Source organism: Petaurus breviceps, unplaced genomic scaffold (genome assembly GCF_028583685.1).
Source record: "Petaurus breviceps papuanus isolate PSGF00001 unplaced genomic scaffold, PetGlider_PUasm1.0 188, whole genome shotgun sequence".
NCBI classification, from domain to species: Eukaryota; Metazoa; Chordata; class Mammalia; order Diprotodontia; family Petauridae; genus Petaurus; species Petaurus breviceps.
Genome location: NW_027185804.1, coordinates 12640811 through 12712899, shown reverse-complemented (window position 1 = coordinate 12712899; position 72089 = coordinate 12640811).

Genomic DNA, 72089 nt, shown 5'->3' with positions numbered 1-72089 from the left:
GCGACCGGGTGCAGACAACGAAAGGACAGCTAATTAACTGGGAAGGGTTGATTGCCTCAGGTGAACACCAAGGACCTGAACCATGTAGGAAGTCCAGGGGGTTTCCCTTTTTGGGGTCCCAATCCCGAAGATATGGTCTTTTCATTTTGGTAGCTCAGATCCCACCCCCATCATTAATGTATTAACTCTGGACTGCTGTGGCTCTCTTTAGACCATCATAAAAGTGCTGAAGTCATTCATGCTCAATTCTGTATTGGATCTACTCCTGCCTCTTCTTATCTTTCACTATTGTTTCAGAAGCCTTCTCTCCCTGGGGATGCCTCTGCCCCTTCTTCCACTTTCTCCAAATGATGAATTACTCACAGGAATACCATTTAAGTGCATTTCTATGCCATCCATATTTGCTTCTCTCCCCCTGTTCCCCATCCTCCAATGGATGAAATACTGCCCAGTATCACCATCTGCCCCTTTGCAGCTTCCTTTTATGTTATATTCCACAATTAGTATCTAAACTCTTTGAAGTTAGGGATTGTCTTTCTTTTGTTTGTTTGTGTTTGTATTCTCAGTACTTGCCATATAGTTAAGTGTAAAAATACCCCATCTATGTATGTATGTATGTATGTATCTCTCTGTCTGTCTATCTCTGTCACCCATCATCTATCTCTATCCTTTATCTATCTCTATGTCTCCATCTTTGACTCTCTCTGCCCCCCACTTGTTTGCATACTTACCCACACACACCATCTTGTCACAGTGTTACCTCTTCTAGCTCTCCTTGGAGAAATAGAACTTAGTCTTGGTACATAGGGAAAACCAGTGTACATAAAGAGTTGCTCTCAGAATTCACAGCCCTGGGAGTAAGGTCCTTGAGTACTTTTCTAGGAGAAGTTTCAAATACTAGAATTTTGTAAAATTTCTTTTGAAGAAATGCAAATACTAGCCAAAAAGTTTTGTAAGCCATAGCAGGAAGATCTAAAGGAATGGAAAATATTTAGCCTTGAGAAAAGTCTTAGGAGAGTTATGATAGCTCCTCTCGGGTGTTTAAAAAACTGTCAAGTGAAAAGGGGATAAAACATTCTGGAGGTCTCTAAAGGGAACATGTTACGGGGACTTAGAAATCATTTCATTAATTGTCCCACTGGAATGGGTGCCTCATAAAATAGTGAATTTGCTGTCTATGGAATTGTTTAAACAGAGGTTGGATGGGGACAGCTAGGTGGTAGAGTGCATAGGGCACACGCCCTGGAGTCTGGAGGACCTGAGTTCAAATCCAATCTCAGATACCTACTAGCTGTGTGTTCCTGGGCAAGTCACTTAACCCTGATTGCTTATCTCCCCACCCCCACCCCCGCAAAAAAAAAAAGAGTTTGATAGTGACTTAGGATCACAGATTCTGACCTCAAAGATACTTTAGAAGTTCTCTAGTCTAGAACAGGTGAAGAACCAGGTGAAAAGAGAAGCAACTTGTCCAAGATTCTAAGGAAGAAATGTTTGAAACCAGGTTACTTGACTCTAAATCTAGAAGTATGTCAATTTTCCTACGACTTTGATTTATCAGGGATATTGTAGAGCAGTGTTGTCAAACTTAGATAGAAAGAAGGACCATTAAACTGTCCATAAAGATCCCGGCAGATCACATAGCAACTTAGAAAAATGTATATTAAGTCATCTATATTGTATTGTACATTTATTTCATTACATATTTCCTAATTACATCTTAATCTAGTTCAGGCCACACTCTTGTGAGCTATGTGGGCTGTATGTCTGACATCTCTGGTGTAAAAGTTACTTATGTTTAGGTTGGACTAGGCAGCTGAAGAAGTCCTTTCCAACTCTGAAATTTTATAATTCTGTATGTCCTTACATATTTTTTACGGAAGACTTTACTTACCCCTTCTGAGACAAAGGACTGAGTTCTGGTCCTGACTCTGCCATATATTGCCTCTTCAATCTTGGGAGACCCGTAAACTGTCCTAGCCTCAATTTCCTCATCTGTAAAGTTCTATATCAGCATTACAAATTAAATACAATAATGGGTCTAAATTGCTTTGCAAACTACAATATACTCTATGAACTTAAAGGATTTACAACATTATTAGTAGTAGTAAGGGCCTAGGAGTCAATTCAAAGTTGTTTTTTTCTTCTTTTTTGTATTTTTCCTCCATCCCCCTGGATCACGGTCTATAATTTTGACTGACATCCTGAATGTTTTTAAGAGAGACTCAAATTCTGTTAAACTTGAGACGTGCTTTCTTTTGTCAGTTGGTTTTCTTAATTATTGGACATTTCACCACTGAATCCCCATAGTCCATAAAAAAGTGAGTGTGCTGACATTTTTTGCCTGATGCTTCTCTCTTCAATGACTGTGTTATCAATTGGTCATTAACCCCTTCAGTAACAGGAATGAAAGCTTTAGAGGCAAGATTTCTGATGATACTACAGAAGACTATGTTAATACTTATTGTGTACAGAACATTGGACTGAATTGTGAGATAGCCACTTCCAAATGTCATGTTTCTATAAAGGAGCCATATTTGTCTTTTCTGTGGTCACTGGAGCTGTGACTTCTGTCAAGCAGCACAGGGGGAAAACTAGCATATTTCTACTAGGGAAGAATGGGATTGTGTTGAAGCAAAAAGCAGCACATAATTTAGTGCAACATCTGGATTTAATCATAATGCCAGCATTTCTCAATTATTTTGTAAAAAAGTAACACCACAACTTGATAATCAACAGTACGCCCTTATCATTTTCACTCACAGTGAACAGGTCTTGTGATAAATGTTCACAGAAAATGGTTTCTTTTGCTCTTTTGGAATCCTTACTTGGTATGGAATTTGATTTCCAGCTCTGCCGGTGTTGGTGTTAGCAACAGCTAGGTGGTGCAGTGAATAGAGCACCAGCCCTGGAGTCAGGAGGACCTGAGTTCAAATCCAGCCTCAGACACGACACAAAAAAAACTGGCCATGTGACCTTGGGCAAGTCACTTAATCCCAATTGCCCCCCCAAAAAGCATAAAAAAAAGTATTCGTGTTAGCTCTGAATAAACCTTCATGGCTATGCATAGAAATGCAGCTGGCATCTTAGGCTTCCCTACTGTATAACTCCAGTGCACCCTGGTCATAGAAATGGGGATGTTGACAGGCAACATGTATGTATACATACAAACACATCCCAGATAGTTCTGTTTTTTATTGTCTATGACCAGAATACTGATTTAATCTCTTTCTCTTCTTCCTTATACACGTGCATAAAGGGAATCTTACCGTGTGTGCCTCATATGTGTTTATGACTATGGACACACAGATGTGTCTTAAAAGAGTACATAGTTCTTTCAAACCTAAGAAGTATTAAATGACACTTCGATTATACTGATTGACATTTCATTATCTAAATGCCCAACATGCCTTTTGCTTTGGGATAATTAGTTGTCAGTTTCCAAAACCAATTACATTTTCAATGTTATTTCAGCCCTTCAAAGAGCAAGAAGAGATGGGTTTTTTTCCTTAAAACTTGTTGCTGGATTTGTACTTATATATAATAGATGTTTGGAGAAAAACACCCTGATTTCTGAAGGTTAGTCAATGGCCAATAGAAATAGCATCCAGATTTCTTCCAGTACCCAGATGAAAGGAAAAAAGGAGGTATTAAGGTCACTATGTTCTAATATTGTGCTGTATGGTCCTTTCCAGCTGTAATATTCTTTATTTTATATTCTATTACTGTTGGTCCTATGGTCCCTTGAAGATCTAACATTTTATATTCTATATTCTCTGACTCTATGTTTGAAGGTCTCTTACATATTTAACATTCTGTTCTTCGTATCCTCACATTTTGTATTCTAAGGTTCCTTCCTATTCTCATTTTTCTTTGATTGTACCTTTGGAAACTGCCCATCATGCTCAGTATTATGAAGTATCTAGGTAGTGCAGTGGGTAGAATGCTGGACCTGGAATCAGGAAAATGTGAGTTCAAATCTGGTTTTAGATACTTCCTAGCTGTGTGACCTTGGGCAAGTCACAACCTCTGTTTACTTCAAATTTCTCATCTGTAAAATGGAAATAATAATAGTGCCTACCTGATAGGGTTGCTATGTGGATCATATGAAATAATATTCATAAAATGCTTAGAACATGCACCTAATTTACAAGGAGGTCCTAAAAATCCAATGAGATAATGTATGTGAAGGTCATTATAAAAGTAAAACTACAGCATTGTATGTATCAGGTATTATTATCATTCTTACTAGTGTTTTCACTAAAAATGAAGTCATTAATTTATTAGTGGATTTAAGGATTTAATATTCTTGGAGAGGTATGAAGATCGAAAAACTTCCTCAACTTAAAGAAACAAAACTATAAATGGGAGAAATGACAGGAGGGAGGACTGATTCTTTCTTGACCAGGAATTTAAAAAAAAAAACCTTCTCAAATGATATCCTATCCAACCTACACATAAGCCTGACCTTTTTCTAGCATAATCCATTTGACAAAATGACTTCTATTCTCTTCATTCCCTTTCCTCATCTTTCATACTGAAAGGATGGTGAGCTGGGCAGGGTTTTTTTTTAAGTAACTCCATCTAGAGAATGTTGCTATAATAATAAATAGCTAACATATTGTACCTAGTATGTTCCAGGCACTGGAAAACAAACACAAATACCCAAATGAGACAATCTCAAGAAGCATTTGGTACTATCTGAGTTTAATAATAAATAGATTCAAAATAAATAGTAATTGTGAGGTAGAGCAAGTATTGATCATTGGAAGGGAAAGGAAGGATCTCATATAGGAAATTACACCTGAACTGCATTTTAAAGGAAACCACGAATTTTAAGAGGTAGAGCTGAAGAGAAAACATAAAAAGACATTGCAACCTGGAAAAAAGTAGGAGTTTAATAAGTTGTTGATTGATTGACAGATATAAGAAGCACAATTAACAGAGCTTCATGACTGATTGAATGTGGGACTGATGGGGAGAAAGAAGGCATGTATAAACTCTCCAGTTTATGGCTTGGGAGACTTGAAGAATGGTGGGGCCATTTTTTAGAAAGAAAGGGAGTCAGGAGTAAGGGAAGATTTTGGGTGAAAGATAGTGACTCTTGGACATGCTCATTGAGAAAGAAATGATCGCCCATTCTAGTATCCTTGCCCAAAAAGAAATGCCCCGTGGACAGTAGGATGCATGGGATCATGAAGAGTGGAACACAACTGAATGGCTAAACAACAATGTGGATTGTGGACTCTAGAAAAAAGTAAGGGAAGGCAAGATTTTTCTAAGAGAAAAGTCAATTTGTCAATTAAGAAATACTACTTCAATCACACACCAGTTGACAGATCAGATTTCAAGGATATTTCTAGTGACTCATTTTACTACTGTTCAGGAGCATTAGAGCTTTATTTAGTGGGAAAACATTCTCCCAATTCTTTTGTCTGGCTTTCTATATAGGATTGACTAGCTCTCGCACTCACCTCTCACTAGCATCCTTTTGGGTATTCTGTAGCTTTATTCCCCACCTTAGAATGTTCAAACCATCCACATCCTGTGACCCTTCCCTCTCAGAATTTTATTCATAGGTCATCTCCTTCAAGGAGCCTTCCCTGATTGAGGGCATTTTACACTTGTCACTCTTCATGTGTGTGTCTCATTTGTATTTGTGTGGTAAAAAATAAACATTTTCATACCAATTTGCCAGTATTTATTTAGTGATCGATCTGAGTGAATTCAAAGAAGACATTCTGGCTTAAATACCTAATTATCTGCCTGACTGAGTTTGTGCGTTTTTCTACTGGTTACTTTGGGCATATAGCGGGGATGTCTTTGAGTGAATTAATGTGTATATATCCCTTTCTCCTCATTAATTATTATATAATTACAGTCAGTCCATAACCATTCATTACGTGTTTACTATGTGCCATGGGGTATATAGAAAGTTAAGGTAGGTCCTGCTGTGAGGACTTGCTGGGCTTTTGAAAAGACTGTTCCCCTACCTTTAGTATCTAATCTGCCACCCAACTCTCACCCGTGGCTCCAAGAAGCTGTAGCATACCAAGTGCTCACACCCTGGTAGATGGGCTTGAGTTTGGGGATTAGCAACGTATCTCAAACCTCTTGGTGAGTTAGGGAATGTCTACCCCAATTATGTGAAGACTTTCCTAGCAAAATGAGTGGATGAAAACAACTTGTTCCAATGGACATGAAGGTGACTAAAGCAGGTGCTGTGGAGTGCTTAGATTTTGGTCAGACATGGAAGAGGGCAAGGTGTTCTACTGCCTCAAGGTCATCCCAGGCCATCGCCAGTGGTACTGATTTTTGTCTTGCCACTGCATTTTGATGACTTTGGAAAAGAGAGTGAGGTTGATGACTTTGTACAACTCTGCCTCATTTAAATCCAATTCACACACAAGTTAAGACATCACCCTGTGATGTCATTGGTCCTCTTTGAAGATGAAGGATGATGAACAACAACAGCAGTTATGTTCTGTGCACTGTGCCAAATGTTGGGAATAGAAAGAAAGAGAGCTTTTGCCTTCAAGGAGCTTGTTTTCTAATGGGGAAGACAGCAAATAGAAGTCAGTTGAAAAAGTGGTAAGGAGGTGACAGAAGATTATGGGAGGAAAGTCCACAGCGCACCCTGGAGAAGAATGAAGACACACTTGTCTTGGGTCTCTCTTTAATAATAAAGGTTCAGGGAAGTATCATCCCATCAGAAGGAGGGATCACATGGAGAAGATGGTTCTCCCAACATGTGAATTCCAGGGCTACAAAGTACTTCCAGATTGAAGATGTTTCTGAGATGTGGTAGGAAGTCGAGAAAGCAGCCTGGAGAGGAATGTCCATAAGATGGTAGATGTGGAACTGCATTTCATCTAATGTAAACATCTCATTTCACAAATGAGATAAGTGAGACCTAGAGAGGTAGAGTTGCCCAAGGTTCCACATGGTATGATTGACTGAGCCAAGATTCAAACTTCCATCATGTCACTACAAGTTAAGCGTCCTTCCCATTGTACTAAGCACACTTCATGCAGTGATGGATCTATATCTAATTCAACCTGACCCACTTTTCAGAAAAGAAAACTGAAGCTCCAAAAGGTGAAGAGATTTGCCAAGGGTCACACACATAGGAGGGCTAGAGATTGGAGCTGTGATGTAATTGATATGACAGCTCCTGGCCCAGTGAACTCTTTCTTTGAGTTGCCTAGAGCACAGAGAAGTTAAATTATTTGTCTAGGGCACATGTTGTGGGTTGGTTCTCAAAAAGGACCATGATATCAGGGAGATGATGACATGACTTGCAATTGAATTTGATTTGAGTGAGGGAGAGCTGTACAAAGTCACCAGCCTCACTCTCTCCTCCAGAGTCATCTGGATCCTGTGCCAAGATATCAATCAGGATGACTGGAGGTGGTCCAGGGTGCAGTGGGAAACCTTGTCTTTTTTAAACTAAGATCTTTTCAAGTTTCCACTTTGAGTGAGGCAACACAAATTGGGTGAATAGGCTTCATTAAGAAGTGAATCAAGGAATGGCTAGAGACAGAGACAGCATTGTCTTAGATCAAATTTGAACTTCCTGCCTCCAAGGACAGCTCTCTGAATGCTATCTACACAAATGGGATAAGCTGATACTTGTTATTCATGGTCCAGGGCTATTTGCATTATACCATAATTCCAGGTCAACCTTCCTTGAGGGTAAGCATGGTATCTGCTTTTTTCTGCTTCTTACTTCCTTATCTCTCTTCTCTTCAATCCCTAATTCTTGGTATAATTTTTTTGTGTAGTTTTTTATACCTCTACTCCAATGAACATGTGATGTCATTGATAAGGACACTCTCTAATGATTCATTTACCTGTACATAGCGTGGAATATTTGCTCACATTATCCTATAAATCTACCCCATAGTATCCTAACATTCTGGGACCTTTTCCATCCCTTGACAGGTGATTCAATGGATAGAACACTGGTTCTGGAGTTCAAACTAAGTTCATATCTGGTCTCAAGATTTTTCCTAGTTGTATGGCCTTGGGCAAGTCACTTAACCTCTGTTTGTCTTAGTTTCCTCAACTCTAAAATGCTGATAATACTAGCACCTATCTCTGAGAGTTGGGAAGACCATAGGAGATAATATTTGTAAAATTCTTTGCATCGTGCCTAGCACCCAATAGGCAGTAAATAAATACCTGTTTATTTTCTCCCTTTCTCATAGATTACAGTGGAGCACACAAATTGTTGATTGGTTATCCTTTGCTTTATTTTATGGGATCAGCCTGTCTTTTTTTTTTTCTAGTCATGCATTTCTCTGCTGACATATTTTACCCTGCTTCTTCTGTCTAGTTCTCCATTTCTAACATACTTCAACCTATTCATATCCACCATGTACTTCTCCATCACCCTTTGGTTAATCTTCAGCTTCAATATTACAAAGATCATATTAGTCTGTGGCATCACAAGAAGAATTGTCATTAAAAAGGACAGGCATTTGTTCCTGGTAGAATCTTGTTAGTAGGAGGTGATCAGTAAATATCACTGACTAGCAATAAGAGGACCAAGGAAAGTCAGTATTCTGAGCCACCCCAGCCAACTTAGATAATTCAGTTAATCAATATGTGGTCTAAGGGAAATTCTCTTTAGGTGAATCTCATAAGCTCTCTGCCTATTGGTGTTCTGTTGGAAGCAGACTCTCAAAGTACTATTTATGGTTCATCTTGGCAAATGATGAATCTAACTCTTTGCCTACCTTACAAATGCCTTCTGTAATTGGCCTAAAACAGTCATGTATGTGATTTGTTGGTCAATTACCACCTAAATTATATATGTCTATGTGATTAGATGCCCTATTTTTCTTTTCCTTGCCCAGGGCTTGTTTTCTAAGTGTTTGTTTAATCTGCTTCACAATGAATTCTCAAATCTGTGTGCCACAGTGATGCAGGCTACCAATTCTATCCAGAGCAAGGACATGCCCCCCACTTAGAAATAAAAGAAAAAAAACTACCCATTTTGTGAGAATACAAACTTCTTTCAGCAGCAAAATGATGTATCATTCAGTAAATTAATCAATAAGTATTTATTGAATACTCAATATGTTCGAAGAAGTGGGATTGGCAACCAAGTACTGTGATACAAAGGAAAAAAAAACAGAGTCCCTTCCCTCAAGGAGTTCCTATTCTATAGTGGATGTAATGCACATATAATTACAAGGTACAAAGGAGATATAAGGTAACCTTAGAGGGAAAGACACCTGGCATGCTACGAACTTATGAAACTAAAGTATCTTTACCTCTCTCACAGTCATCAGTTGGAATTCAGGAGATGGAGAAAGTGTTACAATTTTACTACAATAAAAATAAAACATTATAAATTCCACTGTGTGTGTGTGTGTGACTACCTTCCAGGGGCTCAATTTTACATGACTTTCTGAGAGTTATGAAGTACTAAGTACCTTTAACAGTAATATACAAATGCCTTGAAAAATCAAGTCTGGGGTACCTTGGTTCCACATTTTGTTAGCCTTCATTTTCATAAGATACAGCCCTTAAAGAATGAAAAATAAAAAATGGACTCCACATTCCAATAAAATCATTCTCTCATCAGAGTTATAATTTATTTTAAATGTATAAAGAGTACCAAAGAGAAAGAGAAGAATGGATTCCAGGCTTTAGAGAAATCTGCTTTTGATTCCAATTCTTTTCTCCCTTTCCAGAGGAAATAAAGATGACAAAAAGTCATGTATTACATGCTGTCCCCCCCCAGCTCCCTCTCTGCCTTTAATTTTGCTGGAAAGCCCTTCAGAGACACTGTGCTGTGGTTTCAATCATGGCCACTTTACACCACTCAATTTATGCTGGAATCCATCAACAGTCTGCCTAATGCATGTTACTGTTCAGGGTCACTTGGTATTATCTGTTCTTTCTCACTCTATCAAGCACTAGACACATCAGGACATATGCTGTCACCTGGACAAAGCTTTCTTGGAGATGAGCTTTCTGATAAACCCTTGCCTTGTATTCCATTCTTCTCTTCCTCCTCCTCCTCAGTCTTTTTCAAGTGGTCAAGGAAGGATATGCACATTAGCTCAGAGATTATGAGAAAGAGAATAGCAGTTCTGTTTGTACTTCTTGTGACATTATTAAGCATCTTATCCCCATGAACAATGAATGCTTATTTTTACTGTAAACTTCAGGGGTTGTCAATGACCCTTGTTCCCTTCCTTCCCTTTCGCTCCTCTTCTGCCTCTGACTCATTCACCTCCCTCTGCCATCTGTCTCTTTCTCCTTCTCTCCCATTTCACATCACCAACTTTTTCACCTCTTTTCCTATTTCTCTCTTCTTCCTCTTTACTATTTAGAGAGTTGGGGAACCCATAGAGCCCAAATAAATGTGCTCATGAACACAATTCTCTCACAATGAAATTGAAAATAAAGAGGCTTGGAAGCAAGGATTCTGTTTCATTCTGTTTCTGCCACTCATAAGCTTTATGAGCTTAGGCAAATTGTTTCAGAGTCAGCAAAAAAAGACTCAGGGTCATCCTTATGCCTGTAGCATCACATGGCCTATACTCCCAGAATGTTGCTAGGGAAAAATGTGTATCTTTGGGCATTGCCTTTGATCTCAATTAGCCAACTGTTTTGCTATTGATTTCTTAAGTAGCCGCTACCCCTTTGGGGAAGGTGTATGATAAAGGGGTGGTCAGAGAATATTTAATGAAGGACATGAGAAACGAACAGGTTCTTGAAGTATAGTTAGGTATTAGAGAAGCAGTGAGAGAAAGGGAGAGATCAATTCGGGTGGAGAAAATGGTGTGAACAAAGATATGAAGGCAGGGAAGAAAGCAGTCATGGGGGGAAACAAAGCTGTTTCAGGATACTAAAAAGGATGAAGTCTGGGAAAAGGTCCCAGTGGAGAAGAGTCATATCTGTTTGATATGATAAAAAATATACAGTGGGCAGCTAAGTAATTTCCAGGTTTCCATAAATTTATAAGGTTCTACAAATACAAATACTCTCTTGGAACAGAAAGATTACTTTTTTAAATCTCTAAAATCCCTTAAAATCATCTCCCAAGATTGCCATGTATAGTTTTTGAAATCCACTCAAGTGGATTATAGCATCTGGCAGATTCTACCAAATTTGAAAAGCTGAGAGTAAGGTCTCAGGAATATACTACAAGCATGTCATTCAAGAACTCAGCTTGCTAGGTTTGGATAGATTCATCACCAAAGCAGGGTATTTTGGCTCATGACAACTTTTGGAGATCATTTATTAAGTTGTAGAAGGTTTGTGAATGTAATCAATAGTGTTGAAATCGTGGGTTAGAAACGAATTGCTTGATTTCAAATACTTTACACAGATGTTTCATAAGCATCACTGAATGCCTACCATATTTAATTCTGCTATTTGAGAGGGAACAATAGCTATAGGTAGATAGGGAATGAGAGTAGAAAAGCATCACAGGATCTTGTATTAACTTCTCTCTTACTTCCAAATTCAAGGAGTCTCCAAAAGTCAGATGAAGGACTGAGTTCTATGGCATTATATTTGCATAGCCCACTTATAATTACCTTATTTATACCACCTTTTGGATCACCTGAAAATGTTATGCTTTATGCTGTCCCAGGATTAACAACCATATAGTAATATGGGGAAGTTACTCATAGTCTTTCTGCACAGTGAGCAAATTAGGAACATTTAGAGTATCGCGGATCCCCAAATCCAAATCTACTCAATTCTTTTCCTGAATTCTGAGACTTGTTGATTAAATCCAACATCCGTTTTAATTAAGGGGCATCCTCAAAGTCTTAAGTAGCTTTAAACTTAGAACCACACTAAGATTTTTGGGATACTGTGTATTTTAATAGTTGGGCTAACTCAATGGACTGCCCATTCAGTTCCATGAATATCTGTCCAATATGTATTTTTATCTAATGATGGATAGGCAAATTTCTTGTGAGTATACATGTATCTTATTTGGAAATCCTTAGTATTCTGTGACTTAGTTGCAATTTATTCTGCATCAGAATTAGAGGATCTGTATTCAAGTATCATCTCTGATTTTTTTTTTTTTGTCTTTTGGAGGGCAAATGGGGTTAAGTAACTTGCCCAAGGTTACATGGCCAGGTTTTTGTGCGGGTGGGTGGGTGTTAAGTGTCTGAGGCTGGAACTGAACTTGGGTCCTCCTGACTCCGGGGCTGGTGTTTTACTCACTGAGCCACCTAGCCACCCCTCATCTCTGATTCTTAATAGCTGTGTGACCTTGGACAAATCACTTAATCTTTCTGTGCCTCATTTTTCTTATCTATAAAATGAGGATGTTAGCCCCAAAGGTCTCTTATAGAGCTAAATGTATGATACTATACTCTTGTGAGCAAAATGTCATCTGCAAACTGGAATATCTGGAGAACCTTGAGGTTGGTGGTTTTCCATTGGGCATTCTTCAACATATGAACCAATGTTTTTCCTGAGAATATTTCTCTCTTGTGTTTCCATGGACGTCAACACTTAGGAGATTGTTTTTTATTTTTTATTTTTTTTAAGCAATTGGGGTTAAGTAACTTGCTCAAGGTTACACAGCCAGTTATTTCTGGTGTGATGCTGAGTATCTGAGCCCGGATTTGATCCAGGTCATCCCGACACTGGAGCCGGTGCTCTTACTCGCTGAGCCACCTGGCCGCCCCGCACTTAGGAGATTGTTGACCATAGTAACTTCTGTTTTCCTATCTTTCATGGCAAAGAAAATAAGATGGGTTGGTTATGTGTCAAGAGTTAGGAATAGTAAAATACAGCCTGAAAGATTACACTGGTATCCACAAAATGAATGAATGCATGAATGCAAAAGCATTTTTGAGGCCTTTACTATGTGTTATACATTGTACTAACGTATTAAAAGAACCAGGGGAAAGCTTCTTGTGTGTAGGGTAGATTTTCTTATAAAGCATTAAAGAAGGACTTTTGTACAAAGGGGTAAGCATATATGAACCATGTATCCCAAAGAGGTCATAAGAAAAGGAAAAGGACCCACATGTGCAAAAAATATTTATAGCAGCTGTTTTTGTGAAAGCAACAAAGAGGAAATAGATGGGATGCCAGACAATTGGGGAATGACTGAATAAGTCGTGGCGTATGAATGTCATGGAATACTATTGTTCCATAAAAATGATGAGTCGATAGATTTCAGAAAAACCTCAAAAGATTTACACAAACTGATGCTGAGTGAAATGAACAGAACCAGGAGACCATTGTACACAGTAACAGCAACACTGGGGCAATGACCAACTTTGATAGACTTAGCTTTTCTCAGAAATGCAATGATCTAAGACAATTCCCAAAGACTCATGATAGAAAATGCTATCCACATCTAGAGAACTATGGAGCTTGAATGCAGATCAAAGCATATTGCTTTCTCTCTTTTTTGTTTGTTTTTTTTCTTTCTTGTGGTTTTTACCTTTTGTTCTGATTCTCCTTTTACAATACAACTAATGTGAAATATGTGTAATATAATTGTATATGCATAGCTTATGTCAGATGGCAGGCTTCTCTTGGGGAGGGGGAAAGGAAAAGGGGAACATTGAGAACTCAAAATATTATAAAAGTGAATGTTAAAACCTAGAAATAAATAATTAAAAATAATATGTAGACCATATATGGGATCTGTACCTGTGATGAAGGTTATACCCAAACCAATGAGATCATGAACCAACTGACATGTGAATGACATTTGTACTACATTTTACATTTTCTAAATGTTCTAGCTCTTTAATGCCTCAACTTTGAAAACTATTACTGTCATAAAATCTTAGAAGTTAAGAATTGGAAGGGACCGAGGTAGCCATCTGGTTCAACCTATACATGAAAGGAATGACCATTATAACATACTTGACAAGTGGGCTTCTAGCTTCTGCTGAAGTCCTCCAAGGTGGGGGAAAACAACACCTCCTTAGCTAGCCCATTCCACTTCTGGACAGGTCCAATTGTTAGGATTTTGTGGTGATGTCAAGCTTAAATTTGTCATTGGAAAACTTCTGCCCTTTGTTCTGGTTCTGCCTGCTGGTGCCAAATAGAACAAGTCTGATCCTAGTTCCACATGACAACTTTACAAATGCTTAGATACAGGTATCATGTTCACCATTGTTATTCTCTTTCCCAGGTAGGAGTAATAATTATAATGAGGGATGACAATAATAGTTAGCATTTATGTCGTGCTTTAAAAAGGGACTTATTTGATTTGATGTGATCACCATACCAACTCTGTAAAGTAGATGCTATTACCTGCATTTTACAGATGAAGGCACTAAGACAGAGAGGTTGTGAGACTTGTCCAGGGCCATGTATCTAGTGAGTGTCTGAGGGCATACTTGAACTCAGATCTTTATTTCATGTCTAACATTCTGTCCCCTGGGCTTCTAAGGGAAGAGCTGATTACTTCCATTTTATATAAGAACTTCAGAATGGTAACATTACTGTGCAAAGTAGAAAAGCTTACATTAGAATCCACATCTTCTCACACCTGTTCTCAGGAATTAGAATTTTTTATTATGCTTAACTACAACTTCTATGTTCTGGGCAGAGAGTGATTTACACACCATTACAGAGTAATTTCTACTTCCCTGTTTACCATTCCTTTAGTCTATTACCTCTCCATTTTAAGAAAAGTCTGAGGAGGCGATTGTTATTTGATTTTGTCTTTCTCTCATCTTTGATCATATCTATTCTCAGTGAGAAGGTCAGGGCTCAAAAGGGACCATTTTGTGTGCAATTTCCTTCTTGTAAATACCCTCTCCATTATCATTTCTAACAGGGGACTGAATATCAAACAATCAAGTGCAATTGGAAGGCCACTAGAGCAAATTGTTTCCTGACCCTTATTTCAGAAAGGGAACAAATATTAATCATTTTTATTAAGCTAATCCCTCTGTAATGCTCTTTGTTGGTGCTTTATTTCCCCAGCAGAGATTAGAATGTGCAAAGTTGGGAAAAAGAAAACTCCATATGAGAACATGGCTACTCTATGCCATGATCCCATTTTTTTGGCTTGAGATCCTCCCTTGAACAGAGCATGCTAGTCTGACTGTCAGACAGTGTTGGTTTAGTCTCTTCTTTTCTCTTTATGGGTCTAGTATCTTTATCAAGACAGCTTTGTAAGGTATCCTATCAAACAAGAAAGGGAAGAAACATTGAATGTATCTGGAGACCAGGTTTTTGAACAAGAAACAAAGGAAAGGGTAAATGCCCAAGGGGTGACTTGAATATATATATATCTATATATATATCTTCATTCTTGATGTAGATAAAATGTGAGTGTTATGAAGCAGTGTAGTAAAGTGGAAAAAAGACCTGGATAGAAAGACTTGACTTCAAGTCATATCTTAGGCAATTAACCTTCTACCCTTGGCAAATCACTTAACCTCTCTGGGTCTCAGTATCTTCATCTCTACTGTTAGAGGGACTGACTTGTTATGTTCTTCTAGTTCTAAATTCTGTGATCCTATGATGAGCTCACCAGTCAGGAGGCAGGTTCAGATTTGATAAAATGTAAAACTCTCTAATAGACCTGTCTAAGAAGCAGTTTAGCGGGAATTGAGAAGGAATAAGCTCCCTACCACAGGAATTATACAAACAAAGGCTGGAAGACCATTGTTTAGAAATATTGTAGAAAAGATTTAAACATGGAGTGGGAGGTAGGAAAAGATTACCTTTAAGCACTTCCTTTTTACTGTCTCCCAAAGTCTTTTATTCTACCATCTTTTACAAAATTGAGAGATATCATTAGAAATTCTCTACAGCAGAAGAGTCAAAGGACACCCATGGTTAACCTACACCACTCTGGAATGTTGTCAGAACCAGGTAAAAATGTAAATGGAAAATATTGAACAAAGTAAATAAAAATACAATAGCACATGGATAATGTTAATTTGTGGTTTTCTAAGTCACTATGCTTCGGGCAGGGATTTATTTCAATTTGAATTTGACACCAATATTCTATAGCATTCCAAAAGAAGTATTTCCCTAGAGAAATCTTTAAAGGAATCATTATTACTTGCCTCTAATCTGAGAGGGCTAAAAGTGAAAAGATTTTTTAAAAAATTTAACATTATGCATAAGCATATTACTCACTTTTCTGGGTTAAAGCTATTCACGTAACCCAACTGACTGTTAGATCGGAAGAACATGGAATTGAATGAAGACACAAATGAAGTCAGTTAAGGAAATATTCTGCGCCTGGTCAGATGAATGTTATAACTATCCACAAATGAGGCCCCTTTACCTTCTGTGCAGATGTTTTCTTCATTTAGCAGTCTGCTTATCCTCTTTTCCATGAGATAGAGGCAAGTGTTCTTGGTTAGGAACCATATTCCATTAATTTCAGCAAGCTGTTTCCCCTATTCAGCCTCAGTTTCTTCATTTGTCAAATTGAAAAGTTGGGCTTAGTCACATCTAAAATTCTTTTTAGGTCCAACATTCCCTTTTCCAAAAGGTTGTTTTTGCATTCTGGCAGGTTACGTTGGATCGCAAGTACACAAAATGTAGGACTGGAAGGGACCTTAATGATTATTTATTTTAGTAGTCCAACTCTTTCATTTTATACATAGAGAAAATAAACCAAGAGAGGGGAATTTATTTGCTTTGGGTCACATAGCCATAAGTGGAGAAAGAAAAAGTTATCAATCAGAGATTTGTGATTTGGAAACATATATACTGTCTTATATTAGTAATCATTTTGAAAATGGAATTTAGAGTTCATATTTTTACAGTCAGCTTTGTTGGCATATAGCTATTTCATAAATCAAAGGACATCTTTTTCCAGTATGATGAGACTCTTTGATAGCTGAAATGTTGTTCTTCTTGGTAGTGACATTTTCCCCTCTCATTCTTCTCTTGTCATCTATATTCACTCAGGAATGAATTATCAAAGATTCTCCAAATAGTAAAAAATTCCCTACATTTTAACTCAACATTCCCCCTATTTTTAGTTCTGTAGAAATTTTTATTTAACTGGACTTTATAAATTTGAAGTGTTAAATTTAGGGAGAACAAAAAAAGTTCAGTTTGTATTTTGTATTCCTCTTCTGGATTCACTCTACCATACTCTCTATACTTTGTCTACCTTTCTCTTCCCCCCAACCATTTTTTCAGCTATATTTTATGTGCTGTCTTTCCCCAATAAAAATTTAGGCTCTTTGAGAGCAGAGATTTCTCTTGCTTTAGATTGTATTTGTATTCCTGGACTTTTGTTGTTGTTGTGTAGTCATATCCAACTCTTTGTGCCACCATTTGGGGTATTCTTGGTGGAGAGACTGAAGTGGTTTGCCATTTCCTTCTCCAGCTTATTTTTTACAAAGGAAGATGGGGGTAGGGTGTGGAACCAAGATTGCAGTGTAGAAGCAGGAAAAATCTGTGAGCTTGCCCCATAACTACCTCAAATACCTATAAAATATGACTCTAGACAAATTTTAGAGCTACAGAACCCACAAAGTGACAGAGAAAAACAAATCTTTTGCTGAAGGCAGGCTGGCAGGAAGGGTGTATTGCAGCCCTGGGACCCTGCGGTTTTAGCCCCAGGGCAGTTCCAACCAGCAGTGGCTGGAGTGGACCTGGGGAGAGTGGATCACCAGCAGCTGTGGAGGAATCCAGAAATATCAACCCATAAATGCCAAAGACAAAATAAAAGGTCAATGAAGAATTTTGTGGGAACTGGGGGGGGGGAATGGAGCACAGTCTGATCTCAGCACCCCCTAGTGAGAAGTGGTGAGTGAGAAGTGATGGAGGCACCATGGCAGCAGCTGGACATGGCTGCTTCAGAGCCCCTGGCCTATGAATCATAGGGGGACTAGTCAACCATTGTCTGGGGGAGGTAATCTCTCTTGCCTTGACCTGCCTGGATTTGAATCACTGTCTTGGGTGGAGGTCCTGGGGTATGTGACCAGTAACCCAGAGCTTGTGGGGGGCTACAGAGAGGGCACCCAGCTAATGGCTCCAGCAGCTGTAAAAACTCCAATGATTTGGGGCAAAGCTCTCTTCCCCGATAGCAGAGTTCTACTGTGGCAAAAAGCTCAAAAGTCAAGTAATTGAATGGCAACATGAGCAAGCAAAGGAAGCAAAGCAATCACAGCAATCCAACTTTAAATTCCTTTTGGGGGGACAAAAAGCATCAAAGCATGGAATGGAAGGAAGACAATGAAGTCAGAACTCCTGTACCAAAAGCTTTCAAGAAAAATGTGAATTGGTTACAGGCCATGGAGAAGCTCAAGAAGGATTTTGAAAATCATGTAAGAGAAGTGGAGGAAAAATTGGAAAGAGAAATGAGAATTATGCAAGAAAATCATGAAAAGAGAGTCAACAACCTGACTGAATAAAATAACACCTTAAAAATAGATTATCTCAAATGACAAAATAGGCCCCAAAAGCCAATGAGGAGAAAAATGCCTTAAAAAGCTGAATCTGCCAGATGGAAAAAGAATTTCAAAAGCTCACTGAAGAGAATAATTCATTCAGAATTAGATTGGTGCAAACGGAAGCTAGTGATTTTATGAGAAATCAAGATGCTATTAAACAGATCCAAACAAATAAAAAAAATACAAAGGAAGAACTGAAGCAAACTGGGTTAGGTGACTTTCCTTGGGTCATACAGCTAGTTAGTGTCTGAGGCCAGATTTGAACTCAGGAAAATGAATCTTTCTGACTCCAAGCCCAGCATTGTACCACCTAGGCTAAGCACCTAATAAATGCTGGTTGAATTAAATTGAATCTAAGCACTTACCATTATGTAATCTGTCCTAACAACTAATCTTATGGCCCCACAGGGCCAGAATGTAGTTTAGGTCAATGGTGTATTGGATGGTTGTTATATATGCTGTCCTTCAACATACATAAGCATAGAAATTCAATAAACTCCCATTGTTGCTGTTCAGTCTGTCCAACTCTTAGTGCTGATTCCACATGGGGTTTTCCTGGCAAAAATATTAGAGTTATTTGCTATTTTCTTCTCTAGCTCATTTTACAGATAAGGAAACTGAGGCAAACAGAGTTAAAGGATTTACCCAGGATCACACAGCCAGTAAGTGTCTGAGGCTGGATTTAAATTCAGGAAGATGTTAATTCCTGACTTGAGACCTGACCCTCTATTCACTGTACCAACAAGTTGTGCAAATTCCCAATCATTTTAAGATGTAGCCATCAACAATCACTTTTATCATGATATTTCCCTTTGTATCTTACTCTTTTTTTCCTCTGTAAAATTAGAGAGTCATATTTGATAAACTCTGATGTCCTTCCCACATCCTAGTGTCTATAATTCTGAAACCCATCACAAACCTCTAAGGAGAGTACACAACCATCAGTTGTTATGCTGACATTCTCTTCTTTCAGCATCCTTTTCTCTTTTGACTGATCTATAGGAACAGAGGCTTGAAAATTATAAGTTCCCATTAATCTGACTTTATGTTACCTCACTCCCATAAGAAACATAAAGGCTATCTTGTGGTCTCCCTGCTTCAAGTCTCTCCCCTTTCTAATCTACTCTCCCCAGAGCTGCCAAAGTGCTATTCTTAAAGCAGAGATCTAATTGTGTTACTGTCCATTTGAAAAGTTCCAATGGCACCCTGTTGTCTCCAGGATAAAATCAAATGCCTCTGCTTGGCATTTAAAGCCCTTCACAATCTGGATTCAAGCTTATTACATAGTGTTCCCTTTTATGAACTTTACATCACAGCCAGACTCAGCCACTTGCTATTCCTTGAAAACATGGATAACAGCAGGTAACAATAACAATTGTGCCTTCTCTCATCCCTCTTTTTTTGAGAGATTTCCCTTAGCCTTGGAATATTCTCACTTCTCTCTGTCTCCTAGAGGCTCTAGTTTTTAAAAGGATAAATTTATGTGCTACTTTCTAATAAGATTTTTCCTAACTTCCCCCCACCAGGTGCTAGTATATTATCCCCCCATAATTACTTTGTATTTACTTATGTGTGCACATATAGTTGGTCACAATAGAACGTCAGATCCTTGGAAGCAGACTCCTTCATTTTGGTCTATGTATCTCTAGGTTTTGGTACAATGGCCAGAAAATGCTAGGAATTTAATTGATGCTTGTTAAATGTTGAATGTGAGAAACTGGTTAGATATTTTCTGTATAATGATAAATGTGGCAAACCAGAAAGTAAAAGGGCAAGAGGCTTTGGTGAAAAAGAAGCAAGAACTTTCTGACAATTATAGAATTCCAGGGTCATATGATTTAAAGCTGGAAGGGAACTCATAGCTTATTTAGTTCATTGCTTTGTCCAGAGAAGGAAAACTAAGGTTCAGAGAAGTTAATGGTTGAATAGGTCTTAGATTCATCTTCATAGAGATGAAAATCAAACTTATGGGAACTGATAAGATCCTAAAATATAATAATATGGAGGGAGTATAAAAGGATGTATAGAGAAGATGCTTAGCAGTTATCAGGCCTGATCTGGATGGAAATCCAGCCAGGTAGTCTGAGAAAGGATGTTCAGAGAGGTAGAAGGAGAACCAGGATAGATCAGTGTCATTAAAACCTAGGGAGAAAAGAGTATCAAGTAACAAAGGGTCATTAAAAGACTGTAAAAAGGTCAAGAAGGATGAGAATTGAGAAAACATCATACATTTAGCAAGTAGGAGATTATTACTAAATTTGGAAAGAGTTGTTTCAGGTGAAGTGTGAGATTGAAAGCCAGAATGCAAAGAGTTAAGTGAGAAGAAAGGAAGTGAGGGACCTATTATAGGTTTCACTTGCAAGGAATTTGCTCACAAAAATAGGGGAGATATGGAATAAATTAGTGGGGGTGGATGGTCCAAATCAAAGTTTTTTTTTGTTTGCTTGTTTGTTTTACTTTTTTTTTTTTAGGAAGGGGGTGATACAGTCATGTTTGCAGACAGTATATAGGGAGTGGTTGAAGACTGGTGAGAGTAGGGATAGTGTGCACACACACACAGACACACACACACACACACATACACAGTTATAAATCCCTTGATTAGATGACTTCTTCTGAGGTCCTTTCCTGGGATTCTATGAGTATATGAATCAATTTCCCAGTCCTACCAACTTCTTTGCTTGTAACACAAATGAAAATGAAAGACATTTTTTTAGCAGCCAAATTTTAAGCTCTCAAAGCAGAGCTGGCCTTAAACATTGCTGTCAGGAAGAATAGACCTTCTCTAATGTGATATAATTAGTGGGGCTCCTGCAGAGATATAACAGCAATTTTGGTATCAGGAACAATTAATTTGAAGGTTTTTAGAGACCCTAGGACACCATGAGGCCACTGCTAGGGAGGTTACTGTGAATATTAGGGGGCCCTAAGAAGGAGCTCCCCTGGGGTCCCATTTGCTGAGAAGAATTCAATCATCTGGTAGGTTCTTATTTTTTCCTTTTATATATTGTTATTGTTCAGTCATTTCAGTCATGTCTATCTCTTCACAACCCTACTTGGGGTTTTCTTGGCAAAGATACTAGAATGGCATTCCATTTCCTTCTCCAGCTCATTTTTATATATGAGGAAACTGAGGCAAAAAGGGTTAAGTTGCTTGCCCAGAGTCTGGGCAAGTAAGTACCTGAACTGTATTTCAACTCGTGAAGGTAAGACTCTCTGATTCCAAGCTCTGTCCACTGCACCACCTAACTGTTCTATGGACATATTACTAGTTTTCAACAACTGAAGCCTAATTGTTTGTGGTTAACATTATCCTGTTAGTGTCCCTTTTTTAATGTGCAAATACTTCTGGGAAGGGAAACACATTCAGTCTGGAATAAATGAGTGGGGATTTACCGAGGAGACCAATCTCATCTCTGATCAAGGGTCAGGGAAGTGTGACAGCTTGGAGTGATGTTATAAAATGTCTGTGTGAATGCACATGCATGCCTAGAACAGGCATGTGATATGGTTCTGGAAGGGATGCACGAAGAGTAGTTGTACAAAAAAAGCCCAAGATTGTTAATGCCACAGTTTTGCCATGCTTCATCCAACCTGACAAATAAGAAGACAGCGGTGGAAGTAATGAACATGAAATTGCACAGACCATCACATTCTTCAGAGTTACCTGAAGTCCTCTCATATTGCTTGTTGCTAGGTACACAATTCTGTGATTTATTTAAGATGATGAAAAGACAGAGCAATGCACTATACCGTTGGACCCCACCAGACTATGAGAAGATTATTTGACTTAGTATTTTCTACCTGCCAAATGCTAGATGTGTATTACTATACATAATTCCATTTGTGAACATTAAAAAACCAGATTCCCTAGGGATCTGAACTGACTGTAGAGTGTAAATTGCTAACAGATAACCTTAAATACTTCACTGCAAATAAAAGGCACAAGGAAAAAAAACAGTCACCCATCCCTCTTCCTTTTGGGTATGGAAAAAAAATGCATTTTTTTCTGATTGTAATTTGCTCTCTTTAGTGTTAGTTTCAGATATGGTCATGAATATGTTTTATTTTTAAAAAATTCTCCCATATATAACAAAATAGTCAGATGAGCCCTCATGGCACCATTCCCACAATCAATGAAAACAAAATGTGTGCCCAGTGATTGTGGAATAGTTGAACAAGTTTTAGTATGTGAATTTAATAAGTTATTTACCATAATAAATAATGATTGTGAGGAATTCTGAGAAACATGGAAACATTTTTTTTCCTGGGAATGATATATGCAATGTATATAACAATGTAAATCCAACAAAACTCAGAGGAAGCTGGAATCAGATTAATTATAGGGAATAATCATAATCCCAGGGAACAGAGGATGAAACACATGTTCCTTTTTTTCAGTAGAGACAGGCTATTCTGTGTGCATATGTCGTAAACCATTCGTATGTGTTTACATTGTTTGGCTGATTTTCCTAAGCCATTTTCCTTTCTGACAAGGGAAGGTTTAATGGGGTTGGGGGTTGTAATGTAAGGCCAAGGAAAGGCAACTTCCCAGGTTCAAAATACCAGCATAGGTGCTCTCTATTTTATTCAGTGACAAACCAAGAACAGAGAAGATTAAAACATGACATCATTCAAAATACAGCATTTACTAAGTGTGATTAAATAATCTCCAAGTACTACCCCACCCCAGGACCTTCCAATCATTCAATCAATTACAAAGTCTCTGTTCTAAATACTTCTCCACCCCTAGGCTATACCTTAATTAAGTCCACCACAAAGCCCCTCTTCTCAAATGTAGATTAGTTTCCAAACATAAGGTCAAAAGTTCCCCACCCCTGGATCACAATTGAATCTACCCCAGAGTTACATCAAGTTTAAACACAGCACTTAATACCCAAATGGAGGTCTTTTCTTCATCTTGACAAGAGGCAAGTTCTCAGCAATCTTAGTTCCTGGGGAGACAAGGCTTAGCAAGGCCACAAGATACATTGCCAGTCCCTTCATGAATTCATCCTCTGTCTGTAGAACAGTCCTAGAACCCCTGAACACATTAGCAAAGCCCTCTCCCAGGATTTCTGTAAACATACAACAAGAAAATCCTTCTTCAGGGCTTCTGTACCAACAGAAAGGCTCCCAGACCCCTGCAACAACAGCACTGTCCTTCACCAGTGGACAGTATTCACTCTGTCTGCAGGACAGTCTCCAGACCCCTGCAACAACAGTACTGTCCCTCACCAGTGGACAGTATTCACTCTCTGTCTGCAGGACAGTCTCAGGGCTTCTTAGCGAACAGCCAGGTTCCAGGACTTCTTCAACAAAAGGACAGTCTTTCACCAGTGGACAAATCTGGCAAAATAACATCAAAACAGACAGACAAAGTACCAGCAAAACAGCCATGTCTCCTCAGTCCTTGGCAGCTCAGGGGGCAGGTCTCAAAAGTCCAGGGCAATTCAAAGCGGCCACCAGCAATTCTCTTAGTCTCTCTCTCTCCACGAGGTGCTGCTTCCAAAAAGATCTTCCGCCTCTCTCTAGTGTCTCTCCAAATCTACATCACCAGCTCCTCCCAGTTCAGGACTTTCTTTTCACATCAACAAGCCCATCCCACAGGTGGGATTAACAAACTCTGGGTTTTAACACAATCAATTTGAAAACCAAGCCAATACAGGGGAATCTTTAATTGCCATTACTATCACAGGGGTGAAGGGAGGGCATCATATCCAGAAATGACTGAATTTTCTTAAAAGGCATTAAAAAAGGGTGAAAAATCCATCTAACAAAAGTTAGATTTTGTCTTCTGGCTATAATTGATTTAGGCATGCACCTGTTTTGTTTTAGAAAAGAAAGCAGTTTTTTTTTTTTTTAAAGCAATCGGGGTTAAGTAACTTACTCAGGGTTACACAACCAGTTATTTCTGGGTGTGGTGCTGAGTGTCTGAGCCCAGGATTCGATCTCCAGGTCCATCTCAACACTGGAGCCGGTGCTCTTACTCGCTGAGCCACCTGACCTCCCCTAAGCAATTAGGGTTAAGTAACTTGCTCAAGGTTACACGGCCAGGTGTTTGTCGGTGGTGCTAAGTGTCTGAGCCCGGGATTCGATCTCCAGGTGATCCCAACACTGGAGCCGGTGCTCTTACTCGCTGTGTAGAAAGCAGTTTTTCATTGCTGAATAAATGAAACTCCATATTCCACTATAGTCTTAGAATTGCATAATCTTAAACTAAAAATATGATTACATATAATTTATACACAAATTATATATATAACATATAATTATATTGTATAATTAATAATCTTATGATTATATAATTATATAATCTTAAACTAAAAAAAAAAGTCCTAGAGATGACCATCCCAACCACCCAACCAGGGTAGGAGTCCTCTCCCCCTACATCTATGGCATATTGGTCTCTGCGCACCTAACCCCTGCACCCCTGCTTTGTTCCCCCTCTGCCATGTTGGAAGTCAAAATCTATAAAACAATTCTGATTACAACTTAGAGAATAAACCTAACTTGGTAAAAAATACATCTCATGTTTTAGCTACACATGTGATTGTTGACTTTGCAGGGTTGGGTCTTTTTTTTTTTCTAACACCACAGTGTTATACATGCCCTGTGTGGGGAAACTGTTATGAGTAGTCACCTAGCCTTTTGTTGTACTAGAGGTTATCAAACTGGGATCAGAGGCATTGTTTGTAGGGTTATAAATTTCGAACCAGGAGGAAACTTGGAGATCATACACCTTTCTTATTTTTAAAGATGAGGAAGCTAAAGCCCAGAGAGAAGATTTGTCCAAGATGCCTAGGAAAAGTCAGGATTTTTTTTTCATAATCTTGACTCAAGATGCATTTGTACCCATCTTTATCAGTAGAGGATAAAATTTGAACTTTATACTATTGGATTTCGAGATGGAGAATGAGATGATCAAGGGGTAACGAGTATTTGTAGTGATCTCTCCAGTCTCTGGGATGTCACAGTCTCACCTGGGCATGTGGACACCTATCTTACTCTCACAGTGGGTGTTCCAGAGCAGCGTTTCTTAAACTGTGGGTTGAGACCCCATAAGGGGTCATGAAAAATTTGGCAATGGTGAAAGGTTTCTGAATGGGCAATGACCAAAAATTAATTCAAAATCAAATGCATTATGAATCTGAGTTGCCTGTGTTGGCATTACACAACTTCCCTGCAGCCTTGTTTCTGAATGCACAGCATGGGCACTTTGCATTGTTCATGCCCTCAGGCTATGCAACATGAAGGAGTGCTGCCAAAATACAAAAAGAGGGTCCCCAGTGGAAAGAGTTTAAGAAGCCCTGCTCTAGAGAATGACTAGAGAAAGTCCACAAACTCTACTTAGTTACTATCAGATTCTCAGTTTCTTAGGGACAGCCTTTTCAAGGGAGATAGAATACTTTCCTCTCCTCACTGTAGCTTGTCAGTCTCCTAGTAATGCCACACCAAATAATGAAAACTTTTGATCTTAGACATAATTACTTACTTAACAATAAAACATAATATCAACACAGGCATCCACAGAGTAAAGCAAATATATGAATAATAAATCAGAATTTATGCACAAATTTCAATCATACTCTGCCATCAATATACACAGTATTGAATGAGGAGACTAGAAACTAACATTTAGAGGCCTGCCAAAGTGGCAATATAGGAAACAATTCCATGTTCTCAGGGTAATTCACAACTTTAAAACAATTATTTAATTTTTTTTCATAAATAAATTGTAAAAATAATTTTGACATTTTTCAAAAAATTTTAAGTTCCAAATTCCTTCCTTCCTTTCCCTCTCCCCTTATTTAGAAGTCAAGCAATTTGGTATAAGTTAAACAAGTGCAGTCATGCAAATCCTATTAGGGGAGCTAGATGGCCCAGTGAAGAAAGTACCAGGCCTGGAGTCAGGAAGACCTGAGTTAAAATCTAGCCTCAGATACTACCTATGTGACCCTGGGCAAGTCACTTTACCCTATTTATCTCAGTTTCCTCATCTATAAAAGGAGCTGGAGAAGGAAAAGGTAAAGCAATCCAGTATCTTTGCCAAGACAACTCAAAATGGGTTCATGAAGATCTGGACCCAAATGAAAAACAAATGAATAAGAACAAGTCATGTTGTGAAAGAAAACACAGACCTAAAAAAAAGTGTTTCGATCTGCATTCAGAAATAGAATATCAGTTCTTTTTCTGGAAATGGATAGCATTTTTTACCCCTAAGTTCTTTACAATTTACTTAGGTCACTGTATTGCTGAGAATAGCTAAGTCACTCATAGCTGATCATCATACAATATTGCTGTATACACTGTTCTGGTTTTGCTCACTTACCTTTGTATCAGTTCATGTAAGTTCTTCTAAGTTTTTCTGAGAGTATCCTGCTCTTTATGTCTCATAATAGCATAATGGTATTCCATAACTTGGTCAGTCATTCCCTTTATAAGCATCTCTTTAATGTCTAATTCTTTGTTGACACTAAAGGAACTGCTATAAATATTTTTGTATGTATAGGTCTTTTTCCCCCTTTTTTTTCTTAAATCTCTTTGGGATATCACTAGTAGTGATATTTCTGGGTCAAAGGAGATGCGTGGTTTTTATAACACTTGGGCACAGTTCCAAATTCTTCTCCAGACTGATTGAAAAGTTCCCCACTCCAACAACACTCTTTTGGGGTCTCAATTTCCTCACATCTCCCCAACATTTATCATTTTCCTTTTCTGCCATATTGATCAATTTGATAGGTGAGGTGTGGTATCTCAGAGCTGTTTTAATTTACATTATTTTAATCAATAGTGATTTAGAGCAGTTTTTCATATGATTACAGATAGGTTTGATTTCTTTGTCTGAAAACTGCCTATCTGTATGCTTTGACCATTTATCAGAGAACAACTTGTATTCTAAAACTCATTTCTCTGTATACCTGAGATATGGGACCTTTATCAGAGACACTGCAATTTTTTTTCACAATTATAAAGAATAACTGTATTTCCCTCCATCCTATTTCACCCCCATTTATCCTACTTTTTCTCTCTCTTTCCACCCTGCCTATCATCAAAAGCCTCCTCCCTTAGTCCACTCTCCCTCAATCCATTCTTCCTTCCATTAGGTCATTCCCTTCTATTATTCCATTCTCCTCTTACTTTTCAGTAGGATAAGATGGATTTCTATACCCAGCTTATTGCATATATTATTCCATCTTTCAGCAAATTCTGATGAGAGTAAGGTTCAAGCAATACCCATCTCCTCCATCTTATTCTCCACTATAAAAGCACTTTCATACCTCTTTCGTGTGAGCTATTTTGCCCCATTCTACCTCTCCTTTTCTCTTAGCACATTTTTCTTTAACAACCTTTGATTTTTTCTTTGTATAGATTATCCCCTGATATTCAACTCAATCCTGTGATCCCTGTCTATGTACACTCCTTCTAACTTCCCTAATAATAAGTCTTAAAAGTTATAAGCATCTTCTTCCCATGTAGGAATGTTAACAGTTTAGCCTTTTTGAATTTTTATGATTTCTCTTTCAAGCTTACCTTTTTATGCCTTTCTTGAGTCCTCTATTTGAAAGTCATATTTTCTTTTTAGCTCTGGTCTTTTCATCAGGAATGTATGAAAGTTTTCTATTTCATTGAATATCCTTTTTTTTTTTTTCACCAGAATTATGCTCAGTTTTGTTGGGTAGGTAATTTTTGGTTGTAATCCTAGATCCTTTGCCTTCTGAAATATCATGTTCTAAACCATCTGATCCTTTAATGTAGAAGCTGCTAAGTCTTGTGTTGTCCTTACTGTGGCTCCATAGTATTTGAATTATTTCTTTCTGGCTGCTTGCAACATTTTCTCCTTGACCTGGGGGCTATAGAATTTGTCTATATTCTTGGCACTTTTTATCGTGAGCTCTTTTTCAGGAGACAATCAGTGGCTTCTTTCAATTTCTACTTTACCCTCTGGTTTTAAAATATAAGGGCAATTTCCGTTTATAATTTCTTTTCTTTTTGTTCATTTTTTGTTCATTTTAATTTTGGGGTCAAACACCAGAACACAAATATAGGATAGAGAAAGGAAAAAAATAATAAACTTAAATATTGGAACAAATACAATGTAAGAAGAGAAAAAAAGCATTTTATATGCATAGCACAACATAAGAGAGGATTCAAAATATGGAGCGATAAATTTTCATTTAAAGAAAACCTGTATGATAAAAACTACACATTGTGTTGAGAGCTGTCCATCTTTGCTTCATTGTAGGTTTTCTTTTGTTCGCTGCTGTGCACTTTTTATTATGTTCTTTTCCCCACCCTTTCTCCCTCCACCCCCCCCAGAAGACTACAATTAAGTGTGGATATATTTACATATAGATATATACATACACATATACACACACACTAACATATATATATATATATATATATACATGTACATATATAGACATATACTTTCCCTAACAAATTCTCCTTATCTTTTTTTTTTTTTAAGAATTTGTATGTATCTCTTATTTCCTATCCCTCCTGGCTCCTTTACTTTACTTCTACCCACTGCCTTGTACTCCTAATACTTAGCCTGACCCCTCTCCAAGGATCCTTCCCCTATCTTCCCATTCCCATAAATCTAAATATCCTTCTATGACTCCCTGTAATCTATTCCCTTATCTTCCCAAGGATCCCTCCCTTTTCCTCCCATTCCCATTGATCTAAAAACCTTTCTATACTCTCCTTTAACTTATTCCCTCACCCTCCCCTCTAGTTATCCATTCCTTACCCTCTCCCCCTTCCTATACCCTTTTTGTTTTATTTCTTCTGAATTTATAAGACTTTTTATTTTTTGCCTTTTGGAGGACAATTGGGGTTAAGTAACTTGCCCAAGGTTACACAGCTAGTGTTTTTGTGTGGGTGTTAAGTGTCTGAGACAGGAACTGAACTCGGGTTCTCATGACTCCAGGGCTGATGCTTTACTCACTGTGCCACCTAGCTGCCTCCTAGAAGACTTTTATACATACATACATATATATGCATATATATGTATATATATGGGGGGTATGTATGTATGCATGTATTGTTTCCTTTTAAACCCATTCCCAATGAAAGTAGGTTATCAGAACTACCAGCCCTCCTCCCTATCTAGTTCCTCCATGTGGATTTTTTATCTTCCACCTCATTTGTATACAATAATTACTCTTTTTAGTGGTTTCTAAATGGTTTTACTTTTTAAAGTCATATACTCAGGTGTACCCTAATATTTCTCTGAACTACCCAATTACTAATGACAATCTTAGACATACATTTTATGTTTGACATATATAAAAGGTAAATGATCTGTCCTTATTGAATCCCCTGTAATCAGTCTTTGGTATGTTCCTTATGTTTCTCTAGGCTATGATATGTCAAATCTTCTATTAAGTTCAGTTCATTTTTTTAACAAGTCCAGAAAGTCTGCCAGTTGATCAGATGTCTCTTGCTGTTGGGTGTATTTTTCCCCATTCAGGATTATGCTTAACTTTGCTGCATATGACATTTGGCCATAACCCCAGTTCTTTTGCTCTTTGGTATATACTGTTTCTAGATCTGCAGTCCTTTAGTGTCTCTGCTGCTAGGTCTTGTATAATTCTAGTTGTGGTGCTGTCGTATTTAATTTTTTTTCTCATTGCTCTTAATATTTTGTCCTTGAGCTGGGAGTTTTGGAATTTGACTATAACATTCCTATGAGTTTGTCTCATAGGATCACTTTCAAGTGGCAACTGATGGATATTTCTATTTCTACTCTCCCTTCTTCTAATGCTTCAGGATAATTTTCTTTAATTATTTCTTGTATTAATGTATCAAGGTTCTTTTTTTATCATAGCTTTCAGGTAGTCCAATTATTTTTATATTTTATTTTCTTGATCTGTTCTCCAGATCAGTTTTCTTATTTTTACTTTCTCTTCTATTCTTTCATTCTTTATATTTTAAAAATTATTTCTTGATCTCTTATATCTTTGCTGACTTCACCTTGCCCAATTCTAATTTTCAAGGTTTTATTTTCTTCCTTAAGATTCTGGATCTCCTTTTATAAGTGACTGACTTTCTTTTCATAATCTTCTTGATTTTCTTGGATTGTTTTTTTTTTTAATTTTTACTCCATCTCTCTCATTTGATTTTTAAAGTCTTCTTTAAGTTCTTCTATAAATTCTTTTTGGCCAGTTGACCATTTCATGTTACTCTTTGGGATAGAAGAGAGGTTCTTTGCTTCAGTAGCCTCCTCTGAAGATGAACCTGAGGCTTCTCTATTCCCACAATAAATCTCTATGATTGAATTCTTTCTCTTTTGCCTGTGCAATTTTTTTGGTAGTAGTTTAGCTTTTATAATTACCTCTAGTCCTGGGGTATAGGGCGTGGTGCCTCTTGCCCCAGATCTTCAGTTCTCCCTTCTAGCCTGGAACCAAAGCTAAACCTCTAGCCTGCTGTAAGTGCCCACACTCAAAGGTGTTCCTCTCCACTGCTTCTTTAATAATTGGGTGTGTGCTGGTTCCTTCTCACCCCCATGGCTTTTTGCAGCACAGCTGTGTCTGGCATTCCTCATCAGCAGAGGTTCCCTTGATCTTCCCCATCTCAGATGCTCAACTCCCCTCCCTATCTGGGACCAAAAGTTTGAGTGGCTGGGACTGAGCCAGCCTCCCAAACTAGCTAACCCCTTGCAGCTTGTTGTTAACAGGAACCTAGCCTAGAGGTGTTTACTCTTCACAGGAACCAAACATCCTGGAATATTTTCCCTCATCTTCTCAGATTGTCCCAGAAGGACCCCTATTTGGCCCCTATTCTTATTATTTTTACCCACAGTTTGTTCACCCTCAATTGCTATTTTATCTCTTTTGTAGGGGAAAATCTTGAGAGGTTGAAATTTTCTGACTTATAATATTATATATTATCTTCCCAAAATCCTCTTGATAATTTCTAAAAGATGATGTCTATGCCTTTTTTTATTATGGCTTTCAGTTAGTCCAATAATTCTTGAATTATCTCCCCTTCTGTTTCCCAGGTCATTTGTTTTTCCCAGTGAGATATTTCATATTTTCTTCTATCTTTCTTTTTTTCATTTTTTTTTTATTCCTTCTTGATGTCTCATGGAGATATTACCTTTCCTTTGTTCAATTCTGATTTTTAAATAATTATTTTCTTCTGTGAGTTTTTGTACCTCCTTTTCCATATAGCAAATTCTACTTTTCAAAGAGTGCTTTTCTTCACTGAATTTTTGCACAATTGTTTTTTGATTTGGTCAGTTCTACTTTTTAAAACATTCTTCTCTCCATTAGATTTCTGTGCCTCTTTTACCATCTGGTCTATTCTGTTTTTCATGGTATTATTTTTGTCAGTATTTTGTCTGCCTCCTTTACCAAGCTGGTACTCTTTTTTTTTTCATTATTTTCTTTCATCATCATCATTTCTTTTCCAAATTTTCCCTCTCCTTCTCTTATTTGATGTTTTAAATTCTTTTTGATATTTTCCAAGAATTATTTTTAGGCTTGAGACAAATTCACATTTTTTCTTTGAGGCTTTAGAATGTGGCAGTTTTGACTTTGTTAGCTTCATCTGAGCTTGTGTTTTGATATTACCTGTCTCCTTAGTATTTTTCTTTGATCAGGTATATTTTTAACTATTTGCATATTTTCCTAGACTGTTTCTTGACTTTTAAATTTCTGTTAAAGTTGGGCTCTGCTCCCAGGGTGGAAGGGCCACTATCCCAAACTATAGGGTTTTTATTGTGTGTGTGCACGCACGTGCGTGTGTGTGTGTGTGCGTGTGTGCATGCACAGTTGTTTTCAGAGGTAATTCTGGACATCTGTAAGTTTTCAATTCTTCCAAGATTGTATAATCTAAGGAGAGATATGTTTACTCACTCTCCTGGATTGTTCTTTCATCTATGATCAATCACAAACACTATTTTTGACACTAGAAGTATGACCAGGATCTCTGCTCCCCTGTAACTTTAAGCTCTGGTATACTGCTGCTCCTCTTCACCCTAGGGCTGCAACCTGGATTTACATATAGGTGATGCAACAGAGTCCTACTCCCAGTGCCAGCAAAGGGCCCTCTGTAATCTCCTCCTGACCAGTTGTCCAACCCACTTAGTATCTATGAGCTGAGAGCTGTGGAAGCTGCTGCCAATTCAGTCCCTGAGGACTGCTGCTAACTTTCCTGGATGTTGCCTATACTGGACTGTGCTCTACATTCACCCTGGTGCAACAGACCTTTCCTTCCAACCTTCTAAGTTGTCTTGGGCTGGAAAATTGTTTCACCACATCCTTTTGTGCATTCTGCAACTCCAGAATTCATTTTGAAGCAATATTTAAAATCGTATAGAGGGAAATTTGAGAGAGCTCAGGCAAGTCCCTGCCTTTTCTCCACGATCTTGTCTCCCTAATTCACAACTCTTGAATGTAAATATCAGTGTCCTCCTTTTCTCTTTCCATAAAAGTTCCTTGATGAATTCCCTTTTGTTTTGAATAAATGCTTCCACTTTTGATTTATCCTATACAAGGCTTGATTAGTGCCTCATTGGGCATAATATTTCAGACAGATTGGATGGGTTGCTAAAGGACTTTTCCAGTTTTCTCCTTCCAAACTGTTCCTTTGCTTAGCTAGTCTTGCTCTTCAATCTTATTTCCAACTTCAGGCTTAGCTGATGCAGTTCTGAAATCTGTTTTGTTTATTATTTGTCTTAGAACTCTGAGGTGACAACTATTAACCTAAAAAGTCCCACAGACCAACTAGGTAATCACTAAATAAAGTGAGGCATTTATTCAAGGTCAAGGAATTGCAATTCAGGGCAACATACTGTGTTTTCAGAGAGGAATGTCCAGGAAGGGGAGTTTAATGAAGATTTTTTATACATTCAGGAGAGCTGGGTAGGGTAGGTAGATGAAACAGCAGGTCAAAGTTGGAGTCACCTGTAGGGTGAAACAAATGGCCTAACTGGAGGAATAGAGTGTTGTTAAAAGATTAAAGGAACAGAGTTTTAGCCTCCCAGAACAGGCACAATTAGAAACTGCTTGACATATTGGGAAGGAGGGCAGTTCTTGCAGGCAGTTAGAAACTGCTGATCAGAGCAGGGGTTCAGAGTTTCCTGGGGTTGACACAAGTCATCAACATATCTTTAAGGACAATGCATTACAAATACAAAAATTAATAAAAAATCATCAAATATCTGTGAGGAAAACTCTAAGATTTTCCTAGTTCAATCCCCTTCTTTCATATATGAGGAAAATGAGACCAAGAAAGGTAACCAGACCTGAACATAGACAAAGAGGGAGTTAACAGTATATCTCCTGCAAAAGAACTGGGTACTAACAATATACAAAATCTTTAGAGTGCCATGGTGACATGAGTCAAGAAGTCTTGGTTTTGTTTACTGCTTTCAACTGTTATGTAACTTTTGGCAAATATAGCATTCTCAGAATCTGAGTTTCCTCTTCTGTAAAATGGAGGTGATGATAGTAGTGAGTTCCTCAAAATGATGCTGTGAGGCTCAAGTAAGATAATGCATGTAAAGAGTTTTGCAAACATTAGACCACCATAAATATCAGATATCATTATTACATGGCATTACCTCCTCAATTAATGATGCATAATATCTATAGTTTTAGTCAATGAACTTTAAATATTGCTACATAATCTATGTCATAACTTAGTCTAGCAAGCCACTAATGACAAAGTGAGTTAGTTTTGGATCTTAACCAGTCAGGCTCAGCATTAGGGACAGTTGCTATCTCATGCATTTGAGGAGTCAGGAAACTCATGTTTTTTTTTTCATTACATTAATTAGGCAATGGTTATGTTGTTATTGGGCAAATAAGGTACAGGATAGGAACTTCCTTAATATCTTATATAGTTTTTGGCTACTCTCCAACTTAGGCTGATCTCGACTTTAAGCAGTTCTGCATTTTAGGCATAATGAATGTAAGTTAGCATCCTACATGATGTCTAGTTCCTCTTCTGACTGTCAATCCTCATCCTAGATGATTTGAATATAATTTCTGAAAATCAATTCTATAAGTTAGAATTGAAATTATGGCAATGAGTTCCCCAAATGAATTCAAATTCCAGGTCTCGGAAATTACGATGCTATTTCAGAATTGTATAAAAGGAAATTTGGCCTTCCCTTTCCAGGAGCAGGCAGTCAAAATTTTCTTTTTTGATACTGATAAAAAGAGCATCCTAATTACTTTCCTTTATCTTTAAACACAATTTATCATTATGAACACCAATTAAATTCTTGCTGTTATCTATGGGTATTTATTTTCAGAGCTTTGCCTTAGTAATTCTTTACATGCTGTGGCTCATGAAAAAAAGTACAAAGTCCTTTATTCTGTCCTCTACTCCTTCCCCCCCTCTTTTTTTTGGTAAATCAAAAAGCATTTTGTAGGACCCTTGCCATGAAAACTTGTGTGTCTTAAAGACAGATGCAAATCCATAAGGAACATGTGTTTGTCTTTCAATATGCTTAACAACCGGAAAATTCTTAATTTCATCTACCCTTCTATGTAGAAATAATCCCACATATTGAAGATGACATTCAACATCTCTTAATTTCTGCTGTGATTTTTTAATATGTGGGTTTCTCAGTACTAGTACAAATACCGAGTCTGCAACATTAATTGGCTCCAATGGCTATCAATTACAGATGCTCTATTAGTTTAAATGGGCATTTTTATGAAGATGTTGCTCTTATGGATATTCTCAGTCTTTCTATTAATGATTCCATAAAATACTTATTATTCTTAACCAGTACAAGAAACATATCTCTGTTCCTTCCTAGCCACAGCTTTAAATCTCTTTAGATAGGATCTATCATCTGAGTCCTAATTGTGTTTGTCCTGGTCAATGAATCTTGGCCACAAGTAAGATACCAACCCAATACACAAATTGCAATTAAAATTCATGTGATAGGCAGGGTTTTGTTTTGTCCTTTCATAATACTATCTTACTGATTACGTCATTGCATACTGTTTGCCTCAGTTTCCTCATCTGTAAAATAAGCTGGAGAAGGAAATTGCAAACCACTCTGGCATCTTTGGCAAGAAAACCCCAAATGATTTCAAAAAGAATTAGACACAACTGAACAACAACAACATTAACAACAAAGCACTTAGATGAGTGCTTGGTATATTCAATGAATGTTTGTTGAATTGAATGAATGACTTCAAGTCACCAAATTCAGTTAACCTACATCCTGCAGAAAGACATGGCAAATGTGATTCCAAATCCACTGTCAATGATTTTTTTAAAGTCATGGGGAAAGGGAGAGGTATTGCAAAATTGGATAAGGGCAAATATTATTTCAATTAAAAAAGGAAAGGGAATGGAATATATAAAGTACATGCCAGTGAGTTTGAATTATATCACTAGCAAAATACTAGAAATATGATTGAAGAAGTGATTAGTGATCATTCAATAAAGAAAGACAGGGATTTATAAAGAATCACATTCTTTTCATCAAGAATACATAAAGTTAATCTTATTTCATTTTTACAAGATTACTAAAATTATATAGTAGGTAAATGTGATAGATTTAGTTTATCTAGATTTTAGAAAATTATTTCATAGAGGGTGCTCAGTGAATACTTGATGGATTTATTGATGTCTTTTCTACCAGCTCCTTCTGAAATACACTCTGCATAGACCTCTTATGGAAAAGGTAAAGGCTTGTTCAATAGATGATAATACAATTAGATTTGATACAGAATTGGCTGAGTGACTCAAAGGTTAGTCTTAAATAGCTCAATGTCAACTTGGGAAAATGTATGCGATTGAGAGACACAGGAATCTGTGCTATTTAACAATTTTATTAATGGTTTGAAAAAGTCATAGCATTCTTCTCAAATCTGCAGGTGATAAAAAAGCACATTGAATGACAGAGTCAGGAGCCAAAATAATCTTGACTGACTAGAATTTGGGGTGTATCAAATAAAATGAAGTTTAATATGGATCAATGAATCCAAATATAACAATTGGGTCCAAAATATCTACTTCAAAAGATGGAAACAGCAGGTGAGATAGAAGTTTTGCCTGGAAAAAAAAAGATAAGGAGCATTTAGAGCATGGTGTCATTGCAGACCAAACGGTAATGGAATCATTTAATAGAGGCATAATGTAGAGGACTGAGGAGGTGACAATCCCAATGCACTAAATTCCATTCAGATTGCACTATATCAATTTTTTCTTTGCACCACATTTCAGGAAGGCTGTTGATAAGATGGAGAAAATCCAGAGAAAAGAAACCAAGAGGGAGAGGTTTTATTTCCATATTACTTGAGGATTAGTTGAAGAGTTTAAATCTGAAGAAGAGAAGACTGGGGAAAATAGAATAGCTGTTCTGAAGTATTTGAAAGGTTATGATAATCAAGTGTGATTGAACTTGTTCTCTTTGGTTTCAAGAGTAAAGAATTTGGTTTAATATGAAGCATCAAAAAGGAAGAAATTTATACTTGAGAACAGGCTGCCATTGGAGGCAGTGGGAAGTTCCTTTCCTCCCTTGTTGGAGGTCTTGAAGCAAAAACTAGATGACTATTTTTTTTCAAGACATTAGAATGAAGATCTTTTTTTAGAAATGAATCTGAATATAGGGCATTTAACAATAACTTTAACTATAAAACTTGTAACTGTGAAAATTGTGCAATTATTACATGAAGTCCCATAATCTACATGTTATGTATAACATATTAAATATAATTATATTTATATAATTATGAAGTGCTATAATTTATCCCAGTGCTAGACATGTGAGATTAAAAGTAATAATATTATTTAAGGAAATATAAATCAGAATTTGATTTGTCTACAGTAATGCTCTTTTCTTGTACATACCTATGAATGTAGAAATAATAATAGCACATAGCAATAATAACTAGCATTTATATAGTATTTTGAGGTTTGAAATGCATCTTTCATTTGTAATCCCAGTTGACCATCACAACAAACCTGGGAAGTAGGTGTTATTCATATTCCCTTTTTATAGATTAGGAACCTGATGTACAAATAGACCATAGAATCTTTTTTGGGGACAAAAAGAATCAAGGCATGGAGTGGGAAGAAGACAGCTAAGTCAGAACTCCTGCATAAAAAGCCTCCAAGAAAAATATGAATGGGTTACAGGCCATGGAGGAGCTCAAGAAGGATTTTGAAAATCAGGTAAGAGAAGTGAAGGAAAATTTGGGAAGAGAAATGAGAATGATGCAAGAAAATCAGGAAAAGCAAGTCAATAGGCTGCTAAAGAATATCCAAAAATAAACTGAAGAAAACAACACCTTAAAAAATAGACTAACTCAAATGGAAAAAGAGGCCCAAAAATCCAGTGAGGAGAAGAATGACTTAAAAAGCTGAATTTGCCCAGATGGAAAAGGAATTTCAAAAACTCACCAAAGAGAATAACTCCTTCAAAATTAGATTGGAGCAACTGGAAGCTAATGACTTTATGAGAAACCAAGATACTATAAAACAGATCCAAACAGATGAAAAAAGTATCTCATTGGAAAAAACATTGACCTGGAAAATAGATCCAGTAGAGGTAATTTAAAAATTACTACACTACCTGAAAGCCATGATCAAAAAAAGAACCTAGAAATCATCCTTCAAGAAATTCTCAAGTAAAATTGCCCTGATATTCTAGAACCAGAGGGTAAAATAGAAATTGAAAGAATTCAACTATCACCTCTTGAAAAAGATCCCAAAAAGAAAACTCTTAGGAATATCATAGCCAAATTTAAGAGTTCCCAGGTCAAGGAGAAAATACTGCAAGCAGTCAGGAAGAAACAATTTGAGCATCATGGAAACACAATCAGAAAAACACAAGATCTAGCAGCTTCTACATTAAGGGATTGAAGGGGTTGGAATATGATATTCTGGAGGTCAAAGGAGCTAGGACTAAAACCAAAAATCACCTACCCACAAAAACTGAGTATAATGCTATAGGGAAAAGAATGGTCATTCAATGAAATAGAGGATTTTCAAGCATTCTTTTTTTTAGAAGCAATTGGGGTAAAGTAACTTGCTCAAGGTACACAGCCAGTTATTTCTGGGTGTGGTGCTAAGTATCTGAGCCCGGATTCGATCCCCAGGTCATCCCGACACTGGGGCTGGTACGCTTACTCACTGAGCCACCTGGTTGCCCCTAAGCAATTGGGGTTAAGTAACTTGCTCAAGGTTACATGGCCAGGTGTTTCTGGGTGGGTGGTAAGTGTCTGAGCCCAGATTCAATCCCCAGGTCATCTCGACACTGGGGCCAGTGCTCTTACTTGCTGTGCTACCTGGCTGCCCAAGCATTCTTGATGAAAAAACCAGAGCTGAACAAAAAATTTGACTTTCGAATACAAGAAGTAAGAGAAGCATGAGAAGGTAAACAGGAAAAAGAAATCATAAGGAAGTTATTAAAATTGAGCTATTTACATTCCTACATGGAAAACTGATAATTGTAACTCATACTACTTATCTCAGTATGAGGAGTGTTGAAGGGAATATATATGTATGTATACAAACATATGTATGTATAGGAGGGTATATGTCTATATAAATATGTATGTGAGTGTGGACATATGTATATTCATGTATGCACAGATAGAGGGAACAGAATGAGTTGAATATGAAGGGATGATATCTAAAAAATAAAATTCAGTGGTGAGAGAGGAATTTATTGGGAGAAGAATAAAGGGAGAGATAGATTAGGGTAAATTATCTCATATGAAAAAGGCAAGAGAAAACCGTTGCAGTGGAGGGGAAGAGCAGGAAGTTGAAGGGGAATGGGACAACTTGATTCTCATTGAGTTTGTCTTGGGGAGGGAATGACATGCACACTCAGATGGGTATCTTGCTCTACAGGAAGGAAGAGGGGTAGGGAATAGGAGGGGGGATGATGGAATGGAGGGTAGATTGAGGGAGAGGGTAGTTAGAAGCAAAACATTTTGGAAAAGGGATAGGGTCAAAAGAGAAAATAGAATGAGTTGGGGAATGGGATAGGATAGAGGGAAATATAGTCTTTCACAATATAACTACTATGGAAATGATTTGAGTAACTACACATGTACAACCTATATTGAATTGTTTATCTTCCCAGTGGGGGTGGGTGAGGAGGGAAGAAGGGGAAAAATGTAGAACTCAAAGTTTTAAAAATGATGTTTAAAAAATTTGTTATTTACATGCAACTGGGAAATAAGATATACAGGTACTGGAGTATAGAAACACATCTTGCCCTACTAGAAAGTTAGGGGGTGATGGGGAAGGATATAAGAGAGAACAGACTGGGGAAGAGGTTGCTATTTTGGGGTGGGGGTAGGGAGAAGATGGGGAGGAAAAAATTGCAACTCAAAATCTTGTGGAAATGAATGTTGAAAACAAAAAATAAATCAATAAAAAGTAAAAAAAAAAAGGCCAAGTGGGATAGGGTTAAGAATAAAAGACTTAGGGTGGCTAGGTGGCGCAGAGAGTGGAGCACTGGCCCTGGAGTCAGGAGGACCCAAGTTCAGTTCTGGCCTCAGACACTTAACACTCACACACACACACAAAAAAAAACTAGCCCTGTAACCTCCAAAAGGCAAAAAAAAAAAGAATAAAAGACTTAAAGAGCTGGCTACACCTGGTTTATGCCTGGATTCTTTTTAGCTTGTTATGCTTTCTGTCTCAAAGAGGAATGACACCCCAATATATGAACTACTAATATAAGATCTGTGTAAAATTTTGTTGCATTATTAAATTCTTAGGATTGGAAAGAGCACCTGAGGTCATGAGGCTAAACCTTGAGGTGGTTTTTGGTAGCAGATAGATAGGAGAGAGACAGAAACAGACACAGAGGAAGAAACAACAAAGTTAGATGACACACAAATACATAGATGGATGGATGGAAGGCTAGATAAGTAGATAAATGATAGATAGGTAAATACAAAGATGTATGGTTAGATGGATGGATGAATAGATAAGTGAGATGTATGTATGGCTAGATAAATGCATAGATAAATGGCTAGAAGAATAGATGGATGGATAGATAGATAAGTGGATAAATAGATGGATAGATATATACATAGATAAATGGATGGATGGATGGATAGATAGATAGTAGATGGATAAATATATAATAAATGGATAGATAGATGAATAGATAAGGTAGATGGATAGATGATAGATAGATAGACATTTTAAAAGTTTTAGTTTAATTCGTTTTTTTTCCATCTGCAGGCTGTTAGATCTCTAAAAACAGCCCTCTCATCACACAAACTGGCTCTTTCTATTATAATAATTTCTTTTATTAAAAGCAGCAGTGAAAAGCCCATGTTGTGCCTGACATTTATTTCTACACATTGTTCCCTTCAATTAAGCTAACTATTGAAACATTTGGACAAATGAGTCAGTATTTGCAAACCTTTTTTTTTCTTTTTTCTCATATTAAATTATAAGTTACTTTTCTTCCCACTGGGAGAGTTATCTGTGGAAAGGATTTTCAGTTGTTTTCATTTACATAAGGCAATAATCTGAAAAGACACTCATCAAATTCTTTTTTTTCATATATTAAATTTTTAGCCTCTTTCTCTTCTAAGAATTACTTGAGGGAAAGGTCATTTTGGTTCTGTTCTCATAATAGACAAGGGACCTATTTTCTGGAATGTTAAGGGTAAATTCTCAGTAAAAAGCAAAAATTAATGGTTGTTAGCAAATATGTGTATATACATTTATTCATATACATATGTGTACATATGTTTATACGTGTGGCACATATGCAATAAAAGTATCATTAATAATAAATATATGATAACAATATATGATATAATAATTTGTAATTATTATATTATTTATATATCATAAGAAAAATACATAAGCATTTAATAAAAATTTTATTCATTATATTACTTTGTGTAAATTAATAATGATATTGACTATTTATCTTTCTATTTCTGTCTATATGTATATACTTTTATTTTGGATTGCTAGGTGGTACAGTAAAAGGGCTGGAATCAGAAAGACTCATCTTCCTGAGTTCAAATGCAGTCTCAGACACTTAGTAACTGTGTGACCCTGGGCAAATCATTCAACCCTACTTGCTTCAGTTTCCTCATCTGTAAAATGAGCTGGAGAAGGAAATAAAACACTACTCCGATATATTTGCCAAGAAAACACCAAATGGGGTCCCAAAGATTTGGAAATGACTGAACTACAATTTTACTTCATATAAGACTTGTTTTTTTTTTTTTTTGCTTTTTTGGGGTTAAGTGACTTGCCCAAGGTCACATGTCTAATTTTTGTGTTAAATGTCTGAGGCCGGATTTGAACTCAGGTCCTCCTGACTCCAGGGCTGGTGCTCTATTCACTGCGCCCCCTAGCCACCCCTACACTTATCCCCCTTTTAAGCAGGTAGGTAGCATACTATATAGAGTTCCAGACTTTCCAGCAAGACCTAAGTTCAAATCCTACCTGAGACACACTAGCAGTGTAACTCCTGGTAAGTCACTAAACTTATATGTAAAATAGTGATAACAATAGCACTTAACCTCCTAACCTTTTTGTTAGGACCAATTAAGCTAGTTTGTGTAAAGCAGAGATGTCAAACATACATTCCCTCCCAGAGTGGCCCAAATCAGATTATAATGTAATTTGGAAATATTTAACAAAGTAAATAAAATACCACAGAACATAGGTAATGTTAATGTGGTTTTCTAAGTCAGCATGCGAACTACATGGACCTTCCATTTCTTTTTGAGTCTGACACACTGCTCTAAAATGTTTTTGGCCAATCAGGTGGCCCTGGGTAGAGTGCTGGACTTCTAGTTAGGAAGACTTGAATTTGAATCCTGCCACAGACATTTAACCTCGGGCAAATGATTTAATCTCTCTCAGCCTCAGTTTCCTCAGATAGAAAATGGGTACATTAATGACACTTTACATGCTTGTTATGATGATTGAATGATAGACCATGAACTTTATTAACCTGGTAATACTATATAGATGCCAGCTATGATAATCCACCATCATTTTTTTTTTCTGTGTTTCCTTCTAATCCTCAAATTCGGTGGCTCTGTGAATTTTGATTAATTGCACCAAACAATCTTGGTTCCAAAAAAAAAACAGAATATAAAACATATGCTTCCATTCAGTGAAGAGGTAGGGGGTCAGGGCTGTAGAATGATGCATATATTCCCATACTTGCTGACTGAGTCAGTTTTGATTGTTTGCCTCTAATCTTTATTTTCAGAATGGTTTCACATGTTATGCATCACTAGCTTAATGTCCCAGCCATAATGTACCATTGTTTTGACCTGAAATAAATATCCCACCTTCGGTCTCTATGACTCTGTTTTTTTTATAACTTTTTTCCCCAAACCCTACTCACCCAACACCAGAGATGCCCTGACAGCCCCTGTGTCATCCACTATGAGACCTTTCCTGCTTTGCTGCTCCACATTCATTTCATTGTCTGTTTGTGGAGGAAATATGAAGAGCTTAGACATTTCTGACAGACTGTGCCATCTTCCCAGAATGTCCCCAGAAGTCTTTGACCAACCATGTTTCCCCCTAATCACTTTATATATAGTTCATATGTTCTAATCTGTGTTAGAGAAGACTCTAAACTCCTTAAGTGATAAACTTTTTTTGTTTTTCCCTTTGTATCCTGCCCAGCACATAATACGTCCTTAATAAACATAGGGTGTCCCAAAAGTCTTAGTGCAGTTTTACACCATTAAAGCTTTTGGGACACTCTGTATTTGTGCAATTGAATTAAATGTGAACAAAGAACAGGTCTCTTTTTCCCTCCTTCACTAGTATATCAAATACCTCTGATTATATTTTTGTAGGAATTCCTGATAAAGAAACTTCTTCCATCAAGGCAATCATAAACATTACACAAGCCTCAGAGAAGGTAAATGACCTGCCCAGGGTCACACAATGACCATGTGTCAGAGGCAAGTTTTAGACCCAGGTTTTCCTGACACCAAGTTCAGCACTCCTACCATTATGCCATGACTGGTTCTCATGAATCCCCCAATAAAACTAATTGTGTGACGTAATTTTGCAAATATATCACTTTGTACTGATAGCATGAAACATTACAGTTGGCAATTCCAATCTGTTTATTTGCCAAGCAAAAGGGCTTCAGGTATTTAATGTCTACCACACATGCAAACACTAAGTATTAGGAAAATAAATTGCTTTTTCACTCCTTCCTTCTTTCTCCTTCCTAAGTGGAAGGACTGTAACAATTCTGTCAAAACAAGACTATTAATTATGGTACCTTGGCATTAGGAGGTTATTAATGTAGATGAAACCGTTGACATATTGCCAAAATTGCCATGGAACGAACATTTGAATCAGCACTAGAATGGAGAATGAGTACTTTCCCAATATGATGGGCCATCATGAACAAAAGGGGATTAGCATAATTGTGAAAATGACATCTTTCAAATTTTATTTATTTTTTTTTCTGGGAATGCTGCCACACGAGATGTTGTGACCCTGAACTTGGCCATATTAGAGAAGGTGACAGACTACAAACAGCAGATCTAAGCATCCTGTTCTCTTACAGAGGTTAATATGCTGCAAGGTTTTGCTTCTCCCAACTTAGCCAAGGGCAGAATCAAGGCAGGATTCCTATGCTAGACAACTACAATACCTTGTACTTAGTTGGTGCTCAATATGTATTTATTAAATTGGAATTGCTGAGCCCAAATGCAGTAGTTATGGAGATAGAGCCTGCTCATTTCAATTGAAATCTGTCAAGTTCCTTCATATATAAACTCCTTTTATAGATACCATGTAAATTGAACAAATTTTGTCAGGACTGGACTTTCTCTCCATCTCTTCTCCCTACCTTTACTGGCCTGTTTCCTTCTCCCCACCTGTCCATATTTCACAGCTATCCCTTTAAGGCGTACTTACCAACTCCATGAAGTTTTTTCTGCTTATTTCAGTCTCTTCTCTAATTTCATTTGCAATTGTCCAGGACATACAACTAGAATGCCAACACTCCATCCTCCCCACCCCCTTTACTTTTTACACATTGGGAAGCAAGATGGCATAGTGTATGTATTTGGATTTAGCCAGTCAGCAAGCATTTATTAAGTGCCTACTGTGTGCCAAGTTCTATGTTAAGCACTGGCAATATGAAGAAAGGCAAAAAATAGATCCCTGCTCTCAAGGAGTTTCCAAGTCTAATGGAGAAGATGCTATGCAAAAATCTACGTACAAAGAAGCTACACACTAGATAAATTGGAGATAATCAATAGAGAGAAGGCACCAGTTTTAAGGTGGACAGGGAAAGGCTTCTTGAAGAAGCTGGAATTTTAGCTGGGACTTGGAAAAACCCAGAAAAGTTAGGAGTAGAGGTGACAAGGGAATGTGTTCCAACAATAGGGAGAAGCCCCTGAAAAAGCTGGGAATTGGGAGGGGGAGAGTTATTTGAGGAACAGCAGGGAAGACAGCAACACTGGATTGCAGAGTATATGGTGTATTTGGGGGAGGGGGCAGTAACATGTAAGAAGACTAGAAAGGTTGGAGGGGGTCAGATTATGAAGGTCTTTGAATCTCAGTCAGAAGATCTGATTTTTTATTCTGGAGTGATAGGAAACCGTTGGAGTTTTTTGATAGAAAAGTGGGAAATAGACAGGAGTGGGGAGAGATTTGAGGCAAGGAGACTATGATATATAAAGAATTCAAGAGATATAGCTGCTGGGTAATTAATCATTTTATTAATTATCTAAACAATTAACAAAAGGGATCAGTGGCACTCTCAAATGCCAAAGACCCCTCATGGAACCCATTCAACACTTAAACATGCTTGGAAGAGTGGGTGTTCCTGAAGGTGGCAATAAACTCTGATTGGTTAACAATTAAGGAGAGGAATGAATATTAAAATGAGAGGAGATGGGGAACTTCGAACACTCTTACTCTCAGTTCACCCCCATCTTCAAAATATCTACTCCCCACCCAAGCCTGATTAGAACACAATGGACTTCCCCACTTGGGTGGGGTCTGAACAAGATTGAGGAGAAGAAAGTTAATCCAGTCTCATTATCAGCAATGTCTTCAGATGCTGACTTGGCCCAGTAGAGAATGAGGAGAAAAGAAAGGGGAAAAACCCTTGATCTCCCCAATAATTATTCATTTAATCATCATTTCTCTCAGAGAACAAGCTGAAGACTATTGCAGCAGTCTGAGGGTGAAATGATAAGAGCCTGCACCAGGGTGATAACAGTGTCAAAGGAGAGAAAGGTCACACACCAGAAATATCATCTAGGTGAAATCATCAGGGCTTGCCAAAAGATTGGATGGGCAGGATGAGAATGAAGAGTTGAGTGTGACACCAAGGTCTGAGCCTGGCTGACTGGGAGGCCACGACTCTCCCCTCTTATACTTTTGGCTCATGTGCTTATGGGCAAGTCACTTAACTTTAGTCTCTGCCTCTGAAAAATGGGGTGATAATAACCTGCTGCTTGTCTTCCTTGTCCTTTCCTTAGACCTGTAAAGGACTTTAGGTGTCTTCTAATCCAACTTCCTCATTGTATAGTATAGAGAATTGAGACCCTGGGGGTTTTAGTAACTTGCCCAGTCACATAGTCAGACCTGATACTAGTAATAATTGTTGACATTTCTATAAGCTTTGTGAAATGCTTTATATACGTTGTCCCATTGGAGCCCCACCACAACCCTGTGAGGTAGGAACTAGAAGTATTATGAACCCCATTTACATATGAGACAACTGAGGACAAGTGGCAATACGTAATACAGATGCAGAGTTTCAGGTACAATCCTTTCTGTTCCACTGTATGGAAATGCTCATTTTTTCAGTTCAAGTTCTTTAAGGGCAGAATTCTTCTTCCTCTTCTTCTTTTCTTCTTCTTCTTCCTCTTCTTTTCTTCTTCTTCTTCCTCTTCTTTTCTTCTTCTTTTCTTCTTCTTCCTCTTCTTTTCTTCTTCTTCTTCCTCTTCTTCTTTTCCTCTTCTTCCTCTTCTTCTTCTTCCTTCTTTTCCTTCTTTTTCTTTTTCTTCTTCTTCCTCTTTTTCTTTTTCTTCTTCCTCATCTTCTTCTTCATCTTCTTCCTCATCTTCTTCATCTCCATCATCTCCTCCTCTTCCTCCTTCTCTTCTCCCCTTCTCCTCCTCTTCCTCCTTTCCCTTCTTCCTCATGAAAGGTTAAATGGTATGCCCTCAATCACATAGCTAGTATCTGAAATGTGATTTGAAGTCAGATTCAATCCTGAGCCCTGTGTCCTATGCTCTGTTATATTGCCTTTCAAGAATATAGACTTTTGGGGGTGGCTAGGTGGTGCAGTGAATAGAGCACTGGCCCTGGAGTCAGAAGGGCCTGAGTTCAAATCCAACCTCAGATACTTAACACTTACTAGTTGTGTCACCTTGGTCAGGTCACTTAACCTAAATTGCTCTGCCCTCTCCCCTCAAAAAAAAATGAATATAGCTTTTCTGAACCTTAATCTAATAATCTCCCCAGTCCATTTTAATTTTTTGTATTTTAATTATATTTAATTATATCTTTGGATTTTATATTTTTATATTTTATTATATCTTTGGATTCTTCACATTTGCCTTATTCCTCTTCTGTTCCCTGATAGCTGCTAGTAATAGTAAATTATTCTTGTATTAAACAGAGCCAGTAGCATACTAGCAGAATATGGACATTTTCTCTCTATTTATTTGAGTGACAGCACAATAAAAAGAAGGGTATGGAAAGAGGTAGAAAGAGACAATGACTTCTCATTTTCCTAAAAGGTCATGCATACTCTATTGGGAACATCTGAATAGAATCCAGAATGAGAGTGTGTTGGTGTAAACAGATTCAATGTGCAGATATGTTTTGTATCTGAAGCCCATACCTTGCATTCTGCCATGATCATCAACCAATTTATGCATTATGCCTTTGTTTAGCCTTCTGCTCTCGAGTCTAATGATTTAAGGAAGATATTTCAATTTAATAACATATATTAAGTAATTAGCATATGTAATCATTTGCAATTCACATCAGGGTGCTGGTCTCAGTCTTTCAGATTCTTGAGAGATCACATCAATGCTTACTTAAACAAACAAAAAGCAAAAATGAAAAATAATAACTTTTTCTGACATGGAAAGTTAAAACGAAACGTAGTCCATGAATTTACTTTTAGTTTTCCATTTATTTTGGACATTAGTCCGAGTCCAAACTAAAGCCCTAAGGACAAGCTAATTTATCTGACTTTCTAGTCACTAGATGTCTTCCTTTTTTTCCCCCGAAGGGAAGATGATAAATATTGTAATTCTCTATTCAGTTAAAAAGATGCACAACCAGACCAGGTAACCAAGAGCTTCTTTTAGTTTGTGCTTTCAGCCATCCCTTCCCCAGATTTCAGGCTCACACATGAATCCTGCTGAGCTGGGGCAGGTGTGTTCAGGCATCTCAGCTGTGTACCTGCTGACAGGTACAGTTTGCTACAGAAAGGCAACAGAGGTTTGTCTCACCACAGTGGGAGGCAGGTGGAAACTCTTCAGAGATGGATTAGTAACCTCAAACTGCCTTAGCAGGTTTTATCTCTACAATGAACAGACTGGTCCCAATTTAGAAAAGATTAAGATTTTTCAAAGAATCAGCTGTTTGCATGTGTCATAAGTCAACTTGGTCTCCCTTGCCTATTCAGGCAGTTCAGAGGTCATGCTGGGCTGGGCTAAGCTTCTGAAGTGTGACCACTGAGGCACATCACATTTTAGACTGCACTGAACTAGGCTTTCCCACTGACTGTGTTTTTGGTGGAAATAATAAGAAAAATAGAGTACTACTAGATGTATCAAAAATATATACGGATGTTCATTTTGGAAAAGGATGAGTTGGAAAGGTAACTGACTTTAAGAGTTCCATAATTCTTGTCTAGCTTCCTAGATAAGGAAGAATCTTTTAAAGGAAGAAAAAGATTTGCATATAGTGCATGAAATAGTGTGATAAAATCATAAGAACACTATATTTGGAGTAAGTGCACCCAGTTTCAAGTCCTGGATCTATTGCTCATCACCTTGGCCAAGTTAGTAAAAAAAATCATTTATTGAGGGCCTATTCTGTGTCTGGCACTATACATGCCCTAAGTACACAAATACAAAGAAAGAGAGTTCCTGCCCTTAAGGAGCTTACAATCTAGTGTAATGGGGGAAATGAAAGGAAAAGAAGTTGAAAGTGGGGAGGGAAAAAGGTCCCCAGAGAGTTGCAGAGAAAACCAGAAGCTGGTGGGAAATGGGAAGAAAAAAATGTGCTGATCACTATCTTTAGATAGAGGCCCAGAAACCCATGACCCTGCTCTCTAGCCTTAGGGTTCAGTCAGGGGGATCAGAAGAAACTGATGAAATGTGGGTATCAGGAAGACACAGTCTTGCAGCATGATGAAATTTCCCAAAGCTGAGTTTTGGGGAAAATTATGATTATATATTTATATTAATTAACAATTATTAAATTGGATTATAAGCTTTTCTTCTATTTCTTCATTAAGGCCCAACTCTTGTTAAAGTCAGTCTCAGAAGGACATGACTCATAGATGATATTACTCTTAGCCTTCAAGGAAGCTGCCCTTCAAACTCTGGTAGGACCCCCAACCAACTGGGAGACCTATCTTCTGTTATTAACAGAATGCAGTCTGGTTGAGTCCTTACTCTGGGGAAAGGAGCCCCATGTCCTTATACCCCTCCATGAGAGTTTAGGGTGACCCAGCTCATGAAGGGGAAGCCCAACAACAGTAGTCTGGATGGGGATGGATTCTCCTGTCAGATTGCTGAAGGTGGCTGAGTCTCATGATCAAGCTCATTCTTAGCAGGAGGGGCTGAAGACTTTTAGCCCACTTCCTCATTAAATATCCACCAATCAGCATTGATTTTCACTTAGTAAAGGAATTCTTTTTCAGACAGGTGATTTAAAGCTTTCAGGGTCTCTTGAAAGGCAGTTTTGGATGAAAGAACCTGACCATCCATTAATAGACTTTGGTTAACCTAATCAATAAATTGATTATTAATTACCCAGAAACAGAGTGCCAGAGAAGTTCAAGAGCTGTAGAGCTGCATTAATTCTAAGACCCCCAGATTCCTAATTTGTAAAATAAGAGCTAATAAAATAGGGTAGCCAAGTGCTACAGTGTCTAGAACACTGCGTCTGGAGTCAAGAACAGCTGAATTCAAAGCCAACCTCAGATACTTCCTAGTTGTGTGGTCCTGGGAAAGTCACTTCACCCAGTTTGCCTCAGTTTCCTCAACTATAAAATGGGGACACACTGGGGGGAAAATGGCAAACCACTCCAGTATCTTGCCAAGAAAACCCCCTGGACTTGTCCATGGGGGTCACAAAGAGTCAGACATGGCTGAGCAATAATAAAGTAAGGGGCCTCTTAAGTTCCTTTCAGCTCAAAATCCATGATCCTGTTTTCCTAAGAAGTAATCTTCTTGGCATACCTCACATGTACCTAATCATGCTTCTCCATAGAAAAATGGTACAGAATGTTGATCATCTATTCTCATTATCTTAATAGAAATGAGAATGAGTCATCACCATCCTGTAGCATTTTTCTGTGGAGAAGCTTAGCTTAGGTGCCACTTTTTCCATGAAGCTTTCCTTGATCCCCCTAGTTGGTAATGCTTTCTCTCTTCTCTGATTATTTTGTATTATACTTAGCTGTGGGCATGCCTTTTCCCAACCTCCCACAGGTAGAACTATTTTATTTTGTAAGCATTAGTACCTATAATAATTCTTCATAAACAGTAGAAGTGTGAGAAGGCTTTGACGAACTGAATTTCAAAATCATTAGGCTTGCTGGATCTGTTTCATATAATTATTAAAAAAATAAATTATTAAAAAGCCCTCTTGACTGTACAGGAATACCCTGGCTTAGCTGGCTGTGCCCAGGGGCTGCTAAGGAGAGAATCAGCCGTCAGCGCTCCTCCATGGCACAGTCAGCTTCTAGTAGTATGAGATGAGGGGCGTGAGGCTACCAACACCACACAGACCCACAACATTTGTAAATATGGGAGGAATTGTTGATAATCCCTAATGATAATGGAAATCTAATTCTTTAACATTTTAAGTTGTTCAAGTTAAATTCTCAAAGAGAAAATCTAATGAAAATTCTTTAATGGGTTTCACTAGTTTTTATTCTTTTTACCTTTGAAAACAATTTCATATGTTCATTCCTGATGTAGCTCTTTCAAAACATGTTAACATGTCAGTTGATCTGGAATGGGACTAGTGTTTTTCTCTACCTGGGTTGGGTTGATTTGCTCATTCATAGGCATTTAGCAACCTCTATCATATTACTAACAACTAACCCAATCCTATTTCCCCTAAGAACTAAGTTCTGGGCAGTCCCAAACACACTTTAGCAGTTTTGCATTCCACTGACTGCCAGAACGGAAACAGCTCTCTGTGATCTCAGAGTTGCCAACCTTCTAGACCCTTCACTCTGCCTCTCTCTGGGTGGGGTGCTCATACCATCAGATTAGGGGGTGATCAATGACAATTTATGCAATCAGAATGATTCTTGTGCTCCCTCCTGCTCAGATATACTTCCTCCCTGAGTCCTATTACATCCCAGTCATGCAAACATCACATAAACATTAAAAAATGGAGGCACTATGGCATGATTATTACACACAATATTTTTTTTCCATCATAAGTGTTTTTCTCAGCAAGAGAACAAAACCTCAAATATTCTTTTACAAACATTATGTGGACTATTTGAGTACACTCTGAAAACAGGAGTTTTCAGAAAGACGGCTTCCTTTACCCCCATCTCCCACCCCAGGAGTGAGTGAAACAGGCTGATATAACAAAGACTTCTTCCCAAGTGCTTATCCACTCACAGACTCCAGGAGGATCCCAGTCAGTTTCAGAAACTCACAATGTGGGTCAATTCAGCTCCTCATGGTAGGGGAGCATGGACTCAGAAGAACCACCTCCATAGAGAGGACTCCTTGGCTTCCTTCTGGTGATGTTCTGTCCCGGTGACATCTTCTCTTGGTCACACACCTCATGACCTGGATGATGTCTCAAGGCATTAGAGTCTTATTGGTGGAATGCAGAAATTTGGCTTGATTCTTCTTCTTCTTGATCACCATCTTTCCTCATCTATCCTTGTATTGTTTTGCAATTATTTTTCCTTTCTCAAAGTTTTTAGGTTGGCTCACATCTACAATTTGATCCTGAATTCCCCCACTCTTCAGTTCTTTCTGCTTCATCTATGCATTGAAGATTCTATTTGGGGCGGGGGTGGTCAGAGCTTCTCAAATGCAGTAGAAATGTTGTTTAGTCATTTTCAGTCACGTCTGACTCTTTGTGACCCCTTTTGAGGTTTTCTTGGCAAAGATGCTGGGGTGTTTTGCCATTTCTTTTTCCAGCTCATTTTACAGATGAGAAAACAGAGGCAAACAGGGTTAAATGACTTGCCCAGGGTCACACAGATTGGAGGTGGCTGAGGTCAGATTTGAACTCATAAAGATGAGTTTTTTTGAATCCAGACCTGGCTCTATCCACTGTACCACCTAGCTGCCCCTAAGTTGGGATGTCACCTCAAATATACGCCAGTTTTGACATCATGGGCAAGTTATTTAATATAGTAGAGCTTCACTTTCCTTCCCTTTCTGGTCACTAACTCCAAACCCTCTCACTGGCACCCAGGCCACCATCTCTACCTTTACCCCTCACTTCTCACCCACAACTCTGCCACTAGAACATTAAACTTGAATTTTTTCAGCTACCCTAGGCTCTGATAATGAGCCTTTCATATTACCTTCCCTAAGACCAGTATTCTGCCTCATAGACCACTAACTCCGAGTCATACTGCTGCAATATAGTGTCCCCCTCCTCCCTTTCTAACTTATCTTTATATGTGTTTGCCCCTATTAAAATGAAAGTTACTTGAGAACAGGAACTTTCTTGTTTATAAATTTATCCTTAACCCTAAGCACAGTGTGTAGCACATACTAAGCATTTAATAAATACTGTCTCTCTCCCTCCCTCCCCTCTCTCTCATCCTTGTCTCTCTCCCTCCTTTCTCTCTCTGTCTCTCTGCCTCTCTCTCTGTCTCTCTGTCTCTGTCTCTCTGTCTCTGTCTGTCTGTCTCTGTCTCTCTCTCCCTCTCCCTCCATCCCTCCCTCCATCCTCTCCTTCTTCCTTCTTAAGAAATGGTAACAATCATGCCCGTACTACCTACCTCCCAGGTTAGCTGCAAAGAAAATGCTTTACAAATGTTAAAACATATGTAAATGTGAGCGATTATTAATGGTGACATTTGCTACACTTTATACTTGGTTCATATCAATATGACTTTTAGCAGTTTGTGTAGAATAAAGCTCGAGGCAGCAGGAATATACTTTTCTGTTACAATAAAGGAAAAGCTGGCTCACTGTTCTTTAGTGCATTATCTACTTCCTTTTCATTAAAGCTGTAAGATATTTTTTCAGTTAATATTTATCCTTTGAAAGCAGTCGGATCACAGTACATCTTGAGAGCTAGAGTTGAAATGGAATGATACATATCTTCTGAATTTTGCACTGCCCGACAGTCCCCTTCCCATGTTTTGTATCTTACTGGCCACCAGTAATAAAAGTATTTCTTGATTCTCTTAAATAGCACGAAGCTCTTCCTCCAATGCCTCATCATGGTATGGAGGTAGGCTGGGATTCTTGACAGCTAATCCAATGGAATGGCCTCTCTATCGGTTTATACCAATTGGGAAAGGTTAGGGTATAGTCCTGGAGCTGGCTAACAACCTTGCTCCAACCTGGTACTTTGTAGACTAACCCAACTAGCAGTCTTCTTCTTCACACATGATGTTTCATTTATTACTTCTCTGTGCTTTGGTGTTGGCTGTCCCCATACCTATAAGGTACTTCTACTTCATCTCTGCCCCTTAAAATCTTTAGTTTCCATCAAATATCACTTCAGATGCTTTCTTCTATATGAAGTCTTTCCTCATCTCCTGAATTACTTGTTTCCTTTGCTTTCTTTTGTGTATATTCACATAGACACATGTTTCCTTCCTCAAGAGGGTATAAGCTCCTTGAGGGGAAGAAATATTTTACTTTGTTTTTGTAACCTCAGCACTTGGCCGTGAGCCTTGAACATAATATACAGTTGATAAGTGTGTGTTGATGGATTAATTCATCAAATGAGAGGCTCCTCACCAGCAAGTGGGCTGCTAGAGGATGCATTCATAAGCCATGAATAAAAGCAGATAAAAGTATAGAATGACCCTCAGTTCCATATGGCCCCTCTGCTGCAACTATGACAGTGAGTGTGGTAATATGGCCAAAAAAGGATGAAGTTGCTAAGAATTAAACTGTTATACTACCTACTAAAATATTAGCTCTAAAGTATAATCTTTGTCCAGTAACCAAGTGGACAGGTGATCCACTCCTGAAAAGACTGAACCCTGTTGATGTTGGCACTAGCTACAAAGACCTCTTTCAGAAAGTAGGATTTGAATTGATACTTGAAAGAAGACAAGGAAACATAGAGACAAAGGTGAGGGAAGAAAGCATTCTCATCCAAGGGAAGTCAAGAGATATTTGTGAAAGGTTTACTATGTGCCAGGGACTTGGCTAGTGCTGAAGATACAAAGAAAGGAAAAAGAAAATAAAACATCCCCTTCTCTCAAGGAGAATCATTTTGAAGAGGGAGACAAGAAATAAACCAGTAAGTAAATACATAATTTGTATCAAGTATGTGCTATGAAAGTCAGGAAGGCTTTCCTAAAGTCAGGGGAAACCATGTTCCTATAAAAGGTGGGTTTTGAGTCTTGAAAGAAGTCTAGGAAATTGAGAACGTGGAACAAGGCACACAGATCACTCCAGGATAGGTGGACAGCCAGTGAAAAAGTATAGTGATAAACAGAATATGGAATGTCATGTATGAGAAACACTAGGCTAGTAAAGTTGGAATGTGTGAATGGGAGTAAAATATCAGAAGATTGGCCAGGTAGGAAGGTGCCAGGGTATGAAGAGCTTTAAACTGATGATTTTGCATTTGATCCTGGAGGTGATAGGGAGTCAATTAATCAATAAACATTTATTAAATACCTACTATGTACCAGAAGCTGTGCTGAGCCCTGGAGCACTGAGTCACTGGAACTACTGAAACATGAGGGTGACAAGACTAGATCTATACTTTAGGAAAATCACCTTGGAAACTGTGTGGGGCACCCATTGGAGTGGTGAGGGATTGAAACTAGGGGACCACTTATAAAGCTGTTGCAATAGTCTAGACAAAGGTCTGTGCCATGGTGGTAGCTGTGACAGTAGAGAAAATGGGATACATACATACATACATACATATATATGAGGTGATGTGAAAGTAGAAATGAAAAGTTTTTTTTTCTTTTTTGGAGGGCAATTGGGGTTAAGTGACTTGCTCAAGGTCACACAGCTAGTTTTTTGTGTTAAGTGTCCGAGGCTGTTTTGAACTCAGGTCCTCCTGACTCCAGGGCCGGTGCTATATTCACTGCGCCACCTAGCCACCCCAATGAAAAGATTTGTCAATGGACTGAATAAGTGGGATGAGAGGGAGAAATTAAAGATGACACAAAATTTGCAAACCTATGTGACTGGGAGGATCACAGTAGCTGTAGTAGTAAAAAGAAAGTTGAGAAGAAAGAAAGGAAAGATAATGAGCTCTGTTTTGGAAATGATGGGTCTGAGATGCCTATGGGACATCCAATTTGATATTTCCAAGAAAGCAGTTAGAGATGGCTGACTGTAGGCTAGAATAGAGACCAGGACTGGGTATATAAATCAGGGCATCATTTCTATAAAATTATAATTCAACCAGTGAGAGCAGATAAGATTACTGGAGAAGACAGAAACTTCCTGTCTAACTGTAGGTGGCACTCAGGGTTCTGTGGGGGGCCCTCTTCTCTTCTCCCTCCATACTACTTTACTTGATGATCTTATCAACTCTACCATTTTTGGGCTGATTTATGATTCTCATCCTGCTCCAACCTCTCCACTGACGTCCAATCTCACCTTTCAAACTGACTTTTAGACATCTCAGATTGTATACCCTGTAGACATCTTAAACAAAGATGTCCAAAACAGAACTCACTATCTTTTCCCCTTAACCCTCCCCTAATCCTGTCTTTCCTTTTGCTGTAGAGTGCAACACCATCTTCCCAATCCCCCAGTATCACAGTCTAGAACTTTTCCTTGACGCCTCACCTCCCCAATCCCCATATCCAATCTGTTGCCAAGGCCTATTTTTTTTTTTTTACCATTGCAACATCTCTCAAACATGACCCCATCTCCTGACACTGCCATCCCTATGGTGAGGGCCCTCATCACCTCAAAACTGAACTATTGGCGATAACTGCTGGTAGGTCTGCCTGCCTTAATCTCCAACCTATCCTCCATTCACCCATTAAAATGATTTTCCTAAAGTGTAGGTATGACCATGTTACCCTCCTACGCAGTAAACTCCAGTGGCTTCCTATCATCTCTTGGACCAAATACAAAATGCTCTGTTTGGCATTTGAAGCCCTTCATAATCGAGCCCCCTCCTACCTTTCAAGACTTCTTGTAACTTACTTCTCACTACATCCTGTGTTAATTATTTCCTATTTATCCTCTAGGTAATTGTTTAATATATACACACACACATACATATATATATATATATACACACACATATATGTTTTTATTCTGTCTTCTCCATGGGACTGTAAACTCCTTGAGGGCAGGGACTATGTTTTTTTTTCATTTATTCTATTTTTATTTTTTGTATTTATTTATAATTTAATTTTTCCACAGTTACATGTAAAAACAATTTTAACATTTGTTTGTAAAACTTTGAGTTCCAAATTCTCTCCCTTCCTTCCTCCCCACCCTCCCTCATTGAGAAGGCAAGTAATTCCATATGAGTTATATATGTGTAGTCATGCAAAACATATCCATAATAGTCATGTTGTTAAAAAAATAACCAAACCCTCAAAAATAAAATTAAAAAAAATTTGCTTCAATTTGTATTTGGACACCATCAGTTCTTTCTCTGGAGATGGACAGAATTTTGCATCATAAGTCCTTCAGAGTTATCTTGGATTGCTGTATTGTGAGAATAGCTAAGGCATTCACAGCTGATCATCTTACAATATTGCTGTTACTTTGTACCCAGTAAACTTCACTTTGCATCAACCCATGAAAGTATTTACAGGTTTTTCTGGGAGCATCCTTCTCATGGTTTCTTACAGCACAATTGTATTTCATCATAATTACATACCACAATTTGTTCAATCAGTCCTCAATTGATGCTCATTCAACTAATTTCTAATTCTTTACGCCCCAGAAAAGAGCTGTTATAAATATTTTTACACAAATAGAGCCTTTTCCTTTTTGTTTTTTATCTCTTTTGGCATGCAGACCTAGTAGTGGTATTGCTAGGTCAAAGGGTATGAATGATTTTATAGCCCTTTGGGTACAGTTCCAAATTGCTCCATAGAATAGGTGAATCAGTTCACAACTCCACCAACACTACATTAATGTCTCATTTTTCCCACATTCCCTAAACATTTGTCATTCACCTTTTCTGTGCTACTAGTCCATCTAATAGGTATGAAGTAGTACTTCAAAATTGTTTTTATTCACATTTCTCCAATCAATAGAGAGTTAGAATATTTTTTCATGTAACTATAGAAAGCTTTATTTACTTTATCTGAAAACTGGTTGGATCTTTTGATCATTTATCAATTGGGGAATGGCTCTTATATTTATACATTTGACGTAGTTCTTTTTATGTTTGAGAAATGAGGCCTTTATCAAGAAACTTGTTTCAAATTTTTTTTCACACTTACTATTACTATTCCCTCCATCACATCTCCCCATTTATTCTAGTCCGCATCACTTTTCATCCTGTCCTTCTCAAAAGGGTTTATTTTTCACATGTGAATAGTTATTAATGTATTGTTGTCTCCCAATAAATGTAAGTTCTTTGATGTTTTTCTCTTCCTTTTTATCCCCAGAACTTAACAAAGTATCTGGCACATGATAATAATCACTTGTTAACTGATTTCCTTTCTAGCACAAGGTTAGACTTGGATGCTGAAGCAATTTACTCATCCTCAGCTATTTTTTTTCTTGAATTCCTATGATTTCACCCGTATAGGTTATCTCCCATGGTGGAAACTACCTTTTCCCAAATTTTGTATGTTAATCTTAGAACATCATCAAGAGTCATACAGCTAGTATCTTTCAGAGGCAAGTATTGAACCTATTTTCTCCTGCCCCCAAGAGCACTATTAACTAGCCACTATTTGCTGTTTTTACATTCTTTTAACCTTAGTAAAAATCAATCTTGAATTAGTCTACATTAGAAGATTCCCATTTTTGACCAGTGGAAACATTTGGTGGTTGGTAGCTGAAGATTAAGGTAAAGAAAAAACTTGATTTTCTTTCAAAAATCTTATCCTGGCACTTTGGTCAACAACAGCAGACAAGATTCCAATTAGTTGGAATCTTTGTCATTGTTGGTCTTTTTTCTTCCTTTCTGATAAAATTAAAAGAGCAAGGGATGAAACAGCAATGTTATATCAGTGGTTTGCCCAATTTTCATGGTGTGATCTGGGATCAGAAGACATTTTCCCAATTTTCTATACCTTATACATCTACATCCCTTGATGAAGAGAAATAAAAATTTCAGTGACAACTCTGAATCCCTGAAAGAGTATCTCTTATGAAACAAGATTCAATTATATTTGTTCCCATCTCCTTACTAAAGCAGGGAGGACAACTCAGTAATTTGGAAATATTTTCAACAAGGAATAAAACTGAAAGCATTTTCAGGATGTTCTTTGGAGAATCATAAAATTCCATTAACCAGCATCCCTCAGCATTCAACATTCTGGACAATGAAGATTTTATTGACTTTAATAAATATGCAATTCACTGTGACCTTTACATCCCTATGTAGCTTTCTGCTAAAACTAAATCAAATGATATACATGTTTCATGACTGATCACAATGTTTCTCTTTGGACCTGTAGGCAGGCCATATCATCTCATCAGTGTGTCATGGTGGAAAGAGTTAGGCTGAAAATGGACAAGAATCCCTACTACTACCTTGCATCTCCAAGTAACCTTAGAAAAATCAGTTCATCTTTTTGTCCCTCAGTTTCCCATCTTTAAAACAATAGTCCTGAACAAGGAACAGTGGTTCTTAACCTAGAGTCTGTGAACTTAAAAAAATGTGACAAATGCATTTCAGTATAACTGGTTTCCTTTGCAATCGTATGTGTTTTATTTTCTGCATTTGAGAACATTATTCTGAGGAGTTCAGAGATTTCATCAGAGGGTGCATAATGCAAGAAGAAAAACCAAAAGAACCCAACACTCACCAAGGAACCTTCCAGAGCTAACATACTATCACTTCAGGAAACTGAATAAAGATATCCTATTAGCTAAGTCGATGACCAAATAATAGTGGTAGACATTCATATAGTGCTTTAAAATTTGTAAAGTACTTTTAAAATGTTACCTCATTTTATTCTTACAACAGTCCTAAGAGGTAGGTGCTAAGAGACCCATAGTATGTCACATAGGGACTTAAGGTATAAAGACATCAATTATTAATCAGAACAATCATGGAATGTGGCATCCTAATACTGGGTGGGTGGGTGGGAGACAAAATGTCCCTTATTCAATTTTTTTCTTACAGTTTTCTCTCCTTTCTCTGATTCCTTCTCCCCCTCCCCCTCCTCTTCTCCCTCTTTTTCTCCCCTTCCCCCTCCATCTCCCTCTTCCTTTCCCTCTCCTTCTCCTTCTCCCTTTCTCTCTCTCTCTCTCTCTCTCTCTCTCTCTCTTTCTCTCTCTGTCATTTGCTTACTAAAATGAGGCAACAAGATAGCGGAAAGGGTCACTATACATGAATGTAGAAGACCAGGGTCGAATTTAGGGGCCTGTCCTGACTTTTATTAGCCATTCATCAGCAAGATGAACTTGGTGCTAAATGTGCCAGTTACTGACCCAGGGCTCCTTATACTCTCCCTACTATGGCATGATTGGTCTAACCGAAACATTAGAGTTGTTGCCACCATCACCACCCCATCTAATCCCCATGCAAAGATTAGGAGTATGATGAAGCAGGGGATCTAACATCTCTAGGACTCAGTTTCCTCATCTGCAAATTGAGAGGGTTGTACTGGATGCTCCGTGGTCCATTCCAGTTCTATCAGCTTTATTGGGTAGGGTCTACCCCCCTCCCCCACCCCTTGCAAGGGAGCTTTCAGAATACAATTTCTACCTTGTATGTAAGTCCAGCCCAGGTTATGTTGGTAATAATAACAATAATTAATGATAATAACTGGAAATAGAAGAATATTTTGAAGTTTGTAAAGTGTCATATAATGCAGTACAGAGCTCAATGGAAGGGTGTAGATAGTATACCATAGTAGAATGGATTATATTGGAGAAAGAAGATATGTGAAAAATGGTGGTGGGGGCTGGGGTTAGCACTGAAGGATGCATACTTTATCATTCTAATGCAATCTTAACCTGAAGTCTATGAATTAAAACAAACATTTTAATGACCTGCAAAATAATTAGTTTCATTAGTAATTTAGTATATTTCATTAGTAATTTAAGTATATTTAATTTTAAGGAGCAGCTAGGTGGTGCAGTGATCAGAGTGCTGGGTCTGGAATCAGGAAGACTCATTTTCCATGAGATCAAATCCGGCCTCAGACACTTAACTTCCTGTGTGACCCTGAGCAAGTAATTAGCCCTATTTGCCTAATTTTCCTCATCTGTAATATGAGCTAGAGAAGGAAATGGCAAACCACTCCAGTATTTTTGCCACAAAAACCCCAAATGGGGTCATGAAATATCAGACATGACTGAAAAATAACTGAACAAAATAATTTTATGTGTTTAGAAACATTATTCTGAGGAGGGGTTCATAGGTTTCACCAGATGGCCAAAAGTGAACTTCTAATCTATTTTGTGTAGCAAAATCTTTTTCGACCATGGTTTTTAGGATTCAATAACTAAACACATTCTCCTCATCACTGACAAGTTGTTATTAAGCATCCATAGACACAGCTAAATGCTTTGCAAGACATATTTCCTGACCTTTAGGAGCAGACAGTCTCCATTTTTCTCCCTGGGTTCAGTTCAGTGGACTTTGTTCCATTACCAGAACAATAAAAATTACTGTCACAGATCTTTGTAATGATTCCTATCGATTCTGCTCTTTTTTTTGTTGTTGTTGTCTGAGCTTCCTCTTTGTCACATACAGTACAAATTCTGATAGCCAGAGAGCTTAGAGAAGGAGCTATTCTGATTAATTGAGTTTATTGGTTACCTGAGGTTTATTTTTATTTCAAACCTTGTCACTGAAAAATCATTCCAAAACTTATAACAGCCCTATCTCTCCACACAAGGGAGTGGATGTCTTAGGTCAAGATCATGAATTATTTTATCTTCCCCCCTTTACAGTATTTTAACAGCATATGAATTGATTTCAGCTTTCCTTTTCTTTTCCCTTCTCCAATTCATCCTTGATTCAGATGCCCATATTACTGTCTTAAAAAACAAATCTGAGCTTGCCACTCTCCTCATCAAACACCTTCAGTAGCTCACTATGATGTCTATAACAAAATACAAACACTCCAAGTTTGACATTTTGAGTCTTTCTGAGTTTGTCTACATCTTACATTTACATTTACAGCATCACTCCCCTCACATACTCTGTATTCTCCAAACTTGGCTTTCCATCTTCTTCCTTTGTGTCTTTGAACCAATTGTTACCCATATATGCAATGCATGCCCTCCTCACCCACTTACTTGATAGGGAAACAGTGTGATATGGAGGAAAGAATGCTGGCTTGTTTTGGAAGTCATGGGACCTAATCCCTGCCTTTGACAGCTGGGTAACCTTGGACAAGTCATTAAATTTCCCAAGTCATTAAAATTCCTTTATAAAATGAGGAGTTAGATCAATAGCTGGCTGAGGTTCATTCCAGGTCCCAATGTACATTCTACATCTTTGAATTCCAAGCTTCCTTCAAATTTTCAAATTCTATATCACCTCTTGTATGTGAAATCTTTTCTAATTTCTTCAATTATTGGTTTGTTCTCTCTTCCCTTCCTATTATCTTATATACTTACATGCTACATCCTCCCAGTAGAATGTAAGCATTTTGAAGACAGGAATAGCTTATCATTTTCCTTTGAATCCCTATTGCAAAGCCAATGGAATTATATATAATCTTGTAGGTGATTAATAAATACTTTTTTTGGACTGGATTGACTTCCCAGTTAAAACAGGGCTATGTGGAAGAATCTTACATGAATGGTACCTTAGTTGTTGTGACAAAGCCCCGAATCAGTGAACATGAAGGGCGTTAGAGATCAGCTATTTCAGCTCTCTCATTTCTAAGATGAGGGCACTGAGGTTAAGGGAAGTGAAAAGAATACTCTCAAATGGCCCACTACCTAAGATAAAGGATATTGTAGGTTTACCATTTGCTGACTCAAGGAAATGATGTTGCTTTTTACGCAGCTGAGTAGAAGTACTAAACTTGGAATTAGGAAGATCTGAGTTCAATTTTGATCTCAGACACTAGCTACCTGACCCTGGGCAAGTAACTTAACCTTTGTCTGCCTCAGTTTCCTCATCAGTAAAATTAAGATAATAAAGCTACCCATATCACAGAGTTCTCGTGGGGACTATCAATGCTTTGCTTACCTTAAACTGCTGTATCAATGCTAGCTATCATCATCATCATCAGTTTTTTTTAAACCTAAAACCCAGACACTCAGCTTGTCTTCCTAAAAATTTTGGTTTTCTGTCCTTACAGCTGCAAATTCCAGTTAACTGAGAGATTCTGGGAATTTTACTATGGTTAATTGAGAATTCATTCTCTCATTATTCTTCAATACTAGCATTGTTTCAAAGCAGTCAGTTTTAAGAACTATTCTCATTTGAAAGGAGCAGGTGAAAAACAACCTTCCCTTCAAGTAGAATTAAACATGAAGTGTTTGGTACAGCAGGGAGCTTGTTTCTCCCTCCATGGAAGGATTGTGAGGGTTGTTTGGAAGACTGAGATGACTTCTTTGCCATCTGGGGTAATCTCTGGGTTTTTCTTCTGATGAAGGAAAAAGATAATTGCTAAGTTGCCTAACTAAATTAGGAATCCTGGAAGATCCTGTGCTTATGGGTGTGATGTCCCAAACTACTTTACCTTTCCAAACTTATAATAATTTATGGACCTTCTAACACTATGGTACAACCATACTGACCTTGTTGCGGTTCTTTATACATGCCATTCAATCTAGCATCTCTGTGACTTTATATAGATATCTAGGTATCTATACACTTCTATAAATATATATATATATATACACATATCTATACTTATACCTATATGTACACATATACATTTTTACTTCTCTTTTAAAATTTTTTTATCAATTACATTTTTAACATTTTCAATAACATTCTCAATTTATTTCTAAATAAACATTTTTAACATTCTTTTAAAAATTTTTAGTTCCAAATTCTCTTCCTTCTTTCCTCCATTTCCCACTCCTTCAGAAGGCAAGAAGTTTGATATAGACTATACATGTGCAGTCATTAAAACTTTTCCACATTAGCAGTGTTGCAAAAGAAAGCCAAGACCAAAAAAAAAAAAAAACAAAACCCAAACCCATGAATAGTAAGAAAGTAATGTGCTTTAATCTGCATTCAGACTTCATCAGTTCTTTCTCTGGAGGTGGATAGCATTTTTTTTCATCATAAATTCCTTGGAGTTATCTTGGATTATTGTATTGCTGAGAATAAATCATTTATAGTTGATCGTTTTTCAATATTACTGTTACTGGTACAATGCTTTCCTGGTTCTGCTCACTTCACTGCATCAGCTCATGTAAATCTTCCCAGTTTTTTTTTCTGAAACTATCCTCCTCATTTCTTATAGTAAAATAGTATTCCATCATCACAATTATATATCAAAACGTGTTCAGTCATTCCTCCAATCAACAGCCATACCCTCAATTTTCAATTCTTTACCACCACAAAAAGAGTTGCTTCAAATATTTGTGTACATATAAATGCTTTTCCTTTTTCTTTAATCTCTTTGAGTTACAGACATAGTAGCACTATTGATGAGCCAAAGGGCATGTGCCATTGAATAACCCTTTGGGCATAGTTCCAAATTGCTCTCCAAAATGGTTGGATCAGTTCACAACTCCACCCACCTAACAGTGCATTATGCACATATACATATACAAATGGGCCTCTGATTTCATTAGTTCAGAGAAATTTCAATAGTGTAAATGTCACTTTATTCGTTTAGATGCCTCCTTTGCTACTTATATAATCAGAGAGTGGGTGAACTGAAAAGTTAAGTGACTTACCCATAGTCACAGGATCAGTACATCAGAGGTGAGTCTTGGACCCAAATCTTTTTGTTTTTGAGGTTGGGGCTCTATCATCTCTGCCTTTCTGCTATGTAAGTATATATTTATATCATATTTTACAAGTACTTACATAGCACATTGACCAATGTATCATCAAACAAACATTTATTAAGGTCGTACTTTGTACCAGACATTTTGCTTCTGTCCTAGGGATACAAAGGAAAATAAAATGAAACAGTCCCTGTCTTTAAGGAGTTTATAATATTGAGGGAGGTACATTACATACATCATCTCATTTCAACCTTATAACAAGTCACTAAGATAGGGATGGGTCAGGAATTGCTCTTCCCATTTGAAAACAGGGTGAAATGAGGTTAATAGCCCTTAAATGGAAAGACTGAAACTGGAATCCAGGCCTTCTAACACCAAGTTTAGTATGAGCAAAGATCTAGTTTGCAAAATGGGGCTCATTTCCCCATTTCCTTTTTGTCAGGTGTTTGTAAACACAAACATACATACACTCTCTAAATGTGAACAGGGAGCTCTGTTTCTGTTTTTATTTACCATCATAGAAAGTTACTAACAGGATGCCCAAGATGGTGAGTATACTATCTGGTAGTATTGTTTTAAACTGTTCCGGTTGCCCTCCTACCAAGGCCAGGTGCTTATATTTGGTACAAGACCTCAGTCCTGTCAAAATCTTTGCCTTTGTCTCTTTGTAAATTTGATCCTGCCGTCCTGGCCTGATACTACAAGGCATTTAGCAGTGTTAATTAAAGATTCCAGCCAAGCAAGATGCTTAGAATGAGGCTGCCAAAGGCATTCTCCTCTTTGAAAGAGCCAGATTGATTTAGGGATCTTTAACCAAATGCTCTCTAAATCCCATGGCCAACAGCTTGATGCTAGGGAGAAGCAAGTTGGAGGCTAGAAATTTAGAGGCAGAACTGGCTATTTACCATATGGAAGAACAAGGTGATCTCAGTGGGAATGGAGCATTAAGCCCTTCAGCTTGATGGATAGGAAGCCTCCAAGGCTAAGTTTCTTTCTTGAAAAATATAGTGAATTAACTATCAAAAGGCCATGAAGAAGTAGCAAAGGAATTATCTGATAAATGGTTTTAGACCTTTCATAATCTGGGAAGAAGGCTTCTGGGTCAAGGTTGTCCCCAAAGTGTCCCCTCTTTCTAGCTGAATGCTGTGTGTTTATACTGAAAAGTCTAAGTTCACTAATATCCACCAGCAGAAAAGAACCATAAGCAATTTTTTTTACTTTATGTTTAAACTAAGGAAGCTATATGGAATGGTGGCTAAAACTTGGAGTAAGAAAGATATGAGTCCAAATACTATCTCAAACACATGCTAATGTGACACTAGGCAGGTCATTTAACCTCTTTCGGTCTCAGTTTCCCCATATGTCAAATGAGGAAAATAATGTCTCTTATCTCACAGGGTACTTGTGAGGATCATATAAGATTCCATATATAAAATGCCTTGCAAACCTATTATATTATTATTATTATTAATAGCTACCTTGTTTACTTGTTTCTAGCTGTGTCCTTGCTTTATTAATCATTACTTTTAATCTAATACAATAAATATTTATTAAGCAGCTACTCTGTTCCAGGTACTGTGCTAAGCATTGAGGATATATCTAATAAAAATTAAGACCATCCCTGACCTCAAGAAGCTTGCAATCTGATCGCAGGAGACATCATGCAAAAGGAGGCAAGGAAGGGAGGAAGAAGGCCCCTTTAGCCCTTCTTTAGGAAGAGAAGGGGAGCACCAGGGGCCATTTTGTTACAAGGAGTTGAAAGTAGGCAGAGCAGCAGATGCACAATGGGGTGAGCTGAGTCCAGTTTCTATCCTCTATAAAAGATGGCACTGGGAGGAGTTTCATGGTCCCCCCTCCAGTCAGAGGGGAGAGGAGGCTGAGGGAGGTTGTATGAATCAGTTGGAGTCAGCAGTATGGTGGTGAGTTCAGAAGTGCTTGATCCTATCCTGGGAGGATCATCTCCTTCCAGGGAGTTGAAATCAGGCATCCTAAAATCAACAGATACACACCACATACATATATATGTGTGTATTGTTTTGTACATGGACACATTTACATATATATATGTATATATGTGAGTGTATATGTGTGTGTGTGTGTGTGTGGAGAGAGACAGAGAGAAGGAGGAGGAGGAGAAGTAGGAGGAGGAAGAGGGTGGGGGATGGGACAGGGAGTGGAAGGGAGAGAGGGAGAAAGAGAAGAATGGAGGGAGAAGGGGAGAGGGAGGGCCAAGATGAAAGTTAGAGAAAAATTAAAGAAGAGATAGATCTTGTTCTCTGGGAAGATGGATTAATAGTAACAGATGAAGAAGGGAAGGAAGAAATATTCAACAATCTTAGCTTATGACTTCTTTCTGTAGCAAGGGGAATACTCTTTGAACTGTGAGAAATGGGTCAAAAAAGTCAATGAGATAACCAATATTTATCAAGTGTTAAATCTGCACTAGACACTGTGCTAAGCACTGAGGATACAAAGGAAGGTGGAACCATAGTCCCTGCCCTCAGGGAGCTCTCATTCTCACGGCAGAGACAATATACAAATATCGGTGCATTTACAATATATGTGGTGTAAATTGTGAGGCAATCTCATAGAGAAGGGAAAACTCATATGAGAAAATTTTTCTTTTTAAATAACCATATACTAAAAACTTTCTATGAGCCAGGCATTATGCTAAGCAGTAGAGATACAAAGAAAAAATGATGTGGTTTCTGCCCTCTAGGAGTTCACCTTCTATGTGAAGAGCTTTGATTTATTAAACTCAACTGAGAATTTAGTTGGTCTTCAATGAATTAAAATCATTAGACATAGATGAATTGTAAGGCAGGGTACCAAAAACATAAAAATAACAAAAATAAAACAAGTCCCGACTGCGATTCCTCAGCTTCAACCAACTATTCTTTGAAAATCGTGGCAAATAGTACAAATGGGACAAGATTGGAAACAGGTAAATATAGTTTTGATTTTTAGAAAAGCGAAGAGGATGAAGTTTTCAAAGACTTAGCTAGGGAGCCTGACTCTGATTCGTGACAAAGTTATAGAATATACTACTAAAGAGGATTGTTTGTGAACATTTAGACAACAAAGTAGTGATTACTAAGTCAGCTTGGCTTCACCAAGTTATTCAGGGGCCTACTTGTGCACAACTAATCTTTTTTTTTTTTTTACAGGCTTACTAGCCTGGTAGATTAGTAGAATATTATGGGCATAGTATACTTGGATTTTAGCAAAGCATCTGACAAAGTCTCTATGGTTATTCTTTTGAACAACATAGGAAGATTTCAGATGACAATATAGTTAGTTGTCTCTGGAATTTGTTAAAGGCCTGGGTTGAAAGTTCAGTTATTAAAGAATTGATATAAAAGTTGAAAAGACATCTCTATTAGGATGCTCCTGGAATCCATAGATTTTCTTTTCCCAATAAAAAGTACATTTGTAGCATCTTGTTTGGTTCAAATTGCCACATTTTACAAAGTGCATCGATAAATTGGGTGTGTCCACAGGAGAATAATAAGAATGGGGATGGAATTGGAAGTCATGTTCTGAGGATCATTTGAAGGAACTAGGGATGTTGAGCCTTAAAAGCTGCACATATAGGGGTGCATGATAGCTTTCCAAGTATTTGAAGCATTGTCACATGGAACAAGGAATAGACTCCTTGTGCTCTGTCCTAGAATGTAAAACTGAAAACGATGGGTGGAAATGGAAGACAGGCACATTTTAGCTTCCTAATTAAGGGGAGTAGCTAGTGAGTTCCCTTCTTAATGAAAGAGTGATTAGTGACTAGATGAAACTTATGGATTTCATAAAGAGATTCTCAGTCAGTTAGAATTTTGTCTTTATATCTATGTGTATGCAGTTGTATAAGACTCTTCTTTCTAGTACCAGATAAGTTAGATGATCAGCTTATAGTCATTTGGTGTGTAAAACTGCATATGAAATCAAAGGAATGAGAAAGGAAGACAAGGTACCCTCTGGTCTCCATGAGCTTGGGCGAGGGGGGGGGGGTGAGGCTTGATTCCATGACAACCAGCTGGAAGACAGTGAGAGCAGATCCTCTTGGCATTCACGTGTACTAAATCATTCTCCTGGACAGGTTTACTGTTGCCACAGAAACCTACTCTCAAAAGCCACCATGCTCCAGTAGCACTGCCATATAGGGCCGAGCTGAGATTTTTCATCTTCCAGGTCCTTAAATGTTTAACAGCAATACCTGTTCATTCTGACACAGATGCCTTGTATAGTCTTTGGACCTACATGATACTGATTTGGGTCTCTAGTCTGCTTTCTCTTTGTTAAGGCAGAGAGCTCTCCCAAATGCATAAAGGTAGAGGAATTAACACAAACATTAAAAAAAAGTCTTAGTGTATTGTCTGTGGCCACCACAGAAATTATTTATTGGTATTTTTGAAGCATTTTAGAGTTTACTTAAACATCACAGTTATTTCTAGATATATACCTTCATTCCATCAAGCCTTGAACTTCCTTGTTTTGCAAAAAGGAAAAACAACAAGCAGTAACTGCTTCAGGCAGGCTACTATAATACAGCATTTCACTTCTCAGCGTGGAGGAGGGAGGTACGCTTCATTATCTGTTTTCTAGTCAGGACAGTTGCTGGGAATTGGATCTCTACTTAGAGTTCTTTTAATTTGTACTAATGTAGCTATTCTATTCATCATTCTGTGGGTCTGCTTACTTGACTCTGAATCAGTTCAATACAGATATTCCTACCATATTTCTCCAAATTGATTATACTGTTCCTTTCTTTTTCTCATTGGGGGTGGAAGTGGGGGTGGGGCAAAGACCTGTGATTTCAATGGTTTAGGGAACCCTAGACATAGTAAACTCCCTTTACTAAGCAGAACACTGTTCAATCAATCAATAAACATTTATTATGTGCCTGCTATATGCCAGATACTGTGCTAAGTTTTGGAGATACGAAAAGAAGCAAAAATCCCTACCCTCAAGGAGCTTACAGTTTAATGGGGGATGGGGAAGGACAATATGCAAACAAATATATACAAAGCAATCTTTATATAGGATCAAAAGGATATAATTAATTAGAATTAAGAAGAGTTGATTTCCAATATACTGTCAAATTTAGTTGGGACTTAAAAGAAGCCAAGAATGTCATTAGGGAGAGCAGAGGAAAGAGAATGTTTGATGGCCATAGGAAATTCCCAAAACCATGAGATGAAGTGTTGGGTTTGTGGAACAGTGAGGTGGTCAGTGTCACTGGGAGTGTGGGGGGAGTAAGGTGAAAGAAGACTGGAAAGGTAGGGCTTTGGATGCCAAACAAAGCATTTTGTACTTGATCCCGAAGACAACAGGGATTACTGTAGTTAACTGAGTAGAGAGCAGGGCTGGGGGGGGGGATACCATCAGACCTGTGATTTAGGAGAATCTCTTTAGTGGACTATTCTTCAGGAATATTGAGAGACTGTGATTGCCCCCGATGTCAGATGCATGCTTTAATCCAGATCTTCTGCACAGGTAGGCAGGCTTTTTATCCCCTACACCAATATAGCACCTTCATTTTAAGGAATAAGGACTCTGGAGTCTTAGGGAACTTTTACAGTTAGTTATAAGCAGAGCCTTAGGAAATCCAGATTTCTTAGTTCCTAGTCCTGAGCTCTTTTCACTATACTATGAGGTGTCTTTTACATTATACCATTCCCAATTGCTACTGAAATTAATATGACAGGTCTATACTGTTTCAGACATAATCTTTTTTTATAATATCTAGTGTGAGAGGAAGCCATAAGGTTCAATTTCCCTTCTTTTCTCAACAAGGAAACTGAATTCTAGAAAGCTTAAGTGGCTTACTTAAGGATCAGAAAGGTAGTAAGTGTCTAAGACAGGCTTTGGATTCAAATCTTCCTGAGTCCAAGATCAGCATTACATCAATTCTACCTCCCAAAAGGTCTCTTCTTCTTTTTACAGAGGAATACTTGGGCCTACCAAGGAAGAATTGCTTGGTCAAGATCACATGGGGGTGGCTAGGTGGCGTAGTGAGAAAAAGCACTGGCCCTGGAGTCAGGAGGACCCAAGTTTGGTTTCAGCCTCAGACACTTAACACCCACCAAAAACAAAACAAAACAAAACAAAACAAAACCGTGAAACCTTGGGCAAGTTATTTAACCCCAATTGCCCTCCAAAAGGCAAAAGAAAAAAAAAAGATCACATGGGAGAATTTCTTGGTCAAGGTCACACAGATAATACCCTCTCCTCACTTCCAGTGGGATGACCTTCTTGAGAGCAAGGGATATCTAATTTTTCCTTTCTATACCCAATGACTTAACAAAGTGCTTTGTAATTAATGGAAAACTTCAGAAATGGTGATTGAATTGATTAAATGAATATGTAGCAGCACTGTTATTGACACTCAGGTTTCATGAAGCCAAATCTCAGGTCTTTGCTATTGCCCCATACATTCGTCCACACAAGAAGAAGAAAATGATTTTAAGTGAAATTACTCTCATTAATTTGCTTCTGCAGAGCCCTGAAGCTCCGAATTCACACATTATTTCCAAGTTTCACTATTTCTTGTAATATCTTATACAGCTGAATTAGTAGCATTTTTTGCAGTGGAGTAAGATTAAAAATGGCATGAATCCGAGTTTCCCCTTCTCCCAAACCCCCTCCTTTGGGGATCTGTGCAATACATTTGATACGGATGATTATAACATTCTATTGGATAAATTAGCCTCCTAGGGTTTGATGCTTCAACTCTGAAATGGATCACTTCATATGCAAATTGAATATGCTGAGGAGGCTAGTCTTTTTGGGGAATTTTCCATTCTTCTCAGTGAGTTATGGGAAGGGGGAGATGATCTCACAGCCTTAGTCCAATAGAATTTTTATACATTGAAACACCAATATCCGATGAGCCATTGAAACATAGTATCTGGGTGCCTAATGTGCCCCAATCTGAGCTTGTTGAGTCCAAAGTCATATCTGTATGAACCTATTTGTATCCAGTCCTCATTCCAACAGCATATGGGAGCCCGGCATTACTTAAAATACACAATTAAATTTGAATACCTCATACCGGAATCTTATTATAAACTTATTTCCCTTTCCTTAATTCCATCCTATCACTCTAATTATAGTTTCTCATCATAAACACTTCTTCAATTATTTTTTTCAGTGAATTTACAACCGAATCTGAACATACCCCAGCCCTGCCCCTCCTCCCCCAAACCTCAGCTAACCATCCATATTTAAATAGACTGCATAGATCTAGGCAGAGACCAAGTGGAGAGTGAACAGTGCAGCTTTTCATAAACCGCCTCACCCCAGCATACTCCTGGGAAAAGTTCCGTTAGAGTCAAAGGGTCAGTTCTAGAAAACTGTTTGGAATTGTGCAAGAAAAGGTACTAAGTTTTATTCCCAATGACCCAGAGAGTCCTCAACTGGGGTTATGCACCAAGGAGTTCAGTGACAGAAAGTAAAGATACATAGATACAAAAAAGCTTAATGGATTATTATTTGTGAAAACAAAACAAAATAAATATGTAAAAATGATTGGGGAATGACTGAACAGATGATACTATCTGAATTCAATGGAATGTTGCTCAACCAAATGTTGTATAACCCCAAGAAACATGGGAAGACTGCCCATGGTATTAGAGAAACTCAGGTGAAATCCTGCCTTTGATTTAGGCAAGTAGGCATCCTCCCTGTGCCTCATTTACCTTAGCTGTGAAATGAAGGAGTTGGGCTAGATCAAAGGAAATAAGAATTTTCTGAGAACCTACTATGTGCAAGCCATTGTGCTAAGCAATTTACAAATATCTCATTGGATCCCCATAGCAACCCTGGGCAGTGAGTGCTATTATTATCCCCATTTTAAAGATGAGAAAATTGAGACAGAAGTTAAGTGACTTGCCCAGGGTCACACAGCTAGTAAGAGTGTGAGGACATATTTGAACTAGGGTCTTCCTGACTCTAGACCCATCACTCTATCTACTGTACCACCTGGCTCTTCTGAGTTCTCTTCTGGCCATATGGCTATGATCCTATAAGTAATGAATGAAGCAAGAAGTTTCAAAGGAAAAAGAATGACTACAGCAATATAAGTAAAAGTCATCATAGATGGCAATATCATTCTGATTATGATGGTCATTCTTATGACCATTTGTTGTTCAATCATTTCTGTCATGTCTGACTTTTTGTGATGTCATTTCGGGTTTTCTTGGCAAGGATAATGGAGTGGTTTGTCACTTCTTTTTCCAGCTCATTTTACAAATAAGGAAACTGAGGCAAACAGGGTTAAGTGATTTGCCCAGGGTCAAAGAAC